Below are 66,647 nucleotides of genomic sequence, written 5' to 3'. Positions count from 1 at the left end.
GAAATTAAAGGCTGACATTGTGTTTTTACAAGAAACACATCTTACAGCCAGTGAACGAACACAAGAAATTGAAGAGGGAATGGTGAGGACAAGGTTTTGCGTCCTCTTTTAACTCTAAAGCAAGAGGAACTGCAATTTTGATAAGTAGACACATCCCCTTATGCGTCAACAACACCATCTCTGATCCCTCTGGCAGGTTTGTTTTGGTGCAGGGGCATATGTTTTCAGAGTCTTGGACCCTATTAAATATTTATGCTCCTAACTTCGATGACCATATGTTTATTCCGAATGTCTTCCTTCAGGTCGCTCAAGCACCACCAGAATGGCTACTTATTGGAGGAGATTTTAATTTTTGTTTAGATACAGTTCTTGATAGGTCCTCTGATCAACCCTCACTTCTTACCAAAGCCGGCAAGCTCACCATGTCATTCATGAAAGATCTCAAGCTCTTACTAGACATCTGGAGACAGTTGCACCCAATGGTGTCTCATTGTGCAACCCAAACATTTCATTTGGGCAAAACTGGTTGCAGTGACATTAGGCCGGGTTTCAAACTCAGGTGGTCTGTGCAACTCAATACCACATTAACTCACTGACACAGTGCAAATGAATGACTTAAAAATCATACAATGTGATTTTCTGGATTTTTGTTTTAGATTCCGTCTCTCGCAGTTGAAGTGTACCTATGATAAAAAATTACAGACCTCTACATACTTTGTAAGTAGGTAAAACCTGCTAAATCTCCCCACTGTATATATAGTTGAAGTCGGAAGTTTACATACACCTTAGGGGAATACATTTAAACTCAGTTTTTCACAATTCCTGACATTTCAGCCTCAGTGGGTAAGAGGTTTACATACACTCAATTACTATTTGGTAGCATTGCCTTTAAAAATTGTTTAACTTGGGTCAAACATTTCGGGTAGCCTTCCACAAGCTTCCCACAATACGTTTTTTTAAATTTTGGCCTATTCTTCCTGACAGAGCTGGTCAGGTTTGTAGGCATCCTTGCTCGCACACGCTTTTTCAGCTCTGCCCACAACTTTTCTATAGGGTTGAGGTCGGGGCTTTGTGATACCTTGACTTTGTTGTCCTTAAGCCATTTTGCCACAACTTTGGAAGTATGCTTAGGGTCATTGTCCATTTGGAAGACCCATTTGCGACCAAGCTTTAACTATCATTGCGTTTACTTGATGCCTACCTACACAAATAGCTAGCTAGAACAAAGTGTTAATAAGATAAATTCATTAAAAATATTAAAAGCAATACAAATAAGTTCTCCAGTAGGCATCTACTGAGGGAGCTAAGAGCTGTGTTGTACTGATGTCTTGAGATGTTGCTTCAATATGTCCACATAATTTTCCTGCCCATCTATTTTGTGTGCCAGTCCCTCCTGCAGCAAAGCACCCCCACAACATGATGCTGCCAACCCCGTGCTTCACGGTTGGGATGGTATTCTTCGGCTTGCAAGCCTTTCCCTTTTTCCTCCAAACATAACAATGGTCATTATGGCGAACAGTTCTATTTTTGTTTCATCAGACCAGAGGACATTTCTCCAAAAGGTACGATCTTGGTCCCCATGTGCAGTTGCCAACCGTAGTCTGGCTTTTTTTATAGCGGTTTTGGAGCAGTAGCTTCTTCCTTGCTAAGCGGCCTTTCAGGTTATGTCGATATAGGACTCGTTTTGCTGTGGATATAGATACTTTTGTACCTGTTTCCTCCAGCATCTTCACAAGGTCATTTGCTGTTGTTCTGGGATTGATTTGCACTTTCTGCACCAAAGTACATTAATCTCTAGGAGACGGAACACGTTTGTTTGTTTGTTTGTACAGATGAACATGGTACCTTCAGGTGTTTGGAAATTACTCCCAAGGATGAACCAGACTTGTGGAGGTCTACAATTTTTTTCTGAGGTCTTGATTGATTTATTTTGATTTTCCCATGATGTCAAGCAAGAGTTTGAAGGTAGGCCTTGAAATACATCCACAGGTACACCTCCAATTGACTCGAATGATGTCAATTAGCCTATCAGAAACTTCTAAAGCCATGACATCATTTTATGGAATTTGCCAAGCAGTTTCAAGGCACAGTCAACTTGGTGTATGTAAACTTCTGACCCACTGGAATTTTGATACAGTGAATAAAAAGTGAAATAATCTGTCTGTAAACAATTGTTGGAAAAATGTAGTGTCATGCACATAGTAGATTTGCCAAAACTATAGTTTGTTAACAAGACATTTGTGGAGTGGTTTAAAAACAAGTTTTAATGACTCCAACCTAAGTGTATGTAAACTTCCGACTTGAACTGTATATAGAAGCAACACTCACCATTGACAGTGTGATTGCATTTCTGAAATGTTTTGTCCCTCCGCATTCACAGCTCCCGAAAATAATCTTTGTTCAGTAGCAAAGACAAATGGCACAAATCATACTGCGTGTTTAGTTTTTTTAATATTAGATTTTTATTTGATATTCAGTTTAGTTTCAGTTAGTTTTCAGATCCACTTGACTAGTTTTTATTTAGTTTAAGTGTTATAGGAACACTTCTTCGATTGTATATTATTTAGTTTCAGTTTTAGTGTTAGGGACAGAAAGACGTGCATTTATGTGTTGTATAGTTTTTGGGGATGTCACTTCTTGCCTTTCTGAAGCCGTATTGCATAAGTTGATGGGTCAGGTCATAGGTTAGGTTAAGTTTAAAGGTAGACTCAGCGAGATGAAGTACACGCACAAAGTAAACTGTAGTAGTGGGTCAATTTCCACAGCAGCCAGGGCCCGGATTCCCAAAGGCATCTTAAGTTCTTTGTTCAAACCTTAGTAGGAGTATCGTCAAACATGGTGCGCCTCGCTACACCTCGGTCTCAGGGGAGAACTGCAAGCCCGCTGGAGCGAAACATACAGTCAGTCTCCTGATCTTGCGGTGTAGGCACGGTCTCCGAACCCCAAAGGAAGTCACAAGGACAACAAATCCTCAGCACCGCAATACTGGCAGCACACAGGTTGGTACACTGTCACAAGTAATAAAAACAAGGACACAACCCAAACGATGGCACAAGCGACACCGAGTGGGGGGACAGCAGAGCACCCTGATGGAGGCTAGCTTGCTTGCTGCTCCAAGCTATTGAGTAGATGCCGGTATCCTATACTTCTGCGCTTATACACTCTAACATTGAGCTCTTACCAAGCGAGCCCTTCCTGGAACACGCCGAGAGAAGGAAGTGGAAGTAGTGCAGCGGCTGCTATTTAAACGGGTTATCCGCAGCACAACAGTACATAACTCAGCCCGCATAAAATATTATTGGAAATACAGCGGCTGTGAAGAGACCTATGAAGTCCCAGCAATAGAGAACTAGAAAATGACAACGCTTCAATATTTGGGAATATCAGTACGTTTCATCATCGGTAAGTAGGCTATTCCTGTAGAAGTTGCACTTTGTTGGTTACTGTTGTAATATACAGGCATGTCTTCTCATAATGTATAGGCTAGCCTATTAGACCTACTGTTATTAATTTAATTCGTTGTCAATCTATTGTTTAGCCTATAGTCCTTGTCCTTTTTGAACACCATTCCCCACGAATAAACTCGCACAAAAAGTATACAGCTCTGGTATCAAAACCTGCCATTTCCCCGGAAAGAGGTTGTGAGTGAGAACAGTGCTGTTAGTCTGGTTCAGTCTCTCATCTCTACCGTACCACGACAGAGTCACATCTCTCCCGCTGTCCACAGAACACACCACTGAACAGCTCTCACTGCCAGGGGGAAATCGGCAGTTATGATACCAGATGACACGGAGTACAAGGAGTGGAATGTCATACCTGAACTTGCTAACCAAACATGGGCTATCAGCAAATTGTAAAAAGCATTCCAAAAATAATTGGTGTCAAATTTGAATGTAGACTAGATTATTCATATAGCCTATGCCTATGATTTATCATCGGATAAGATCAAAATGTGTATATTTGTATTATGCCTTATGGACTTAAAAAAAAAAATAGAAGCAACCCCGACACATGGAGATGGACATGTAAACTATATTGTGCTGACTGACTACCTCAAATTATAATAATTTAACAGAGAGCGCTTTTGCGCCATGTACTCTATAGCCATCTGTTTTCTTTAGTTTTGTGTGCACTATTTAGCCTACTAATTTAGGATCAACGTAAAAACAGTTTCAGTTTTGATATTCACCAGATATTCGGGCTTTCAAACCTCAATAGCTTTAAACCACTTAGGCCACAGACTCCAAATAAGTGTCATGATGTTAGAAAAATTGTGCACAACATTGCACAGGTCTTATTTTTCACGATTTTGACATTAATTCCCTTTCCAAAGCTAATAAACATGTGGAAATATGAGCAGCATTATGTGTTCGGAGTTGAATTAGTTAGGGAGCGCAAACAAAGTACAAACTTTTGACATTCTAATTTCAATAGCTCCTTGATCATGTGACCTACTGACCTCAAACACAGTTCAGAATGTACATTCAGTGCTCCTATGTAGCTGATGTGAAATGGCTAGCTAGTTAGCGGTGGTGTGCGCTAGTGGTGTTTCAATCGGTGACGTCACTTGCTCTGAGACCTTGAAGTAGTGGTTCCCCTTGCTCTGCAAGAGCCATGGCTTTTGGGGAGCGATGGGTAACGATCCTTCGAGGGTGACTGTTGATGTGTGCAGAGCGTCCCTGGTTCGCGCCCAGGTCGGGGTGAGGGGACGGACGTAAAGTCTATACTGTTACACATTGCACACCCTTTAGTTTGTCCATTTTCATCTCACACTTTGTTACATGAATTTTGTACATTTTCTAATTTCAATACCTCCTTGGTCTTGTGACCTACTGGACTCAACCAAGGTTCGGAATGTCCACAGACTATCCTATATTGCACGCCTTTTGCACACAATTTTACATTAATTTGCCTGCTATGCCCCGCTGAAAGACAGTGTCTCACACACACACCTAGTCACTTGGGCCTTCTCCCTGGAGCCTTCCTGACCTCCAGGCAGGCCCCCATTGACCTGGTGACCTCTGACTCCAGGCCTCTAAGCCTACACTCCATGCCCGCCTGCCTGCCCTCTCCCTGGGCCTAAGAGTGTAAGCTTACTCCCTGGAACTACAGACCTCTAGGCCTCCACCCTTATTCTCCCTACCCGGTCAACACCCCTCTCACTGGACATCATCTATCACCGTGTCCCGGCCGGGGCTCAGCCAGCTCCATAACTTTGCCAACCAGGTGAACCAGGGCACCCACACTTAAGCACCCCTCCACAGACACTAAGATGTCTATATTCCCACTGTCAGGAACCACGTGCACCTGGAAAATCTAAACAGGACATGTGCACCTGGTGACCCGCCCACTTTTTTTGTGTCCCCACTCCAACCTCCATGGCCTGAGTGCTGCCCATAGCCCCCGAGTCCGGCTGCCAGTGCTCGGACTCTGAGTGCACCCTCCTTGTATGGAGGCCTACTCGTGCACCTGATGACCCTTTGACTTTGACAGTGAGTCCCAACCTGACTCACAGTCACACTAGAGGATGGGCCTGGTTGGATGGGCGACCATCACCTAGCCCCCTACCTATCCATAGCCCCATGTCAATATGTTATGCCTTCTACCCGCCTGCCTGGTTTCTTTGACACTCTGTGTCTGGCCCCTGGCCCTTCTGTGTGCACCTGGTAACCCCTAAGTAAAAAATGATGATGGTGGAGAAAGACACCTTCCGTCCCTGACAAAAGCTTGGATCGAGGGCTGACTTTCAATAGATCGCAGCGAATGAGTTGCTCTGCTACGTATGAAACCCTGACCCAGAATCAGGTCGTCTACAAGTGGTTTAGCACCAGAATCTCCACAAACATGCTGTGCGCATCAGGAGAGGGGCGGCAACTCATCCGGCCGCACCCCAACCCCATCACGAATGGCTCTACTCACCTGCCAAAAGAGGCAGGCTATCCCGGGCCAACCAAAGGTCCGTGGCGCTACGGTATCATTGCATTTAGGTGGGATTCTGACTTAGAGGAGTTCAGTCATAGTTCCACAGATGGTAGCTTCGCACCATTGGCTCCTCAGCCAAGCACATATGTACTTGGGTGATTTGAGTGTGAACGCAACAGGTGGATATGCTCCTTTGAATTTGATCAAAGTTGACATTCAGTGATCCGTGCATGGTGTGAACCTAGGCTTCTTTCGTCTGTTTTATGGGTCCACAGCAAATCAATTGGCATGGATGGTACTACCCACATCAGATGTAGGCCTCCCTCCCCAGACAAGCTGTAGCTTCCTCTCCCCACTTCATAGGGCATGAGCCAGATCCATGCAATGCCCTATCACTGCGGGGCCAATGGGTTTAGTCTCCGCCTCGAGTCTTGTGAGCGTAGAGGAGACCTCGCCACCTACAATGTGTGGTGTCCCACACTCAGGTAAGCCTAAGGCCTGGTAGTGTCAGCAAATGTTAAGGCACATGCCATCTCCACTACATGCTCCAAGGAGCGCAGAGGAGAGCTCCCACATAGAATGTATAGAGTCCCGCACCCAGGCGGACCTGAGACCTGGCAGTGTCTATAACTGCTGAGCACATTCCATCTCCATTTAGTGCTCCACTGTTAACGGGTCCAGCCGAAGCCAGCGTTCGTTTCAAACTTTCGAAGTTTAGAGTTAGCTAAGTGTACAGGGGACGCGTCTTTAAACGTTTCACCACATCCGCTCTGTGATCAGACTGATGCCAGTAGTACACTTTCATCAGCATCTCCCAGGTCTTAACCAAAGTACATTAATCTCTAGGAGACGGAACACGTTTGTTTGTTTGTTTGTACAGATGAACATGGTACCTTCAGGTGTTTGGAAATTACTCCCAAGGATGAACCAGACTTGTGGAGGTCTACAATTTTTTTCTGAGGTCTTGATTGATTTATTTTGATTTTCCCATGATGTCAAGCAAGAGTTTGAAGGTAGGCCTTGAAATACATCCACAGGTACACCTCCAATTGACTCGAATGATGTCAATTAGCCTATCAGAAACTTCTAAAGCCATGACATCATTTTATGGAATTTGCCAAGCAGTTTCAAGGCACAGTCAACTTGGTGTATGTAAACTTCTGACCCACTGGAATTTTGATACAGTGAATAAAAAGTGAAATAATCTGTCTGTAAACAATTGTTGGAAAAATGTAGTGTCATGCACATAGTAGATTTGCCAAAACTATAGTTTGTTAACAAGACATTTGTGGAGTGGTTTAAAAACAAGTTTTAATGACTCCAACCTAAGTGTATGTAAACTTCCGACTTGAACTGTATATAGAAGCAACACTCACCATTGACAGTGTGATTGCATTTCTGAAATGTTTTGTCCCTCCGCATTCACAGCTCCCGAAAATAATCTTTGTTCAGTAGCAAAGACAAATGGCACAAATCATACTGCGTGTTTAGTTTTTTTAATATTAGATTTTTATTTGATATTCAGTTTAGTTTCAGTTAGTTTTCAGATCCACTTGACTAGTTTTTATTTAGTTTAAGTGTTATAGGAACACTTCTTCGATTGTATATTATTTAGTTTCAGTTTTAGTGTTAGGGACAGAAAGACGTGCATTTATGTGTTGTATAGTTTTTGGGGATGTCACTTCTTGCCTTTCTGAAGCCGTATTGCATAAGTTGATGGGTCAGGTCATAGGTTAGGTTAAGTTTAAAGGTAGACTCAGCGAGATGAAGTACACGCACAAAGTAAACTGTAGTAGTGGGTCAATTTCCACAGCAGCCAGGGCCCGGATTCCCAAAGGCATCTTAAGTTCTTTGTTCAAACCTTAGTAGGAGTATCGTCAAACATGGTGCGCCTCGCTACACCTCGGTCTCAGGGGAGAACTGCAAGCCCGCTGGAGCGAAACATACAGTCAGTCTCCTGATCTTGCGGTGTAGGCACGGTCTCCGAACCCCAAAGGAAGTCACAAGGACAACAAATCCTCAGCACCGCAATACTGGCAGCACACAGGTTGGTACACTGTCACAAGTAATAAAAACAAGGACACAACCCAAACGATGGCACAAGCGACACCGAGTGGGGGGACAGCAGAGCACCCTGATGGAGGCTAGCTTGCTTGCTGCTCCAAGCTATTGAGTAGATGCCGGTATCCTATACTTCTGCGCTTATACACTCTAACATTGAGCTCTTACCAAGCGAGCCCTTCCTGGAACACGCCGAGAGAAGGAAGTGGAAGTAGTGCAGCGGCTGCTATTTAAACGGGTTATCCGCAGCACAACAGTACATAACTCAGCCCGCATAAAATATTATTGGAAATACAGCGGCTGTGAAGAGACCTATGAAGTCCCAGCAATAGAGAACTAGAAAATGACAACGCTTCAATATTTGGGAATATCAGTACGTTTCATCATCGGTAAGTAGGCTATTCCTGTAGAAGTTGCACTTTGTTGGTTACTGTTGTAATATACAGGCATGTCTTCTCATAATGTATAGGCTAGCCTATTAGACCTACTGTTATTAATTTAATTCGTTGTCAATCTATTGTTTAGCCTATAGTCCTTGTCCTTTTTGAACACCATTCCCCACGAATAAACTCGCACAAAAAGTATACAGCTCTGGTATCAAAACCTGCCATTTCCCCGGAAAGAGGTTGTGAGTGAGAACAGTGCTGTTAGTCTGGTTCAGTCTCTCATCTCTACCGTACCACGACAGAGTCACATCTCTCCCGCTGTCCACAGAACACACCACTGAACAGCTCTCACTGCCAGGGGGAAATCGCCAGTTATGATACCAGATGACACGGAGTACAAGGAGTGGAATGTCATACCTGAACTTGCTAACCAAACATGGGCTATCAGCAAATTGTAAAAAGCATTCCAAAAATAATTGGTGTCAAATTTGAATGTAGACTAGATTATTCATATAGCCTATGCCTATGATTTATCATCGGATAAGATCAAAATGTGTATATTTGTATTATGCCTTATGGACTTAAAAAAAAAAATAGAAGCAACCCCGACACATGGAGATGGACATGTAAACTATATTGTGCTGACTGACTACCTCAAATTATAATAATTTAACAGAGAGCGCTTTTGCGCCATGTACTCTATAGCCATCTGTTTTCTTTAGTTTTGTGTGCACTATTTAGCCTACTAATTTAGGATCAACGTAAAAACAGTTTCAGTTTTGATATTCACCAGATATTCGGGCTTTCAAACCTCAATAGCTTTAAACCACTTAGGCCACAGACTCCAAATAAGTGTCATGATGTTAGAAAAATTGTGCACAACATTGCACAGGTCTTATTTTTCACGATTTTGACATTAATTCCCTTTCCAAAGCTAATAAACATGTGGAAATATGAGCAGCATTATGTGTTCGGAGTTGAATTAGTTAGGGAGCGCAAACAAAGTACAAACTTTTGACATTCTAATTTCAATAGCTCCTTGATCATGTGACCTACTGACCTCAAACACAGTTCAGAATGTACATTCAGTGCTCCTATGTAGCTGATGTGAAATGGCTAGCTAGTTAGCGGTGGTGTGCGCTAGTGGTGTTTCAATCGGTGACGTCACTTGCTCTGAGACCTTGAAGTAGTGGTTCCCCTTGCTCTGCAAGAGCCATGGCTTTTGGGGAGCGATGGGTAACGATCCTTCGAGGGTGACTGTTGATGTGTGCAGAGCGTCCCTGGTTCGCGCCCAGGTCGGGGTGAGGGGACGGACGTAAAGTCTATACTGTTACACATTGCACACCCTTTAGTTTGTCCATTTTCATCTCACACTTTGTTACATGAATTTTGTACATTTTCTAATTTCAATACCTCCTTGGTCTTGTGACCTACTGGACTCAACCAAGGTTCGGAATGTCCACAGACTATCCTATATTGCACGCCTTTTGCACACAATTTTACATTAATTTGCCTGCTATGCCCCGCTGAAAGACAGTGTCTCACACACACACCTAGTCACTTGGGCCTTCTCCCTGGAGCCTTCCTGACCTCCAGGCAGGCCCCCATTGACCTGGTGACCTCTGACTCCAGGCCTCTAAGCCTACACTCCATGCCCGCCTGCCTGCCCTCTCCCTGGGCCTAAGAGTGTAAGCTTACTCCCTGGAACTACAGACCTCTAGGCCTCCACCCTTATTCTCCCTACCCGGTCAACACCCCTCTCACTGGACATCATCTATCACCGTGTCCCGGCCGGGGCTCAGCCAGCTCCATAACTTTGCCAACCAGGTGAACCAGGGCACCCACACTTAAGCACCCCTCCACAGACACTAAGATGTCTATATTCCCACTGTCAGGAACCACGTGCACCTGGAAAATCTAAACAGGACATGTGCACCTGGTGACCCGCCCACTTTTTTTGTGTCCCCACTCCAACCTCCATGGCCTGAGTGCTGCCCATAGCCCCCGAGTCCGGCTGCCAGTGCTCGGACTCTGAGTGCACCCTCCTTGTATGGAGGCCTACTCGTGCACCTGATGACCCTTTGACTTTGACAGTGAGTCCCAACCTGACTCACAGTCACACTAGAGGATGGGCCTGGTTGGATGGGCGACCATCACCTAGCCCCCTACCTATCCATAGCCCCATGTCAATATGTTATGCCTTCTACCCGCCTGCCTGGTTTCTTTGACACTCTGTGTCTGGCCCCTGGCCCTTCTGTGTGCACCTGGTAACCCCTAAGTAAAAAATGATGATGGTGGAGAAAGACACCTTCCGTCCCTGACAAAAGCTTGGATCGAGGGCTGACTTTCAATAGATCGCAGCGAATGAGTTGCTCTGCTACGTATGAAACCCTGACCCAGAATCAGGTCGTCTACAAGTGGTTTAGCACCAGAATCTCCACAAACATGCTGTGCGCATCAGGAGAGGGGCGGCAACTCATCCGGCCGCACCCCAACCCCATCACGAATGGCTCTACTCACCTGCCAAAAGAGGCAGGCTATCCCGGGCCAACCAAAGGTCCGTGGCGCTACGGTATCATTGCATTTAGGTGGGATTCTGACTTAGAGGAGTTCAGTCATAGTTCCACAGATGGTAGCTTCGCACCATTGGCTCCTCAGCCAAGCACATATGTACTTGGGTGATTTGAGTGTGAACGCAACAGGTGGATATGCTCCTTTGAATTTGATCAAAGTTGACATTCAGTGATCCGTGCATGGTGTGAACCTAGGCTTCTTTCGTCTGTTTTATGGGTCCACAGCAAATCAATTGGCATGGATGGTACTACCCACATCAGATGTAGGCCTCCCTCCCCAGACAAGCTGTAGCTTCCTCTCCCCACTTCATAGGGCATGAGCCAGATCCATGCAATGCCCTATCACTGCGGGGCCAATGGGTTTAGTCTCCGCCTCGAGTCTTGTGAGCGTAGAGGAGACCTCGCCACCTACAATGTGTGGTGTCCCACACTCAGGTAAGCCTAAGGCCTGGTAGTGTCAGCAAATGTTAAGGCACATGCCATCTCCACTACATGCTCCAAGGAGCGCAGAGGAGAGCTCCCACATAGAATGTATAGAGTCCCGCACCCAGGCGGACCTGAGACCTGGCAGTGTCTATAACTGCTGAGCACATTCCATCTCCATTTAGTGCTCCACTGTTAACGGGTCCAGCCGAAGCCAGCGTTCGTTTCAAACTTTCGAAGTTTAGAGTTAGCTAAGTGTACAGGGGACGCGTCTTTAAACGTTTCACCACATCCGCTCTGTGATCAGACTGATGCCAGTAGTACACTTTCATCAGCATCTCCCAGGTCTTAACTCCCCCTCCTAGCTAAAGCCAGGGATGTGCTAAAGCCATCATTCTCTGATTGGCTTCCTGTCAAGGTCAGGATTCACATACAAGAGCACCACAGCAAATCATTGAGTCTTGTGGAACCGCCCTCACATTTTCATGCTTGACCGAAAGTCCCATATTCCAGGACCGACTGCTGCCTTCCGTTAACGATCAACAGCCGTCACCATCTGCAGGAATCTCTTTGCGCACGGACTAGTACCGAGGTAACTCCCGTTTGGTTTACATCATTAGTGACACCTGAAAGCAGGTGACATACAGGGAGGGATTGGAAGAGCCCTGCTAGAAGGTTACCTCGTTATCTCCCTTCCCCCCCCCCCCCCCCCCCCCCCCCCTGTACTAACATGCTAGAGACAGTTTGTCTCCTAGCCGTTGGCTAGTATAAACAAATGTGTATCATTTATTATTCAAGACAAAATTCACATTCTACAGCACACCGGCAAAGTCATCAAAGACTCAATAAACCATGATTTCTGGGAATGCTATAAAATCCAAAAGTTATGGGCGGAGATAGAACTTTGGCTGTCAGAAGTAGCCTATTACAATGTAAACATACTTTTAATCCGTCTGTCTACCTATTTCAAGACCTGGCATATGGAGGTGTAGTAAGATACCCGATGGGATGGACAATTCTCTTATCACTCATCTTGAAAAAAGTATACTAACAACGTGGAAATCAAACAATCCGCCATCATTAACACAATGGGCGACTAATAATTTTGTTTTGTACAATTTAAGGCCATGTGGCAAACAATTATGCAGGCACTAGGAGGCATGCGGGTCTGGGCAGATTTGTGTGTGTCTGTCTGTACGTTGTTTTTTGTATGTGTAAGTTTGTATCTGGTGTGGGAAAAAAAAAACGAAATAGATATAATAATAGAAAAAAATAAAGTAGGGAAGGTGCATCTGCGACAGCCGAAAGTCAGAAACGAATATCGTTTTCCAACAGCAAGACTCGGATCAACATGGCAGTGTAAGGCATTGTTTATAAAAAGGTTCTTTAAAATGTCAAAATAAACATGCGTCTAAACCCCCACATCACACACTCACAAACTAAAATCATAATGTAATATAGATGAGTGTAGGCTACATTTTAAATATTTTTTTATTTAACTAGGCGAGTCAGTTAAGAACATTCTTATTTACAATGACGGCCTAGGATCAGTGAGTTAACTGCCTTGTCCAGGGGCAAGAACAACAGATTTGTATCTTGTCAGCTCGGGATCCGTTCTACCAGCCTTTCGGTTACTGGCCCAAAGCCCTAACCACTAGGCTACCTGCCACCCCATTACAATCACTTAGTGAGGGAGACTCAATTCGCATTTATTTGGATATATCCACTGTACACATACATTGCAGAAAATTGGTTCCCGTTTCAGTCGTGTCTTTGGTCACGTTCGCATGTGTCAAATAAAAACACCCTAATGATTGGTTGACAATTGGAGCCTCCCAAAATGTGATGGCTGCAGGAGTTTGTAAAGAGCAACTGCAGAAACTTGCGGTCGACTGCAGTCAAAATTTAATGACATTAATTCACATGATTTTTGTAAAGTTAATGCAGTTGACATGTAGACAGACGCAAGTTGGAAAATGTTTATCCCCAGAATGCAACACACTTGTTGCTGGAACAAGCACATTGAGGTGAGCACAATGCAACGGTTTTCGCACACTGAGCATCTGCAAGGGTGTGCTTCATGTCGCTAAAAAGTGGTAGCTACGGAACCAAAACAGCAGAAAAGTTTAGCCTTGTTCAACGCTCCAGGGCCCGGTTTCCCGATTGTGGTGGATTTTAGGCTTAAGAGTGTTTTTAATAATGCTCCTAGAAATATATTATCACTTATGGCTGCAAATATTGAGGCGGCTTATTCTAATGCACATCATGTAATATATTGAGACAAATTACAGACAACCTACAAGTATCAAAATATAACTCAATTGATTGAACATGAAATACATTTGAATATTATTCTCCCACTGTATTTATATTTAAATGCAGTCATCTCGGTTTTAATTTGAAGCATCTTTTTATACATCGCTGGTTTGCAAAGACAGTGGTAACTTTATTTGTAGTCCACTTTGAAGTAAGTTATCAGCGTTAGATTACGAGCGTGTTCAAGTGCAATATTAATAAAGATTGCTTTGGGAAACAGCTCGGAGATTTTAAAGATGTTCTTATGAAGGTTCTATAAATGAAATGTTTTGGGACACCGGGACCAGGTTGTGGCAATTGACCCACTACTACAGTTTACTTTGTGCATCTACGTCATCTACCATTTAAACCTAACCATCACCTTATGCATTATGCCGATGTCAAAACTACTGGGAACTCGGAACCAAGTGCGTTTAACACAACTAGGAACTTAGAAGAAAACAAGCTCCTACAGGGAAAAATCGTTTTGATTTGTTCCAACTCGGAATTCCAACTCGGGCCTCTTTCTAGACCTCCCACTTTCCTACCCGAAGTTCATTATTTTTTTCATTAATATTTAAAAGAAACAATATACTTGCAGTGAAGCCGCTGAACAAATACATCACATGTCATGATTATCCCAGTTGTCTTGAACGCACCATTACTGCCCCACAGCTGCATGACGTGACGTTCCCCAAAACATAAATGGCTCCTAGCCTCCCACACAGAGGCAACTTTCTGTCCCTAACACTGAAAAAAATAATACAAATGAAAAATACATGTTTTTATAAAACTTAAACTAAAACAAATAAAGTGGTTTTGTGCCCTTTCTCTTTGCTACTGAACAACTCATATTCATTGTTCCAGATCTGTTGGGAGCTGTGAATGCTGAAGTGATTACATTGACACGGAGAGAGAGGCAGTCTGTCACTCTACACACGGGACTAACTTGACTACAGGCTGATAAGATATTTTTTTGTTCTTTGGTCCAGTCATTCCAAACACCTCAATAGTTGAGAGTCAGGTCATCAGAGGAGAGAACTTCACAGAATTCAAAGGAAGATTCCCAGACAGACTGCAGCTGGACAGATAAACAGATTCTCTCACCATCAGAGATCTCATCCTCAACAACCTGGAGTTTATCAGCTAGACATTTTCAATACACACAAAACATCTCAAAAATTCTATCTATGTTGAGTGTTAGTTTTATATATAAGTGTTTCAAGTGGGTCCCAATGCCCAAGAGTATTGTGGCATGTATTGTAAAACAGAAGCCTACAGTAAAAGGTATTGACGTAGTATACTGAATACCATTTCTGCCACAAGCAACATTACACAATATCAACTTTTCTATGTGACTTGTTACTGTAACTGCTACAGTATCATCAGCTTACAGTGTATCAATTATGATATTTACAACCCAATTGTAGCGATTGTTATGAATAGGCCTAACCAGACATTGAGAATTGAAACCGTTTATGATAATCACATGTATGTTCTTGTAATAATGTGGGGTTAGTCATGTTATCCGATGTCTTGTTTTTTGATCACCTGTCAGATAAAAATAACCATGTTTAGAGTTTGTGGTCGAACGCAGACAATTGGTTTGTGCGCGCAAAACCTCTTGTGCGTTGCTCGGGTTGCCTAAAATGCTCTGTCTAATCATATATTTAGCCTAGGTCAACTTATCGAAACTTACAACCACAATGTGATCATATAAACAATTAAAACGTGAAGGTATATCAAAACGAATATTTAACGATTACCTTGTTTGTTTATTGGTACGAGTTTTCACTGTCAAACAGTGGGTGCGTTCAAGGTCATAGTTTATTCAGTGTAGCCTATGGGTATAAAGGAAATAGCTTATCCCAGAGGAGGCAGGAGCTCTATGATAATTTTTTGGGTATTATCCTGTTTGTTATTTTTGTTTGTATGTAGTGTTCAGTCACCGGCATAATTCTTCACTTTCTAAATTAAACGTTTCACTCTGGCAAGAAAAAACAGATCTGCATTGTTGCCTCCTCACTGTAAAATCCTACCACTGTGTCAACGTCACACCAAGTATTGCATTGTGACGAGCAAATACTTTGAATATGAATGCAAATTGAATGGGTGATTTGGTGCAGTGAATAAGAGTGACTGTTTGTTGCACTCAGTCAATTGAGAATGTGCTTAGTTTTGAATTGAGCAGTTTTGAGTTTTGTGAAAATTGCACCAAAGTGATCAATAAAAAACTGAATGTGCTCACCACAATTTTGTTACTAGTGAGAGTTGTCCTCCTACCCAGAGGACCAATATTAATGACATGAATCTGTGTTGAATCATTGTTTTAATTTTAAAAATCCCAGCTCCAGTACCACTTCCTCAAGTCAGAAAAATCCCTCAAGGTGATTTTCTGGACAGTTCATCAGGCAAGGGGAGCTGTTCAGTGGTGTGTTCTGTGGAGAACCAGATAGAGAGGATCCTGTCCTGGTACAGAGGATAGGAGAGACTCAACCAGACTAGCAGTCCTGACCTCTCCACCAACCTGTCTCTCCCTCTGGAGATAAAGCTACAGGACAACAATATCTACAGCTGTGTGCCTGCCAACCCAGTCAGCAACCAGACAACCAAACTCAACATTGAAACACTCTGCCTTCAGTTTGTAGGTATGTCATTAATGGTAATGTGCAACATTTACTTTGTTATTGGACTGGTTAATTAGTTTATTTGGATCCCATGTCACTCCTATTCTTCCAGCACTGGGGGTTAGACACCATATAAAACAATAATATTATACTAATACCGTAATAAATATTAGTATTTACTACGGTATTAGAAGCCTCCAACTGGACTCACCACATAATTTCAATGTGGAAATTTGGGTAATATTTGGTTGAGACGTTGTTCATTGAGATTTCCACCTTTATTCACCCACCCAAAAAGACCAGTTGGATGAATTCCGAATATGTTCTATGCTTTCAATTATCTAAAAGCACAACCAAATTCCAATGGAAAAACAATGTCAGATTTTTGGTTAAGTTGTCATCTAAATGTGTTCTCATCGCGCTTTCAACCATAAAACTGCAACAAAGTTCAAATCGGAATACAATGTCAGATATTTTATATTTATACAACAACTAAATGTATTATCACGGTGCTTCATCTAATAGCACAACCATTTGACCTAGAATGCAATTTAGATTACATTAAAAGTACATAGTGCAATTGTGAAGATTTCCACAGACCTGCCACCTTTCCATGCTACAGTACAGTGAACATGCACACTTGAAATGTATAGTTACAGTAACCTCAATGTGACCATGTATGTGTTACTCATTTTAAGGTTGAATAAATGTTGTTGCATTAGTTTGTAAAAATAGCCTTGACGGGCAATTCCGCCACTTTTTAACCTCATATTCATTATTTCCAGTACCAAACCAGTGTCTACAGCGCGTTTCTATGATCTGTGACAACACCGTGCTCCTCACTTCACTGCGATTCCAACACAATTTCCTGTTGCGAGATTGTGTTGCAAAATGCAACACAATCTCACATTCAATGCGTGCATATATGTATATAACGCATTTCAGCAAATTTCGTGCGTTTTTGTGTGGCTTAATTCATAAAAAAAGACACGAATTTATGTGATACTTAATTCGTGCGAAAAGACACATTTAACCAGTAGGCTACACACAAGCCTTTGCAACAACCATAGATGCGATAGACTATTGTTCTTCTGTATGCCTAATTCAACGTTATAAATATACATAAACGGTGTCTTTGTTTAACCCTGTTTTAAAATGTGTCGTTGAATGCTTTTATGTAGTGTTTGCTGAACCGAATGTGAGAAAAGACACATTTACGTGCGAATTAATTCGTGGGAACAATTGCTTAATTAATGCCAATGCTGTTTTCTATGCATGACTTCGCTTAATACTTTGGGAAACTGGTGCACTTGTAACCAGAATGGCTTTTTTTCGTGTAGGCAACAAACAGTACACGATTTTCTTAAACACATTTCATATTTTGTGGAGCCTTAATTACACAATTTTCTTCATAATGCATGTATTACATGTTAAACAGGTTCATGTAAAATGAATTATGGCACTTCCAAGGCCTTTCCATGATGATTATTACGGACATGGCAATCATGTTATATACTTAGGCAGCTGTAACGCGTTCAATCAGTTAGCAAGTCAGAAATATCAGTTTCCAAGTACCGACTAGCACGTGAATGCTGTATTATGCTGGCTTCACATTTTCATGGGAAAATGGGAATGTGTAACTCCAACATGATTGTGTTCAAGTGCTTTTGAAGTCGGAATAATTCATAAACCAATAAGATTGAAAACATAATTTTTCTCATTTCCCACTTGTAATTCCTATTTGGAGGTTCATTCAAGTGAAACTTCCCAGTCGAAACCAGGAATTTCCGAGAACTCCGATGGCACCTGAACGAGGCATTGGTATGTGTAAAAGACAATAGTAGGGTCTGGGTCGCGGCGTGTCCACCCCTCATACCCATTCACGACCACCACTCCAAATCGTATGCGAAAATAACGGAAAACTGACCCAAGATCAGTCCTGTACAGGCAACTTCAACACAATGAAATGCGGAGCGCGTTCCTGCTCGTCAACACAATCGGCTGCAGGGGAGGTTACTTTCTGCGTTGTTCGGTTTATTTATGAATATAAAATTAAATGAATCTAAGTAACGTATATTCTTATTCTGTGCAGAATGTGTATTTTGACTTACAACACAAATGCGCATCATGACTTCAACAAAGAAGGCAACTTGGAATGTACCGGATTCCAAGTTCCTATGCGATCATCCTCTTTCCCGGTGAGTGAAGTATGCAATAAAACAATGTGGTTGTAATCGCTAGTATGCAATGCTATGGAGATTTATTTATAGCTTTTTAGACACTTCTCAAACCAGTATGCATTTTCACTGATCTGTCAAGGTTTTCAATTAAAATCTTAGCATACTCAACAGTTTCAGCTAGCTAGAGCTAGGCTAAAGTCTATGGAGTTTCATGGTGGGCGCAGGATTTTGTTCTGGGCAACATCTACAGATTTTTGCTCCACCCTTGATTGGTAAATGAAGGTCACAAATTACTAAGGAACTCCCCTCACCTGGTTAGGTTGTCTTGGTGTTAATTGAAATGAAAAACCAAAAACCTGCAGACACTCGGCCCTCTGTGGAACGAGTTGGACACCCCTGCCCAATAGAGCTAGTTCAGCTTGTCTCTGCAAAGCCTTTCTAAAGACAGTTTTTAGATCTTGTGGAGCAAACAATGGGTGAATTGGGACAACAAGACAACGATCCTCCCATCCACAGTGAATTATGTTTCTATTTAATGGTCATCTTATTATCCATCATTCACATTATTTACATTTTTTACACCACCTGTAGTTTTTGTGATGTAACCCACTTACAAATTAAGTACATTTTAATGCCCAGTTAAACATGTTTATTAAAATAAGTATCCTACATATACAGCGGTGAAATACAATTCAAAACTTGTTTTGTTCTGTTTTCTTTGCATCTCCAAATGAAGACCCTTTACACCTTCACCACCCTTCTCTTCAGACCTATGGCTGACACCTTTAGTCTCTCTCTCTCTTTCCATCCCCTCGATACAGATCTCTTGATCCACCCTCTGGCTGCATTTTAAGTAAGTGGAGACTTTCTCATTTGTGTTTTCAAAAACTAAACCAGGTTGTAGTTTAAACATGCAAACCAACTGGAGGAGATTATTTCAAATGTTTAGCTTCAAATAAGTAACCAAAACCCACTGGCCCAGGTACTGTTTCATCTGTCAACTAACACTCATTGCACTATGCACCTGAGGCTATGGCAGGTAGCCTATATCTAGGTTACAATAGTAGTCAGTTAGTATGTCAGTTAGTACACATTATGCTAAAGTGTAGCGTGTTTGGTAATGTTAAAGCCTCGGGCTTAGTTTTAGTACCAGGTGAGGTCCATTATCAGATTTGACTCATGATTGAGTCATTGAAACCCATGTCACCTTCAAACACACACATAGCACTTTAATTAGTTTGAGAAAGGTCAGGGCTTGACGTTTATTGTGAACTCAACGTCGCGGCCTTAGTTGGCCAAACTCTCTTTATTAATGGCTGTTAGTATGGTTTTTATCCCTAGTTCTCCTTGTCAAGCCCCATGCCAGAGTGGACCTCCCTGGTGCATTCCATCAGTCAAAGTTATGTGTATAGGGCTATTTTTTGTGACACTTTCGTATCCACCTTTCATGCAGAATGGCTCCTGTCTGAGTTGTAACACAGTAGCATCAAAGAAGTGCAAGTTCTGTGGTGCAATAACCCAGCTAAAGGATACAGGCAACAGATGAATCGGCAAATAAGAACTTGAAACATGGAAGATATGCAACCTTGGTTAATGCAACAAACAAGCTGGTGAGCTTTATTATGTTTTCCTCTAAAAAGATTTCTGCAATTATTGCTTAGTGAAATGATAGGCCCTATTTACTTATTTGTTGTTGTCTCATTGTGTCATTTAAGACTACATCTAAATGTCATTATTTGTTGTGTTTCTGGAAGTTATTTTGTCATTAATGATTCTAGGTACATAGGTTCCACAAGTTATGAGTGTACCCCCTGCTACTCTTCAGCAAGAGGAAGAATGATAACATTTTGTTGTCAACTGCAGTGTCCTCACAGTTGTATGATGAATCGGACCTCAATGGCAGCAATCCAAAGGTTGTATGAGGCAATTATGAAAGGTATTTGGACAGAAATATGTATGTTTGTCTACCTTAAGACCCTATCCCTCAACCACTACATCCGCCAGACTGTAAACAAAACAAATTATTTCACTTACGCAAATTAGCCATAGCCAGCCCCTCCCTCTACTGTCCTGCTGGTCAAAACTCTCATCCATGCTTTCATCTTCTCCCGAATAGACTATTGCAACTCACTACTCCCCGGCACTAACACAAACTCCCTCGATAAGCTCCAAAGGGTTCAGAACTCAGCAGCCCATCTTCTAACCCACACTAAATCATCCTGGCAGCATATCCTCTGAACTTCACTGGCTCCATGTCTCCCACCGCATTAATTACAAGATCCTCCTGACCTAAAAAGCTCTCCCTTACCTTGCTACCCCTTACCTCTCTGACCTTCTTCTCTCGTACTAGCCCTCATGCTCTCTCCCCTCAACCACAGTTGACCACCTTGTCATCCCCAGGTCCAAGCTCCAGAGTTTCAGTGACAGGGCCTTCTCCAGGGTTGCTCCTAGGCTCTTGAACTCCCTCCCTCCAGCCATCCATGACTGAGTCCATCTTTCAGTCCCGCAAGCAACATTTCAACACATTCTTTTCACATATCCTGTGTAGAAGTTTATTTATAAACTGGGTGGTTCCATCCCTGAATGCTGTTTGTCTGAAAGCCTTGGTATATCAGACCGTATACCATGGGTATGACAAAACATGTATTTTTACTGCTCTAATTACGTTGGTAACCTGTTTATAATAGCAATAAGGCACCTCTGGGGCTTGTGATATATTACCAATATACCTCGGCCTAGGGGCTGTGTCCAGGCACTCTGCATTGCGTCATGCGTAAGAACAACCCTTAGCCGTGGTCTATTGGCCATATTCCACACCTCCTTGGGCCTTATGGCTTAAATATACATGCTCACCTCTGCCAATTGGAAACTGTTGTCCACTTGTCTCTTCCATTTCCTTAATATGTTCTATTTCGCAGTGGCAATCAACACCCATGCCCCCACACTTCAACCCTCCTCCTGTTGCTGCCCAAGAACTGTCTGATACAATTGCCCCCCAGGAGACCAGCTACACCCTCACCCAGGTTGAACCCCCAATAATCCCCACCACCCAGGAGACCAGCTACACCCAAACCGAACCAAAGAAGACGGGGAGAAAGATGAAAGTCCTGTTCTGTCACCCTCAAAAAACCTTCCAACCCATTGAGCATGACAGTCAACCCCCTGCCTAGAAGTCCAGCATTCCAGATTCGCCTCTTCACTGTTGACGTTGAGACTGGTGTTTTGCAGGTACTATTTAATGAAGCTGCCAGTTGAGGACCTGTGAGGCGTCTGTTTCTCAAACTAGACACTCTAATGTACTTGTCCTCAGTTGTGCACTGGGGCCTCCCACTCCTCTTTCTATTCTGGTTAGAGCCAGTTTGTGCTGTTCTGTGAAGGGAGTAGGACACAGCATTGCACTAGATCTTCAGTCACTTGGCAATTTCTCGCATGGAATAGCCTTCATTTCTCAGAACCAGAATAGACTGACAAGTTTCAGAAGAAAGTTATTTGTTTCTGGCCATTTTGAGCCTGTAATCGAACCCACAAATGCTGATGCTCCAGATACTGGTCTAAAGAAGGCCAGTTTTATTGCTTCTTTATTTAGCTTAACAGTTTTCAGCTGTGCTAACATAATTGCATTAACAATGTCTACACTGTATTTCTGATCAATTTGATGTTATTTTAATGGACCAAAAATGAGCTTTTCTTTCAAAAACAAGGACATTTCTAAAAGTGACCCTAAACTTTTGAACTGTAGTGTATAGACACACAAAAAACATTAAGCAGGACATTCTTACCAACATTAAAATCCTATTATAATCCAAAAGTAGTGTGAAATGCACTCATAAGCAACATGTAAATAAAGGCTGTTCTTGCTGGCTTTCTATAAGAACTCCCCTTTGTTCTGCCACCAACTTGTGTGTGCTTTGCCCTCATGAGTAAGCAATGTTTTCAAACACAAGCGGTGAAAATACTTGAAATCCTTGTAAGTGAACAGCTAAAATAGTAAATAAACTAACTCTATTTTATCAATGTACCAATCGGGCTTCAGAAAGAAGCATAGCACAATTACAGCAGCCATGAAGGTTTTAAATGATATCACTGAAGCCCTTGACAAAACAGCACTGTGTCTCACTTTTTATTGATCTCTCGAAGGCTTTTGATACAGTTGATCATGCTATACTATGGCAGAGATTGTCGAGTGTAGGTCTTTCGGAGCATGCAGTTGCATGGTTTGCTAACTATCTGTCTGATAGAACTCAGTGCACTCAATTTGATGGGCTTATGTCTGTTAAATTGTCTTAAATGGTGTGCCCCAAGGCTCCGTACTTGGTCCTCTCTTATTCACTATTTATATAAATGATTTAGACAAAAGTCAAATGCACAACTTCATTTTTATGCTGATGATACTGTTATTTACTGTTGTGCCTCGTCTCTTACAAAAGCTTGCAAACTGCCTTTATACTGTTCAACATACCTGTGTCAATACTGACAAAACTAAACTAATGGTGTTTTCTAATGCAAGAAATAGACCTCTGAACCTTTCACCTATTACTACCTGTCAGGGCAAGGAGATTGAGGTTGTAACCTCATATAAAGATCTTGGAATTTTAATTCATGACTGCCTCTCTTTTAAATTGCATATTCAACAACTTACAAAAAAATTGAAGCTGAAATTGGGATTTTATTTTAGGAATAATGCCTGTTTTCTTTTGAAGCCAGAAGGAGGCTAGTATCAGCTACATTTATGCCTTTACTAGACTATGGGGATATTTTATATATGAATACTTCCGCTCAGTGTTTGAGATCAATTGACACTCTTTACCATGGCACTTTGAGATTTATTTTAAACTGCAAAACCCTTACGCACCACTGCACTTTGTATACCAGAGTTGGCTGGCCTTCTCTAGTCACTCGTAGGCTCAGTCACTGGTAAACTTTTATTTACAAAGCCATTTTTGGGTTTACTACCCTTTTTAATTTGGGCATTTTTATTGTTCAGAAATGTGGTGGGTACTCTCTTCGTTCACTGGACTTTATCCTGCTAACTGTTCCAAATGTCCGAACTGAATTTGGTAAAAGGGCTTTTATGTACTCTGCGCCATCGTCTTGGAACGCCTTACAAAATACTTTTAAACTGGAAGAACTTGTCCCGATTGGTGTTTTTAAATCACTGATGAAGGATTTTGAGGCTGATTCCCTGTCCTGTCAATGTTTATTTGCTTTTTTAAATTTTGTTATACTCTTGTGAATTCAATGTTTTTTACTAGATGACTTGTAGTTTGTTGTCTGTCTGTAATTTTTGTAATGACTTGGTGCTGCCTATCTTGGCCAGGACGCTCTTGAAAATGAGATTTTAAATCTCAATGAGCCCTTCCTGGTTAAATAAATAAAATAGCCAATTATATTTCCACCAATATTGTTTGTCTTTTTGAAGGCCATTCATTTTAAGAGTTTGTCCTGAAAATCTAGTTAACAATATTTTATATGCATATACAGTAACGACATGGTTGATGTTTTATGTACAAGTATATTTGTATAGACTACTACACCTAATATAGAACAGGCATTTCACTGAATTCAAATATTTCCTTTTAATTACATTCTGTTTCCTTTTTGCTACAGTACTTTGAATTTAATTCAAATTTAAGAATTGAATTGCAATTTGAGGCATTCTCAATTAAATTCTGAACCCTGTTTCCTATGAAAGATTGACAGTATAATTTAAAACAGAGGTCTCCAACCTTTTCTAAAAATGAGAGCTAATTTTAACGAAACATGTTGTGAGCTACACTTTTTTTCTAGCTTTCAAATAGTCACATTCATCTCTTCATGTCCATGCTTAAATCACATTAGAATAAAAAAATGGTCTTGAAGAATGTTTTGTGTAATTCCCCTATGATTGCGAATCTGGCCCTTTAATTGTACATCTTGTCTAGCCAGTGAGGAATGTGTGTGTAATGTGCCAGTCTAGTGATGGTTCTGTACTGCTGCTGCTCATTTCATGGCAAAGTTTGCCATAAACAAATAATAGATACAAATACATGTACTCATGATATACTGTACTTCTGCCAGGTAAGCCTACTTTGCACTTAAAGTTGCAATATGTAACTTTTTGGGCGACCACCAAATTCACGTTATATATCTGTCATTCTCATTGAAAGAAAGTCTAAGAAGCAGTATCTGTTCTATGTGCACTATTTCTATGCTTCTCGTGTTTAAGTTTCAAGTTTTACTTTCGGTTTTGTACACCAGCTGAAAATACAATACTTTTGGTTATGGAAAAGATATTCCACAGTGGTTTAGATGGTACAATGATTCTCTACATTATACTTGCTTGTTTTTGTCACAAACTAAAATTAGAATGTAAGTAACCAGGAAATGGAGAGAGTGATTTCTGCATAGAGCGAAGAAAGGGTTCTGTCAACCCAAACGAAGGTTATCACATCAACTGGCTACACACCGAGTGAAAGACAAAGGCGGGCATCACACAGACAGACAGGCGCAATATTGCTGGAAATGAATTGGCAGATAGTGTTGAGTTATTCTAACAATTAATCTAATAGCAAAACTTGTAAGAAATATTTCAAAAATTGCCCTTTGAATGTTGTGTAAATTCCAGCACATTACTGTTTTCACATTAGGCAATAGACTTGCACTACCCATTTAAAATGTACTGAGCATCCAATTTCCATAATTTCTATTCCATGTGTGAGCAAAGGTGTGATCATTGTGATCATTTGACAACGTAATCAAATGAAAGAAACATACTGTTTAGCAGGCACCTAGTATGCATCAAGCCTGTCTTGAGCATTTGGCCATAGGTTCTCATCGAAATCGCTGTAAATATGCTCATTGCTCATGCACCTGGCGAAAAACCTTTTCTGCATGGCGAATCCAAGCCTGACATACAGGTACGTCTTGATTGAAATCTTTGATTACCTCATCCATGGCTTGAAGGAGGGTTTTAAGCTCATGTGCATGGCAGTCATACACCTTCCACCTGTATTGTACTGTAGTGGTCCTTTACATGGCTCAGTTTATGAGAGTTGTGGGTTCGATTCCCATTAGGGTCACATACCAAAATGTGTGAACTGTTGTCACTTAGGATAAAAGTGTCCGCTACGTAAACGGCTGTATTGGCCAATGCAATCTTTGCAAAGTAAACCTTCAATTTGCGGGAGTATTGAAACACATCATCCTGAAATGTTTTGAAACGTTACAGGGTGTATTGTAACACCACTAAATCAAGTGTTGTGCAACACCTTGCCTGAAACTCGGCGGGAAAAACAGACAAGATTGATAACACAATTTGTGTTTTGAGGCCTGTTTCGAGCAGCATTAGATGCCTTCTTCTGTTTTGGTGTTTCCCCCTCTCTTAAGCTTCTAAACACAATTGATTTTTTAAAAACCTGTATAGTGCAGAATTAGATCCCTTTTTCTGAAGTGTCTCGATGTTTAACATCGTCTATGTATTTAATCCTTTGCCATTTTATACCGTTTTATTAGGCATTGTCAAGCACAGTGTTCAGTGGCGGTCGGTGCTGTTTAAGATTTTTTAAATGTTTTTATGAGCATGGCCTTCTTTCTACTACAGCATATTAGATGACTATCATTCATATTCAAACGTAAGTGCAAAGGTCGAGAGATGGGAGTAATCGACGTGACAGACATTGACACAATGAATACTCTCTTGCACAATCTTGCCTGCATCTAGCTAATCTAGTATAGTCATTAGTCCAACAGTGGCAAACTAGAGTTTCCATTGGACAAATCCGGGTATTTTTTATCTCAGTTTCGTTCCGTTCCGCTTGCTTCCATTTAAGAAACATTTTAACTGAATCGGAGGAATGAATACACCTCATCACACGCAAACCCAGTACACTTTCATAACAACCATATACAGTGGGGATAACAAGTATTTGATACACTGCTGATTTTGCAGGTTTTCCTACTTAAAGTATGTAGAGGTCTGTAATTTTTATCATAGGTACCCTTCAACTGTGAGAGACAGAATCTAAAACGAAAATCACATTGTATGATTAAGTAATTAATTTGCATTTTATTGCATGACATAAGTATTTGATACATCAGAAAAGCAGAACTCAATATTTGGTACAGAAACCTGTTTGCAATTACAGAGATCATACGTTTCCTGTAGTTCTTGACCAGGTTTGCACACACTGCAGCAGGGATTTTGGCCCACTCCTCCATACAGACCTTCTCCAGATCCTTCAGGTTTCGGGGCTGTCGCTGGGCAATACGGACTTTCAGCTCCCTCCCAAAATGTTCTATTGGGTTCAGGTCTGGAGACTGGCTAGACCACTCCAGGACCTTGAGATGGTTCTTACAGAGCCACTCCTTAATTGCCCTGGCTGTGTGTTTCGGGTCGTTGTCATGCTGGAAGACCCAGCCACGACCCATCTTCAATGCTCTTACTGAGGGAAGGAGGTTGTTGGCCAAGATCTCGCGATACATGGCCCCATCCATCCTCCCCTCAATACGGTGCAGTCGACCTGTCCCCTTTGCAGAAAAGCATCCCCAAAGAATGATGTTTCCACCTACATGCTTCACGGTTGGGATGGTGTTCTTGGGGTTGTACTCATCCTTCTTCTTCCTCCAAACACGGCGAGTGGAGTTTAGACCAAAAAGCTCTATTTTTGTCTCATCAGACCACATGACCTCCTCCCATTCCTCCTCTGGATCATCCAGATGGTCATTGGCAAACTTCAGACGGGCCTGGACATGCGCTGGCTTGAGCAGGGGCACCTTGCGTGCGCTGCAGGATTTTAATCCATGACGGTATAGTGTGTTACTAATGGTTTTCTTTGAGACTGTGGTCCCAGCTCTCTTCAGGTCATTGACCAGGTCCTACCGTGTAGTTCTGGGCTGATCCTTCACCTTCCTCATGATCATTGATGCTCCACAAGGTGAGATCTTGCATGGAGCCCCAGACCGAGGGTGATTGACCGTCATCTTGAACTTCTTCCATTTTCTAATAATTGCGCCAACAGTTGTTGCCTTCTCACCAAGCTGTTTGCCTATTGTCCTGTAGCCCATCCCAGCCTTGTGCAGGTCTACAATTTTATCCCTGATGTCCTTACACCCTCTCTGGCCTTGGCCATTGTGGAGAGGTTGGAGTCTGTTTGATTGAGTGTGTGGACAGGTAAACAGGTATACAGGTAACGAGTTCAAACAGGTGCAGTTAATACAGGTAATGAGTGGAGAACAGGAGGGCTTCTTAAAGAAAAACTAACAGGTCTGTGAGAGCCGGAATTCTTACTGGTTGGTGGTGATCAAATACTTATGTCATGCAATAAAATGCTAATTAATTACTTAAAAATCATACAATGTGATTTTCTGGATGTTTGTTTTAGATTCCGTCTCTCACAGTTGAAGTGTACCTATGATATAAAATTACAGACCTCTACATGCTTTGTAAGTAGGAAAACCTAAAAATCGGCAGTGCATCAAATACTTGTTCTCCTCACTGTATAAACAGCATGATCTCTTCATTTTGATCGTTGGATAGTTCCTTTTCTCTTGGCTTTTGAACTTGAGTGCACAAAAAAAATCAGCTGTCTGTGACCAGGCAAACAAACCTTTCCAAGCCAAACCTTCATATCATAACCGCTACACACAGACTACATTGTTGTCACCATATTAGCTAGCTTCAAGTCAACATAGCGTTAGTAAACCCGTTACAATCTTAGTTAGAAAGCAATTTAGCAGTTGCTAATGGCAATACATTTATAAAACCAAAAGCTTACCTTGACTTGGTAGAGTTTCAATGTTGGATAGCCATAGCCAGTTAGGTAACATAGCTTCACTCTCTAATTGAGCTGGGTGATTGAATAGGCTGACTTAGCTAGCTGCATTTGCTAGCTGTGAAAGTAAAGAAAAAAGAAAAAACAGTTTTCGCTCTCTCTTGCTTCTCCTTCCTTTCTGAATAAATGAATTTGTTCAAAACGGTTCAATTATTGTCTTTCTCTCTTGTTGAGTCAACTACTCAGCACATTTTATGCAATGCTGTGATGGCTAGCTGTATCTCATGCTTTCAGTACTAGATTAATTCTTTGATTCTTTGATTGGATGAACAACATGTCAGTTCATGCTGCAAGAGCTCTGATAGGTTGTACGAAGTCGTCCGGAAGTTGTCATAGTTACTGTGTAAGTCTATGGAGTGGGGGGGGGGGGGGGAGAACCACAAGCCTCCTAGGTTTTGTATTGAAGTCAAAGGAGGACAGAAACTAGCTGTCCGGCTACACCATGGTGCTACCCTACAGAGTTCTGTTGAGGCTACTGTAGACCTTCATTGCAAAAGTGTTTTTTCATTAATTATTTGGTGACGTGAATATATTTAGTATAGTTTATTTAAAAATGATTACTTTAATGTTTCACTTTTTAATTTGATGAAATTCACTGAGGACGGTTCTCCCCTTCCTCCTCTAAGGAGCCTCCGCTGGGAGGTTGACCTGAAAGAATTTAGGATTTTTCACTTGCCTCTCATTGAATCCTACTTCTTCCGTATTTGGTTGGTGGATCGCATCCAACTTTTAGTTGCATACAGTGCCACCGTATGAGGCCATCCACCACCTATCTACATTACATTCTTGATACTGTTATTTGATACGATAATACAACATTTGGAAAAAGGTAAAGGAAAATTGCCCGGCCAACTATTAGCCCTCTCTAACAAAAATTTAACCCTCTCGTGCTACTCCAGACCAATAGTCTGAGAGGATATAACACTACCACTCAACACCACCTGCAGTAAATCCTCCCAATCCCAAGTACTTCTCTGCTGCTGCCACCACAACCTCTTTTCTGTGACTTTCATTGCATTTCTGTAGTATAATTGACAACCATGGCTATAAATGCTAAAAAGCCCACCTTACTGAAGCACATATTCTTCCCATCACTGTCTCTTGGTCTCTGCCTACTCACAGGAATCCTTTCAGGATCCCTCACCCTGTACATATCTTCCTCTACCACTGTCTTCACTGCAATATGTTTTCTGTACTACTCCAACCCTGGCAAACTCAGTCTGCCTTTCTCTCACTGGACACCGCCGATCTCCAGCCCCCACAACTAACACATACAACTTTATCCACCGATACCACACATTCCTTCACATTGACAATCCTGGATGTGGGAATGGGTGCTGTCCTCATTGAACATTAATTTGCCTGATGGTTTTTGATGTCCGTTCATCATGAACCATTACAAGTCACTCTTTATATAATTTATTAAAATGCCTTTATTTGTATGGCATCTTCAATGGACACGAAGATTACAAAATCTGACGCATCAGAGAGAGAGTACAAAGATACAATAATACAATGTCCTCTTTTGAACAGCATTTTCCAATCAACCCTGATTTGAAGAGGAAGTGGTTACAGAATTCATTGGACAACACCTAGCAAACAAAATATATCCAAGATGGCGTAGCAGTCAGACGTCGTTGTCCTGTCGTGTCCCTTGTATATATATATTTTTTTCTATATTTTTCTTCGCATATCTTTAAATTATTTTCCTAAACCTCAACTTCTAAATACTCTCCTGCAACCCGCCTCACCTGTAACTACAGAGTTCCTCTTCTTCATCTGAAGAGGTGTAGCAAGGATCGGACCAAAACACAGCAGGGTAAGTGTCCATGTTTTAATAGTATAAAACGAACATGACACAATACAAAACAACAAAGTGAATATAAACGAAACAGTCCCGTGTGGCACAAACACTGACACAGGAAACAAACACCCACAAACCAACAGTGAAACCCAGGCTACCTAAATGTGGTTCTCAATCAGGGACAACGATAAACAGCTGCCTCTGATTGAGAACCATATCAGGCCAAACACAGAAATAGAAAAAATATAGAAACACAAACATAGACTGCCCACCCCAACTCACGCCCTGACCATACTAAATAAAGACTAAACAAAGGAAATAAAGGTCAGAACGTGACATCACCCAATGTGGCGAGGAACTGTTTTTTTCCCAAAGTATTTCTATTTACTTCGGATCTGGAATCCCTCAACTGAATCTAGCCAGCTAACTACCTGCCAGCTATCAATCAGCAAACCACTGCCAGCAGTCATCAGCTAGCCTTTAGCTTGGAAAGCTCTCGCCAGTTCGTACAACGTGACTCAAAGAGCATAACGGACCTATTCTTTTCTCTCTCCAAATCCCCGGATTCCTACCGCAAACTCTGAACATCTTCATCTGGATCTTCGCAACTAGCTAGCCGCAATCCCGGGTGACTACTCCTGGCAAGCGTTTCCATCCCGTAGCAAGCACCAATTAGCCTGAAGCTATCCCGGCTAGGACTCCTGGGCTACCACCAAAGCCCACTCCTGGGCTACAGCATCCGGACCCCTTCTACTGCCGGTACGGAGCACAGAACACCGCCGATCCTCTACGACTGGAATACCGACATGATCTGCCCGAGGATTCCAACAGGCCCCTTAGGCGCAACGTCCGGTGAAGGCTCATTCTGTTAACCGCGGCCTGCAAGCTACCACGAGCTACTTGGAACCCTACTAATCCACGACTGGTCTGTCGACATCACCACACAAAGAGGCAAAAACAGACTTACCTCCATCGCGACATCCCTTCTGCTAACTTGCTAGCCCCGGTCTACTAACTGCTAGCTTGCTAGCCCCGGTTTGCTAACTGCTAGCTTGTTAGCACCGGTCTGCTAACTGTCTGAATCGCCGTGTCCCCAGCCAGCCCAACCACTCACTGGACCCATATGTTCACTTGGCTATGCATGCCACTCTCTAATATCAATATGCCTCATCCATTACTGTCCTCATTAGTGATTACTGTCTTATTTCACTGTAGAGCCTCTAGCCCTGCTCAATATGCCTTAACCAACTATGTTGTTCCACCTACTACATATACGACGACATCACCTGGTTTAAACGTCTCTAGAGACCATATCTCTCTCAACATTACTCAATGCCTAGGTTTACCTCCAATGTATTCACATCCTACCTTACCTTTATCTGTACACTATGCCTTGAATCTATGCTATCGGTTCCCAGAAACCTGCTCTTTTTACTCTGTTCCGAACATACTAGAAGGCCAGTTCGTATAGCCTTTAGCCGTACCCTTATCCTACTTCTCCTCTGTTCCTCTGGTGATGTAGAGGTTAATCCAGGCCATGCAGTGCCTAGCTCCACTCCCACTCCCCACGTGCTCTTATTTGTTGACTTCTGTAACCGTAAAAGCCTTGTTTTCATGCATGTTAACATTAGAAGCCTACTCCCTAAGATGGTTTTACTCAGTGCTTTAGCACACTCTGCAAACCTGGATGCTTTTGCCATGTCTGAATCCTGGCTTAGGAAAACCACCAAAAAACCTTGAAATTTCCATACCTAACAATAACATTTTCCGCCAAGATAGAACTGCCAAAGGGGGCAGTGTTGCAATCTACTGCAAAGATAGCCTGCAGAGTTCTGTCTTACTATCCAGATCTGTACCCAAACAATTCGAGCTTCTACTTCTAAAAATTCAACTTTCCAGATACAAGTCTCTCACTATTGCCGCTTGCTATAGACCACCCTCTGCCCCCAGCTGTGTCCTCGACACCATATGTGAATTGATTGCCCCCCATCTATCTTCTGAGCTCGTGCTACTAGGTGACCTAAACTGGAACATGCTTAACACCCCGGCCATCCTACAATCTAAGCTTGATGCCCTCAATATCATACAAATTATCAATGAACCTACCAGGTACAAACCCAAATCCGTAAACACAGGCACCCTCATAGATATCATCCTAAATAACTCACCCTCCAAATACACCTCTGCTGTTTTCAATCAAGATCTCAGCGATCACTGCCTCATTGCCTGCATCCGTAATGGGTCTGGGACCAAACGACCACCCCTCATCACTGTCAAACGCTGCCTAAAACACTTCTGAGAGCAGGCCTTTCTAATCGACCTGGCCGGGGTATCCTGGAATGACATTGACCTCATCCCGTCAGTAGAGGATGCCGGGTTATTCTTTAAAAGTGCCTTCCTCACCATCTTAAATAAGCATGTCCCATTTAAAAAAAAAATGAACTAGGAATAGATATAGTCCTTGGTTCACTCCAGACCTGTCTGCCCTTGACCAGCACAAAAACATCCTGTGGCGTTCTGCATTAGCATCGAATAGCCCCCGTGATATGCAACTTTTCAGACAAGTTAGGAACAAATATTCACAGGCAGTTAGGAAAGCTAAGGCTAGATTTTTCAAAAAGAAATTTGCATCCTGTAGTACAAACTCAAAAATGTTCTGGGACACTGTAAAGTCCATGGTGAATAAGAGGACCTCCTCCCAGCTGGCCACTGCACTGAGGCTAGGAAAAACTGTTCATACCGATAAATCCACTATAATTGAGAATTTCAATAAGCATTTCTCTACGGCTGGCCATGCTTTCCACCTGGCTACCCCTACCCCGGTCAACTGCCCAGCACCCTCCACAGCAACCCGCCAAAGCCCCCACCATTTCTCCTTCACCCAAATCTAGATAGCGGATGTTCTGAAAGAGCTGCAAAATCTGGACACCTACAAATCAGCCGGACTAGACAATCTGGATCCTCTCTTTCTAAAATGAACTGCCAAAATTGTTGCAACCCCTATTACTAGCCTGTTCAACCTCTCTTTTGTATCGTCTGAGATTCCCAAAGATTTGAAAGCTGCCGCGGTCATACCCCTCTTCAAAGGGGGTGACACTCTAGACCCAAACTGCTACAGACCTATATCTATCCTACCCTGTCTTTCTAAGGTCTTCGAAAGCCAAGTTAACAAACAGATTACCAACCATTTCGAATCCCACCATACCTTCTCCTCTATGCAATCTGGTTTCAGAGCTGGTCATGGGTGCACCTCAGCCACGCCCAAGGTCCTAAACGACATCATAACCGCCATTGATAAGCAACATTACTGTGCAATGATGTCACTCTGATGTCGCTCTTCTATACAGATGACACCATTCTGTATACTTCTGGCCCCTCTTTGGACACTGTGTTAACTAACCTCCAGACGAGCTTCAATGCCATACAACTCTCCTTCCATGGCCTCCAACTGCTCTTAAATGCATGTAAAACTAAATGCATGCTATTCAATCGATCACTGCCCGCACCTGCCCGCCCGTCCAGCATCACTAATCTGGGCGGCTCTGACTTAGAATACGTGGACAACTACAAATACCTAGGTGTCTTGTTAGACTGTAAACTCTCCTTCCAGACTCACATTAAGCATCTCCAATCCAAAATTACATCTAGAAATGGCTTCCTATATCGCAACAAAGCATCATTCACTCATGCTGCCAAACATACCCTCGTAAAACTGACCATCCTATCGATCCTGGACTTCGGCGATCGGTCATCGGTCATCTATAAAATAGCCTCTAACACTCTACTCAACAAATTGGATGCAGTCTATCACAGTGCCATCCATTTTGTCACCAATGACCCCTACACTACCCACCACTGCAACCTGTATCCTCTAGTTGGTTGGCCCTCGCTTCATACTCGTCGCCAAACCCACTGGCTACAGGCTATCTACACGTCTCTGCTAGAGCCTGTTGTAACTACCCATCCCGGGTCCTGGAGCGTTGTCATCATCTGACACTAATTAGCATAACGCAACGGACATAAATATTACTAGAAAATATTCCTATTCATGAAATCACAAGTGAAATATATTGAAACACAGCTTAGCCTTTTGTTAATCACCCTGTCATCTCAGATTTTGAAAATATGCTTTACAGCCAAAGCAAGACAAGCATTTGTGTAAATTTATCGATAGCCTAGCATAGCATTATGCCTAGCTAGCAGCATGCAACCTGGTCACCTTGGGGAATACGTAGAAAAAGGAATCTGGTTGATAGCCCATGCACTGCTCAATAGGGACGCATCGGAACGCAGAGCTTTCAAAACATGAGTCACTTCCGGATTGGATTTTTCTCAGGCTTTCGCCTGCAATATCAGGTCCGATATACTCACAGACAATATTTTTACAGTTTTGGAAACTTTAGAGTGTTTTTTATCCTAAAATGTCAATTATATGCATATTCTAGCATCTTGTCCTGACAAAATAGCCCGTTTACTTTGGAAACGTTATTTTCTCCAAAAATGAAAATACTGCCCCCTAGTTACAAGAAGCTAGGTAAAGTCCCGCCTTATCTCAGCTCACTGGTCACCATAGCAGCACCCACTCGTAGCACTCGCTCCAGCAGGTATATTTCACTGGTCACCCCCAAAAACAATTCTTCCTTTGGTTGCCTTTCTGCAAAAATCACTTAAGCTGGAGACTCATATATCCCTCACTAGCTTTAAGCACCAGCTGTCAGAGCAGCTTACAAATCACTGCACCTGTACATAGCCCATCTGTAAACAGCCCATCTATCTACCTCCTCCCCATACTGTATTTATTTATCTTGCTCCTTTGCACCCAGTATCTCTACTTGCACATTCATCTTCTGCACATCTACCATTCCAGTGTTTAATATCTATATTGTAATTACTTCACCACCATGGCCTATTTATTGCCTTAACTCCCTTATCTTACCTCATTTGCACTCACTGTATGTAGACTTTTTGTCTTTCTATTTTTCTACTGTATTATTGACTGGTTTGTTTATTCCATGTGTAACTCTGTGTTGTTGTATGTGTTGAATTGCTATGCTTTATCTTGGCCAGGTCACAGTTGGAAATGAGAACTTGTTCTCAACTAGTTTACCTGGTTAAATAAAGGTGAAAATACTATAAACATTAAAAGTTGAAATACTGTAGACATGTTATCAAAATGCAAATCAAGGTTAGAAGCATCAAAACCCCCCCAATAAATAAAAGTTCTCACCTTGAATATGACTGGGCAAAGTGGTGAGTATAGGAGATACATCTATTTTATAGTACATACACTAGATCACAGCTGACAAGGACCACAGCAACATAGCTGAGGGCAATAAAGCATTATGTCCACTAGATGTAGGCAAAGAGACCTCTCACAACTCTACAGGAATGGTGAGAAATTCATATCTTCATTTAAACCAGGATACTTAACTTAGTGGCCCGTAGTACGTAAATCCCCAAACTTTCACTTCGGTTTAGCTGTTTAACCTCTACAGGATCGGTGGGTCCTCCGGACGGTTGAGCTAACGTAGGCTAATGTGATTAGCATGAGGTTGTCATTAACAAGAACATTCCCAGGACATAGACATATCTGATGTGGGATAAAAACTTAAATTCTTGTTAATCTAAAAACACTGTCCAAATTACAGTAGCTATTACAGTGAAATAATACCATGCTATTGTTTGTTTCAAGTTATGAACTTAGGCACATTTGGGCAGTCTTGAAACAACATTTTGAATAGAAATGCAATGGTTCATTGGATCAGTCAAAAACTTTGTACATACACTGCTGCCGTCTAGTGGCCAAAATGTAAATTGAGCCCTTGGCTGGAATAATACATTATGGCCTTTCCCTTGCATTTTAAAGATGATGGTACAGTCCCCTTTTCTAATTGAGGCTGGAACATGATCAATACGTATAGCTTGTAAGTCTGGGTTGCAGTGGTGTAAGGATATGTAGTGCCTTGCCATGGGGTAGTCTTCGTTGCCTACCCATATGGTGTACTTGTGTTCCGTTAAGCGGTCTTGAAGGCATCTCTATGTCCATGTGAAATACCTTGCACTATGGACATTCCAATCTGTAGATAAGTGATTTTACAGTTAATCACATGCTTATCTTGATACTCCGTTTTATGTCAACAAAATACTTCTTCTGTGCAATATTTCTTAATTGGTTGCATTTAAAAGAGCCCCTGGGTTTGTGGTCTAGCCAAGTCTTTTTAGAGTCACCAATAAGGTAGCTGTGGACTAATATGTAATTTAGGGTAGGACATCTCTTAAAGCGTATGACTGGTGGCTCTGGGAAGACTTTGCATAGTAGCGTATCACTTTGGATGATGCATACATTGTGTGAAAGAATCATAAAGTCAGTATTTTTTGTATTGCCCACAATCCCCTAAAACAAGATAAGAAATGCAAGGTGATTAAAACCAAATACTTATAATGAGTTCAATAATTACATTTTCTCTCTCTTTGGTTATCTTCATGAAATAGTCTTACATCTTGAGCAAAACATTAAGTTGGATTTATTCTTACATTATTTTGGTAAAATTAAATGAACAATTGATTTAAATGACTTGCCTACATTTTCTATATATGTATACATATATTTTTTTACACATTATTTAGACAGTTACAGACAGGTGGGAGATACAGATTGAAGGGCCGGTGCAGCGATTTTAACCCCGGTCTTCAGTGGAGACAGGGTGAAGGGTCTATGCTGGATGCGTTGCCGCTGTTCGCTAGACCAAAGGCTCTGCATGACTTGCCCACATTTTTATTAAGTAAATGTTTTTTTGTTTTTTTGTAAATTTCAGTTCACGCCAGAACTATCTTACACGGAACACAATCCAGCTGCGCGTGTGCGCCATCGTGCACACATTTATTTTGTCCACTACACCAAACACGATCACAACATGCAGGTTAAAATATAAAAACAAACTCTGAACCATTTACATGAATTTGGGGACAGGTCGAAAAGCATTAAACATGTATGGCAATTTAGCTAGTTAGCTTGCACTTGCTAGCTAATTTGTCCTGTTTAGCTAGCTTGCTGTTGCTAGCTGATTTGTTCTGGGATATAAACATTGAGTTGTTATTTTACCTGAAATGCACAAGGTCCTCCGACAATTCATCCACACGTAAAATGGTCAACCGAATTGTTTCTAGTCATCTCTCCTCCTTCCAGGCTTTTTCATCTTTGAACTTATTGGCATATAAACTTTCATAGTATTACTACACCGACCGGCAACACAGTTCGTCTTTCAGTCACCCACGTGGGTATAACCAATGAGGAGATGGGAGAGTCAGGACTTGCAGCGCGATCTGCTTCAGAAATAGAAAGGAGTTCTATTTTAGCCCTTGGCAACGCAGACGCTCGTTGACGCACGAGCAGTTTGGGTGCAATAATTGAATAACATGGATTTCTAAATTTATTTTGCAACGCAACGCGAGCAGTGTGGTCAGCCTATTGCAGTGTGGCTATGTGGTTGGTTCCAATGAAATGTACCATCTTACTGCACCTCCTGTTTTCAATATGTCTAAATAAAGCATTGAAAAACTAAAGGTGGAATTCCACAAAGAATATTCTCAATAGGCCCTTATTATCAATACATTTTAGGCTATAAACCATTTGCATGTCTAAACCATTGATTGTATGAAAAATATTTTTTGTGTTTTGATGCTGCCTTTTACATACAGTATACTGAAACCCCCCAAAAGTTTCAGTATAAAAACACACATATTTAGGTTGAATGTTTCAGGGCACTTAATTTCTATGTATTAAAACACTTTAAAGCACTTACAATCAAACATTCAAACACCAGATCTCAGTTTACTGCCGGCCTTCAAGGATATCTACAGCATCTGGTATCACAGGAATGCCAAGAAGATTATGAAGGATCTCCTCCCCCTGAGACACCCTCATCGAGTAGGGTTACAGCCAGGGTTCAGTCAATATTGACGGTGACTCTGGCCCAATTAGGGTTAATTGCCTTGCTATATTTTTACTTTTCGCTTACTGGCCCAATGCTCCAAACCACCGGCCTCTGACGCCCCAATATTACAGTATAGCTCTGTTGGATCTAGAAACAAGCATTTCGCTGCATCTGCGATAACATCTGCAAAATATGTGTATCCAACCAATAATATTTGATTAGATTCGATTTTTGATGAGGTGCACTACTTTCTATGGTTTCAGTACACAACCATGCTGTTTTCAGACTTTCTCCTTTTACAGTTTCGTACAGCAGCAATTCCTAATCTCTGCTAAGACTCCACCATGGTAAAGAGACAATAAAGCACTTACTATATTCTCAAAAGGTCAGATTCTATACAATTAACACTACTTTATTTGGCATTAGCCCTACTCTGAATCCCACATTTTGAACATTTTCAATTCATCTAGTTAATCTAGTAACAGGTTTTTGGTACTTGTCAAATTAAAGGAGAGCTGCACACTCTAGGACCTCAGATGCAATCATTTAATAACCTAATAGCCAACGTTTCGACAGACAAGCTGTCTTCATCAGGTTTTTGGTGCTTGTCACCTTGGCCGTGTGGTTGATGATATCAGTCAGAGATGGTGTACTTCTCCCTTCCCCCGTTTTCTATCATCTGTGTTTCTCTGCAGCCCCACCACATCCTGTCTAGCTAAGAGACAGAGACCTTAACTACACGTCTCCATAAAGAGAAATAAATATCATTGATCATACCCCTTGTACCTTAAAATGATCTTATGAGCATTTAATCCAATTAAGATGCTATTGATGAGCTTGTGGTGGTGTACTTAATGAACACATCTTAAACACTAAGACCCCATCTCTCTTACCCTCCTGTCTATGCATGGCAACCACACATTCAAGCTCTGTCTAATCCTGGCAAATCATAATTACCACACCATAATACATTATCTTATATCTGACTCTCTTTCTCTCTAGTGTCTCTCTCCATCACTCTCATTGTGTCTGTCTTTCTTTCCTCTCTTTCTCTATCTCTATCCTGTGAAAGTGAGAGGCCATTTAATGTTAAAATGTCAGCATGCAGCTAGAAAGTCTATTCAGTATACATTGTAGAATCGTTATGTAATTTAGCAGACACTTTCATCCAAAGTGACTTACAGTCATGTGTGCATACATTTTACTAACGGGTGGTCTCGGGAATCAAACCCAGTATCCTGATGTTGCAAGGGCTACGCTCTACAAATGAGCTATGGAAGACTATGCTCTCCTGAGAACTAACAGAGGGGCATTTTGATAACAGGTCACAGTTGGAAGCCGTCCTACTGCCTCTGACCACAGAACAACATGTGTCATTATCTGTTCTGTTCATTTCCCCTTCTGTTCAGTTAAAACTAAGTTGAGGTTAAAGGTTAGGCACAGGAGTGCTTCATTTGACTAGCTACCTAGCACAGATCTGACTTGCACAGAATTATTGGCCGATATAAGTTTTGGGGAATTATTGTGAAACTGTATGTGGTTATCTTACCTATTTTAGTTGAATACACTTATTGTAAGTCACTTTATAAAAGTGTCTGCTAAATGTGGGTGCAGGGGACTGAGAGCATGGTTTGTGGTGACAGCTTTCTTGCTTGAGAAAAGCTGTGCAGAGATAGAGGAAGGTACCACATCTCCCCTATAATGAGAATGACAGCGACTGACCCATATAGGCTATTGACAACAGAGAGAACAAATAAGCGATAACCACACCTTGACATAGATGGCAATAGAGAAGCGTCCATGCACACACACGCACACTACCACACGTACACAGACAATGTGGGGGTGTTGTGGGGTTTGATGGAATCCATGTATGTTGACACGTTCATTTTGATACATGTATTTGTGTAGATTTACTTGAGTAAAAGCAACCACAAGGCTCCCACTCTCTATCCGTTTGTGGGTGTTGTTTTGAGACTAACATCAGGGCCTTCTTCAAAGATTCTTGCAGAGTGATGTTCAGAAGAGGTGGCTTTATAGTTCTATACAGCACATTTCTATCAGGACCACACCATGCTCACAGAAAGAGACATGCTATTCTGATCTGATAGAGGCAACATGTGTAATAACTTTCAAATACATTATTGAAAAGATGTAGCAGCTGCACTTTTTATAGCAGTTTTACTTTCTATCTAATGCATCGTATTTCATAGGCTGATTGAAAATATGATGCAATAGATAAGGAGCAGGTGATGGCTTTATCAATCTGTCATCTAGAGCAGGGTTTACCTACCTTGGGTGCACGTTTAGTGTTTTCCCCCCTAGCACTACACAGCTTATTCAAGTCACCATCTCATCATCAAGCTCTGTTGAAGTTATCCTGGGGGGCCCCAGGAGCGAGCCTGGGAAACCCTGATCTAGAGATACACCAGAAAATCCTGTTCAAGTGTCAAAACACCTTGATACTCTATTCAATGTAAACACATGAGATCAACTAACAATCAACAACAACACGTATGACAATTGGGTACTTTTTCCCTCACTGCTTTATGAAAGCAAAAAATCTTTAAATTTTATTACACATTCTGGGATTTACTTTTCTTTACATCAGTTAATCCTACTGTAATGCAGGTCATGCTACAATGCTACTTTTACTGTACTGCAACACACACCAGGTTAACTTATGAAGGGAATGAGAGAGTCAGAGACCGGTACAGTTATATGCAAATATGATGTTGATGATACTTTCAGCACTGTATGTCTGATTGTGCCAGAGTAAATTATTAATTTAAATGTTAAAGCTGTAAATCTGTAAGGTCCCTCAGTCGAGCAGTGAATTTTAAACACAGATTCAAACACAAAGACCAGGGAGGTTTTACAATGCCTCACAAAGAAGACCACCTATTGGTAGATGGGTAAAAATATAAAAGAAAACCATTTAATATATAATTTTGAGCATGGTGAAGTTATTAAATACTCTTTGGATGGGGTATCAATACACCCAGTCACTACAATGATACAGACGCCCTTCCTAACTCAGCTACTGGAGAGGAAGGAAACTGTTCAGGGTTTTCACCATGAGACCAATGGTGACTTTAAAACAGTTACAGAGTTTAATGGCTGTGATAGGAGGAAACGGAGGATGGATCAACAACATTGTAGTTGTCCACAATACTAACCTAAATGACAGAGTGAAAATAATTAAGCCAGTACAGAATTACAAATATTTCAAAACATGAATCCTGTTTGCAATAAGACACTAAAGTAAATCTGCAAAAATGGTGGCAAAGAAATTAACTTTATTTCCTGAATACAAAGCATTATGTGCAAATCAATCACAACACATCACTGTGTGCCACTATTGATATTTTCAAGCATGTTTGTGGCTACATTGGCAAGGCTCTGGGAGTTTATTAGGATACAAATAAACGGAATACAGTTAAGCACAGGCAAAATCCTGGAGGAAAACCTGGTTCAGCCTGATTTCCAACACACTGGGAGACAAATTCACCCTTCATCAAGACAATAACCTAAAACATAAGGCCTAATTTACACTGGTGTTGCTTACCAAGAAAACATTGAATGTTCCTGAGTAGCTGAGTATGAATGTTCCTGAGTAGCTACAATTTGGACTTAAAATCCATTGAAAGACTTGAAAAAGTCTGTCTAGCAATGATCAACAACTAACTTCACAAAGCTTGAAGAATAAGAATGTGTAAATATTGTACAATCCAGGTGTGCAAAGCTCTTAGAGACTTACCAAGAAAGACACAGCTATAATGACTGCAAAAGATGCTTCTACAAAGTATTGACTCGGGGTATGAATACCTGTGTAAATGAGATATTTCTGTGTTTATATTTCAATAAATGTGCAAACATTTCTAAAAACATCTCCACTTCGTCATTATGGGGTGTTGTGTGTAGATAGGTGAGGAAAAAACATCTATTTAATCCATTTTGAATTTAGTCTGTAACACAACAAAATGTGAAATAAGTAAATTGTTCTGAATACTTTACTGAAGGCACTAAGTGTACAAAATATTAGGAACATCTTCCTAATATTAATTGCACCCACTTTTGCCCTCAGAACAGCCTCAATTTGCCTTTGCATGGACTCTACAAGTTGTCAAAAATTTTCCACAAGGATGCTGGCCCATGTTGACTCCAATGCTTCCCACAGTTGTGTCAAGTTGGCTGGATGTCTTTTTGGTGGCAGACCATTCTGGATACACACCCTGAAACTGTTGAGCGTGAAAAACCTACACCTTGACAGACTCAAACCGGTGCATCTGGCATCTACTGCTATACACTGTTCAAGGGACACTTAAAAATGTTGTCATATCTATTCAGCCTTTGAATGGATACACAAATCCATGACTCAATTGTCTCAAGGCTTAAAAAACTTTCTTTAACCTGTCTCCTCCCCTTCATCTACACTGATTGAAGTGAATTTAACAGGTGGCCAAGACATCAATAAGGGATTGTAGCTTTCAACTGGATTCACCTGGTCAGTCTATGACATGGAAAGAGCAGGTTTTCCTAATGTTTTGTACACTCAGTGTATATACCTCACATAATAGAACATAGAAGGCAAACATACAAGATAATGAAAACGGCAAACCATTCACAGTGAAATTCTCAATTTTCTCCAGTAGAAGGTGCTCTTTAATCTACAAGAATGTGCTCTACTACACTGGCTTCGATGCTTGTTGGATGTAGCAGGGCTTACAAACTATTACGGACTACAAAGGCCTACCAGATGAGCTAAATTACTTCTACACGCGCTTCAAGGGAAGAAACACTGAATCCTCCATGAGAGCACCAGCTGTTCCGGACGACTGTGTGATCACACTTGCCATAACCGATGTGAGCCAGACCTTTAAACAGGTCAACATTCACAAAGCCGCAGGGCCAGATGGATTACCAGGAAGTGTACTGCCAGCATGCACTGATCAACTGGCAAATGTCTTCACTGACATTTTCAACCTGTCCTTGGCCAAGTCTGTAATACCTACATGTTTCTAGCAGACCACCATCATCCCTGTGCCGAAGAAAACTAAGGTAAACTGCCTAAATGACCAACCCATAGCACTCACGTCTGTAGCCATGAAGTGCTTTAAAACGTTGGTCATGGCTCACATCTACACCATCATCACAGAAACCCTAGACCCACTTCAATTTGCATACAAATTGCACTCAACACTGCCCTTTCCTACCTGGACAAAAGGAACCCCTATGTGAGAATGCTGTTCATTGACTACAACTCAGCATTCAACACCGTAGTGCCCTGAAAGCTCATCACTAAGCTAAGGACCCTGGGACTAAACACCTCCCTTTGCAACTGGATCCTGGACTTCCTGATGGGCCACCCCCAGGTGGTAAGGGTAGGCAACAACATCTGCCACACTGATCCTCAACACGGGGGCTCCTCAGGGGTGCATGCTTAGTCCCCTCCTGTACTCCCTGTTCACCCACGACTGTGTGGCCAAGCACCACTCCAAAACCATCATTACGTTTGCCAACGACACAACAGTGGTAGGCCTGATCACCGACAACGATGAGACAGCCTATAGGGAGGAGGTCAGAGACCTGTAAGTGTGGTGCCAGGTCAACAACCTCTCCCTCAACATGATCAAGACAAAGGACATGATCGTGGACTACAGGAAAAGGAGGGCCTGATCACGCCTCCATTCTCATTGACGGGGCTGTAGTGGAGCAGGTTGAGACCTTCAAGGTCCTTGGTGTCCACATCACTAAGAAACTATCATGGTCCAAACACACCAAGAGAGTCGTGACAACACCTTTTCACCCTCAGGAGACTGAAAAGTTTTGGCATTGGACCTCAGATCCTCAAAATGTACTACAGCTGCACCGTCGAGAGAATAATGACTGGTTGCATCATCGCCTGGAATGGCAACTGCTCGGCCTACAGAGGGTAGTGCGTACGGCCCAGTATATCAATGGGGCCAAGCTTCCTGCCATCCAAGACCTCTAAACCAGGCGGTGTCAGGGGAAGGCCCTAAAAATTGCCAAAAACCCTAGTCATAGACTGTTATCTCTGCTACTGTAACAGTACAAATTTAGACCGTCCCCTCGCCGGGCGCGAACTAGGGACCTTCTGCACACATCAACAGTCACCCTCGAAACATCGTTACCCATCGCTCCACAAAAGCCACGGCCCTTGCAGAGCAAGGGGAACTACTACTTCAAGGTCTCAGAGCAAGTGACGTCACTGATTGAAACGCTATTTAGCGCCCACACTAACTAAGCTAGCCGTTTCACATCCGTTACACTCACCCCCCTTTTGACCTTCCTCCTTTTTCCGCAGCAACCAGTAATCCGAGTCAACAGCATCAATGTAACAGTACAAGTTTAGACCGTCCCCTCGCCCATACCCGGGCGCGAACTAGGGACCTTCTGCACACATCAACAGTCACCCTCGAAGCATCGTTACCCATCGCTCCACAAAAGCCGCGGCCCTTGCAGAGCAAGGGGAACTACTACTTCAAGGTCTCAGAGCAAGTGACGTCACTGATTGAAACGCTATTTAGCGCCCACGCTAACTAAGCTAGCCGTTTCACATCCGTTACACTACCACACGGCAAGCACCAATTCTAGGTCCAAAAGGCTTCTTAATAATTTCTACTTCCAAGCCATAAGACTGCTGAACATGCTCAATTACCTCGACTAACCTGTACCACTGCACATATACCGGTACCCCCTGTATATAGCCTCGTTATTGTTATATATCTTTTACTTTTTACTTTAGTTGATTTGGTAAATATTTTTCTTAACTCTTATTTTTCTTATAACCTGCATTGTTGATAAGGTGTCAAATAAAAATCTATTTGATTTAACAACCTACACCCTGGTTCATCACTACACAAGTCTATTAACTGTTCTATAGTGTAATGAGCTCAGAGATGATGGCCTCCATCTCCTCAGTGATGTTTATGGTGAAGTGTAATTACCAACAGTGTTTGCAACTACACCACTGTAGATGGGAGAGACAGGCTGGTGATGAGATCAGGGGTGTAATCATTAGTCCAAACAGTTGCAACTAAATCAACAGGTTCTATTGGACAAATTCAGGTACGTCCTTCCCTGTTCTTTTTTTTACTTCCGTTTAAGAAAGGTTTTACAACAGAATTGGTGTAATGAATACACACCAGAGGGCTGCTGATCTGGTTGAGTCTATTCTCTTCTCTGTACCAAGACAAGGTCACATCTTTCTGGTTCTTTACAGATCACACCACTGAACAACTCGAGCTTTAGAGAAATGAACCATTTGTTCAGAAGGAGAAGGCTTGCCAGACTGACATTCATTCTGCTATATTTTGCCATTGATGGTATGTTTATTTTATTCTTACTGATTTGCTGCACTAACTAACAGTGTCTGTGGGAGATGATAGATAAGTAGCCTAATTATTGTTAGATTTGAAATGTACAATGTTTTAATTAATAGCTTTGGAAATGTAAAACACATTTAGGTCTATTTTTGTACGATTGTTGACTTTCCTGACAAGGAAGCCTAGACTAGTGCTTAGAGCACAGACCGAATGTGAATTCCGCTAATTGCATTCCGAACTTAAGCAACCATTATAGGTTCATGGGCCTCTTCTAATCCGATCCACAGCACAGCACGTTTTTTTACGTTGTCTATTGTTTTGATAAATGTTTATTCATTTCATGTAAAAAAAAAAAAATGTTTCCTTAAAACTTAAAGGACAACTCCACCACTTTCCAAACTCATTTTCTTAATCTCCAGCACAATACAAGTGTCAACATATGTGAAAACGGCACATTCCTATGTTTTGTCAACAACAACAAAAAATAAGTATTTGCGGTGATGTGGGGAGCAAAAAAAATACCCTCCCTTGGCCTAGAAACTTGTTGCAGGTTTTGAAAATCACTGTTTATAATCTTTAATCCTACCCTGTGATGAAACTTTCTTCTTATCTTCATAACCACAGAAATACGATGTTTTCATATATGTAGACACTGGTTTGGTGCTGAAGATGATGAATATGATGTTGAAAAGTGGCGGAATTGCCCTTTAAATAGATTCCACCCAATATGACTTTCATGAATACAACCACTGTCACTGGGCAACTGTTATTGGTTCAGGGACCTCACCTCTAGCCTGAGTACCAGTCTCTTAGCTAACATTCCACTCGTTACCACTCCTTGTCATTGCCAAAAGGACTTGCCTTTTGGCAATCTTCAAATATGAACATTCTTTCAATAATGAGCTCAAGGAAATCTGAGGATTTGATCCTGATTGTATTACCCTCACAGCTGTCCTCCGATCACAATGTTTATGCAAAAAAGTTCATTCATAGGCTGGGCTATTAAGCCACCATTAGTATTGGAGCCTATATTAGGCCTAGCCTACTACAGTGAATGCAGGCGACCACCACCTGTGCTATGCAAGCCAGAGAGCCAGGTCTGACGCACGCTGTGGGACAATGAATTTAAGTTGAACTTGAACATCACCAAATGCGTCATGTTTATTTAAATATGTAATAAAAAAAAATATGGTGCCTTGGCCGATTTAATGAAACCCTTGCTGTTGAGGTAGACAACAGATCATAAAACAGCGAATCTCCGACTCCCCACCGAGCTCCTTTTTGGAAATGGCAAGTTCACTTTCTCATTCATAAAAGCATATCAATTTCAAGTGTGCTATCCTGCAGCTTACATCAGCAGGATCGCGACCTTTTCATTTGGAGGGACGTCTAACATGGATCACTAAAATAATGATTATGATCACATTTCCTCAATTTAAATATTAGGCATATGGGGACACCTACACATTTTTCAGCCTGGCACGTGTGATCAGTGTAGCCTTGTATGGTCTAGACTTTTAGCGTGTGTGTGTGTGCGTTTGCTAATTCTCTCTATGTCCATTCGGGATGTTTCCTAAAGTAGCCTGTCTAGACAGATAATATAACTAATGACCATACAAGCATTAAAAAAAATGTAAGAAAGTCATGATTAGCAGCAGGTAGTCCCAGTCGGTGTGAACGTTGCGACCCTGCCCGCCTGTGGGGAAAACAAAGGCAATTTTCTTGTTGTCTGCTTGTTTTAGTCAATTACAAAACTACATTTAACAAAAGTACAACATATCTTAAGATTCCTTTTCAACATTGCCTGCTCCCGAGCTTTCTCACAACTTAGAAAAGTGTTACATTGCAGGGCTTCCCTCATGCCCTTTTTCATGACGTGCTAGCAGTGCTTGCTGCTGACCAGAACGTTAAGCCAGCCAAGAACAACACAAACGGACTATACAGATACAAGTAGTGAGTGGAGTTACAAACGGACTATATACTACACAAGTTAAATGTCTTACTTGAGATTAAATGTTTTCCACACACAAAGCTACGTGTAAATACTTGGACAACGGGGCCCCACATTTCCCGCTCTCCTACGCCGAATAGCCTGAAGCCGCAGGGATTTTCTCGCAAGCTTTATTTCCCTACATGGGAGCACTGCGAACCATTGGTCAGGATTTTTTACCTGGTTAAATGTACATTGAACAACCCAGCAGTCTTTCGGCATGTTTTGTTATTTCTATATAAGTAAAAATCTCCTTTGAAGTTGGCTCTTTTACAATGGGGGTCGATGGGAAAGAATGTTTGTTATTCCCAATTTGTGGGCGTGGTCAAGGGGAATTCCTTCTTACGACGTGAATATCAACTCAGAGTATGAGTGAGGAATGATGACAGTTGATTTTCTCTCATTAGCATTAATGGGATGCAACTGAAGCAAACAGTTCGATGGAATATATAGGTAAATATTTTCAGTATCATTATCTTTCTATCATTAAGAAGCCCTCTCGAGCCACTTTGAACAACATGAACTTGCATTGACACGGCCATCTCACAATGAAATGACCGCAGCAGGTAGTAACGGTATATAAGCAATAATACTTGAGAGGACGTGTTATTATGACATTTTTATCATGGCTGTGATGTGGTCAGAGTCACGAAGCAAAGCCGAGTGGTGTAGACCTGTCACGGTTTTCCACCTCTTCATCTGAATCTCAACATGAACACAACTACAAAACAAGAAACGTGAAAACCCGAAACAGTCCTGTGTGGCACAAACACTGACACAGGAAACAATCACCCACAAAATACCCAAAGAATATGGCTGCCTAAAGATGGTTCCCAATCAGAGACAACGATAAACACCTGCCTCTGATTGAGAACCACTCTAGGCAACCATAGACTTACCTAGACAACTGAACTGAACACAACCCCATTAATCTAATAAAACCCCTAGACAAGACAAAACACAATAAATCACCCATATCACACCCTGGCCTAACAAAAATAATAAAGAAAACAAAGATAACTAAGGCCAGGGCGTGACAGTACCCCCCCCCCCCCCCCCAAAGGTGCGGACTCCCGGCCGCACACCTAAACCCATAGTGGAGGGTCTGGGTGGGTGTCTGTCGCGGGACGTGGACCCCACTCCACCATCGTCTTAGTCCGTTTTTGTAGCATCCTAGGAACGGCGACCCTACTAAATGGCCCCACCGGACTGAGGTAGCTCAGGCCTGGTTCACGGCTCTGGCAGCTTCTGGCTGAATGGCGGCTTTGGCAGATCCTGGCTGAATGGCAGCTCTGGCAGATCCTGGCTGAATGGCAGCTCTTGGCTGAATGGCGGCTCTGGCGGATCCTGGCTGAATGGCGGTTCTGGCGGATCCTGGCTGAATGGCGGCTCTGGCGGATCCTGGCTGAATGGCGGCTCTGGCGGATCCTGGCTGAATGGCGGCTCTGGCGGAGCCTGGCTGAATGGCGGCTCTGGCGGATCCTGGCTGACTGGCGGCTCTGGAAGCTCCTGGCTGACTGGTGGCTCTGGCGGATCCTGGCTGAATGGCGGCTCTGGCGGATCCTGGCTGAATGGCGGCTCTGGCGGATCCTGGCTGACTGGTGGCTCTGGAGGATCCTGGCTGACTGGCAGCTCTGGAAGATCCTGGCTGACTGGCGGCTCTGGAAGATCCTGGCTGACTGGCGGCTCTGGAAGATCCTGGCTGACTGGCGGCTCTGGAGGATCCTGGCTGACTGGCGGATCTGGAGGATCCTGGCTGACTGGCGGCTCTGGAGGATCCTGGCTGACTGGCGGCTCGGATCCTGACTGGCGGCTCTGGAAGATCCTGGCTGACTGGCGGCTCTGGAGGATCCTGGCTGACTGGCGGATCTGGAGGATCCTGGCTGACTGGCGGCTCTGGAGGATCCTGGCTGACTGGCGGCTCTGGAGGATCCTGGCTGACTGGCGGCTCTGGAGGATCCTGGCTGACTGGCGGCTCTGGAGGATCCTGGCTGACTGGCGGCTCTGGACAGATGGGAGACTCTAGCAGCTCTGGACAGACGGGAGACTCTAGCAGCTCTGGACAGACGGGAGACTCTAGCAGCTCTGGACAGACGGGAGACTCTAGCAGCTCTGGACAGACGGGCAGCTCAGGCAACGCTGGAGAGAAGGAAGGCTCTGGCAGCTCTGGACAGAGGAGCTCTGGCGCCTCTGGACTGAGGGGCTCTGGCACCTCTGGACTGAGGGGCGGAAGCTCTGGCAGCGCCGAACAGGCGGGAGGCTCCGGCTGCGCTGGAGAGGCGAGGTGCACTGTAGGCCTGGTGCGTGGTGCCGGCACTGGTGGTACTGGACCGAGGACATGCACCTCAGGGCGAGTGCGGGGAGGAGAAACAGGGAGTACTGGGCTCTGGACACGCATAGGAAGCCTGGTGCGGGGGCTGCCACCGGAGGGCTGGTGCGTGTAGGTGGCACTGGATAGCCCGGACCGTGCAGGCGCACTGGAGCTCTTGAGCACCGAGCCTGTCCAATCTTACCTGGCTCGATGCCCACTCTAGCACGGCCGATCCGAGGAGCTGGAATGTACCACACCGGGCTATGCACCTGCACTGGAGACACTGTGCGCTCCATAGCATAACACGGTGCCTGCCCGGTCTCTCTCGCTCTCCGGTAAGCACAGGAAGTTGGCGCAGGTCTCCTACCTGGCTTCGCCATACTTCCTGTGTGCCTCCTCCCCAGGACATTTTAGGGGCTGACTCTCGGGCTTCCTACCGCGCCGCCGTGCTCGTTTCTCCAACTCCATTCTCCTGTAACCTTCCTCGCACTGCTCCATCAAATCCCAGGCGGGCTCCGGCACTCTCCCTGGGTCGACCACCCACCTGTCTATCTCTTCCCAAGTTGTATAGTCCAGATTCTGCTCCCATGTCCTGAAATCCTGACATCGCTGCTCCTGCTGGCGGTGCCCGTCACCACACCGCTTGGTCCTGTTGTGGTGGGTGATTCTGTCACGGTTTTCCTCCTCTTCATCTGAAGAGGAGAGGCGAGAAGGATCGGAGGACCAATATGCGGCGTGGTAAGTGTCCATGGTTCTTTTAATAAGAAAATCTCAAAATGAACACAACTACAAAACAAGAAACTTGAAAACCTGAAACAGTCCTGTGTGGCACAAACACTGACACAGGAAACAATCACCCACAAAATACCCAAAGAATATGGCTGCCTAAAGATGGTTCCCAATCAGAGACAACGATAAACACCTGCCTCTGATTGAGAACCACTCTAGGCAACCATAGACTTACCTAGACAACTAAACTGAACACAACCCCATTAATCTAATAAAACCCCTAGACAAGACGAAACACAATAAATCACCCATATCACACCCTGGCCTAACCAAAATAATAAAGAAAACAAAGATAACTAAGGCCAGGGCGTGACAAGACCATCACAGCAATGATAAAAATGTCATAACACATGGACTAAATTTTTCAACAAAACGTGATGCTACAGAGAAATACGAGAAATTCTCGTTAGTTCTATTCGTATTGACTGCCAGGTAAAGCAAACTACTCAAGCGCTGGTTGATAGTTCCAGAACCTTGTTTTCTATGGACTCTGTCCATGGTTCTGAAAACAGTGCACGTCTGGTCTATGCATAGTAAAATTAAATGCCAGATCGAAACAGTGTACAGGGGCGCTGTCCATTGATCTGAAAACAGCGCTAAAACATTGTAGCAAAAACCTTGATACAGCAGATCATAATAGAAACCACAGGGACATTGTTTGTTTTTTTTTGGGGGGGGGGGGTGGTCATTCACAGCATCGACAGCAATTTATTTATGATTCACATTGAATTGCACATTTCCACCGGCAGAGCTCATTCCCTAGTTTCTCATACATGCAGCTGCGACGATTCTCTCTTTCTCTGAGCCATTTTTTGTCTACATCCATAACAATGAGCTAATGAGGCGTGATTTTGTCTGGCATAGGAAATATGCTCACTCGCACGGTTGGTTAGGTTAGGTTACTTTCTAAATGTAATACGTTACAGTTACTAGTTACCTGTCCAACTTGTAATCGGTAATGTAACTTTTGGATTACCCAAACTCAGTAACCTAAACTGATTGAATTTAAAAAAAAAGGGACTTGGGAAAATTGCAGTTGGCTCAAACAGGGCAGCACGGCTGGCCCTTAAAAATACACTGAAAGCTAACATTAATGACATGCATGCCGTCTCTCATGGCTTCCTCATTACTTGCTTTTGTAAGAGGTGTTGACAAGCTGAATTACCGCGCTGTCTGTTTAAAATACTCGGACACCCATGCATACCCCACAAGACATGCCACCAGAGATCTCTTCAGAGTATTACATAAAGCCATGACTACATGGAACTCTATTCCACATCAGGTAGCTGATTCAAGCAGTAGAATCAGATTTAAAAAACAGGTAAAAATACACCTTATGGAACAGCAGGGACTGTGAGGCAACACAAAAATAGGCACAGACACATGCATACACACACATGATAACATGCGCACTATACACCCATGTTCACATGGATTTTGCGTTGTAGATATGTGGTAGTGGAGTATGGGCCTGAGGGCACACACTTAGTGTGTTGTGAATTCTGTAATGAATGAGTGTATTGTAACGTTTTAAAAATGGTATAACTGCCTTAATTCTGCCGCACCCCAATGGGGATCCATAATAAAAACAAATACAAATGCAGTGACGAGTGCTAAAACGGTTGCCCCGTAATAAAACACAGTGGGCTATGATAAACTACATCTAACGGCTTTAATGAGGTAGCAGCTGCATTTCGCCACACGCGCAATAACATCTGCTGATCACGTGTATGTGACCAATACGATTTGATTTGATATGACGTCGCCATAGTCTAGGACCGATGGGAACGTGGACTGAATAATCTACTTTCTCCTATTTATCGAGAGGCAGGACATATTTCCATACAAGAAGCCCATTTTTTTTATTGTAGTCTTAACGAACTCGTCGAGATGCTTTTTAAAAGGTTTTTCCATCTATCCAAATGCCCAGATACTTGAAAACAGGGACACACTCAATATGGAAACCATCCAAAGTACATATGCTTAAATCGTCAGAGTTATTTTTATGCGCTCTAGAGAACAACGTACTTTTTTTTACCTGGATTCAATACGAATTTCAGGTCAAAGATAGAGCCTTGTCAACCATGGGGGCAATGACATATACAACAGTATCATCGGCATACAAGTGCAGTCAATTTTGTTAATGTAAACAGTAAAAAGTATAGAACCCAAAATCGACCCCATGCGAGACACCTTTGGTAATATCCAGGAAACCTGATTTAACACCATCAGTAGATACACATTGAGTTCTATCTGTCAAGTCATTTTTTTAATAGTCACAGTTACTGGTCTAGGCCAATTGAGGAAAGCCTATAAATTAGCAGTGAGTGATCAACAGTATCAAAAGCCTTTGACAGGTCATTGAAGACGGCATCTCAATGTTGCCTTTTATCCACACAATTAACCACATCATTTATAAATAGGGATGCAGCAGATACGCTCTGAGCAACTCCCTAGCAAAGTGTGAAAAACAGTTAGCTTGTTAGCTATCCAGCTGAGTCTTCTGATGTTGTATTCTTAGTCCGTCTTCCTTTATCTTTTAATTTTCCATTGACCAACATGATTTCCCCCCAAAAAATCATTGCAGTTGTGCAGTTGCACATGCAGTTTTTTTATATGGCTACTGCAATACCTGTGTCCAAAATAACACAGTTACAGTCACGTTTGTTCCTGCAAGTGAATGTTAGATTATACTGCACAATTCAGTAATTGTGTAGTACAGGGGTAGGCAATCCTCTTCCTGGAGGGCCGCAGGTACTACAGGATTTTGTTCCAACTAGGCACCACACCTGACCAACTGAGCTAATTGATCAGTTCAGTTATTGCCTAAATTCAACACACCTGTCCTTCCAGGTCGGTTAAATGAAAAACATCAATCACCTGCGTCACTCCAGGATCATGGTTGCCTAACCCCTGGTGTAGTGGTTATGTCCTAACTGGTTATTTTGCAGTTCTATTGCAATTGCTGCATTCAAAATAACCATTATACTGTGAATACTGTAACTGCAGTTTCACAATTGCAATTAGTTACAAGTTGATGGCACAGCCAACACCTGTTATGGCTGCGATCCCCATACAGGGATCAACATCAGGGGAAATTTCAGAGTGACAACTAACAATACAACTTCGTAACATTAAACATTCTTGAAAATGCAAGTGTCTTACACCCTTCAAAATATTAGAATCTTGGTACAAAACCGTTTGTGCCGTGAATTCCATCTCTATCAATTTTTTACGGAGCATTCGACGTGATTACCGCCGTAAACAATCGTTTATCTAGTCATGGTTGGTTTCAGTGCATTCCTCTGGATGTTTGCAACACAGCCAAACGTCATTGGTTTTTTTGCTGGGAGTATTGACCGAAGTGAACTGATTTGAAGACAACGAGCAATGACTACCTTACGCACCAATAATTTTAGCGAAGCTTCATTGATTGACTATATTTCTGCCCAATGACCACTGATCTTCTTGAAATCTAGCTGGGTACATAGCCAATGAGCTGAGGTAATCGCCAGTATGTAATGGTTTTGGGTTGGACCACAATTCCTTGTTTGTAATCGCACGTGCAGGGAACTCCATTCTCACCTTGATGATCAGAGGAGTTGCTGTAAGGCTTTTTACGCGCAGCTGTATTTCGGAAAGTTGTAGTTTCAACGATTTCATTGAAGATATCATGGCGAATAAATCAGGTACAGCGAAGTCAAAGTCTAAAGTTTTTTGTTTGAGGAATCTTGGAGTGTTATGATTCAAACGAACTGAGGAGCTGTTTCTGCAAGGACAGGACGTACTTCTGGACGGGTAAGTGCTAATGCTGTTTTATGAAATATATTAATAAAATATAAAATGTTATATACAGTGCCTTGCGAAAGTATTCGGCCCCCTTGAACTTTGCGACCTTTTGCCACATTTCAGGCTTCAAACATAAAGATATAAAACTGTATTTTTTTGTGAAGAATCAACAACAAGTGGGACACAATCATGAAGTGGAACGACATTTATTGGATATTTCAAACTTTTTTAACAAATCAAAAACTGAATAATTGGGCGTGCAAAATTATTCAGCCCCTTTACTTTCAGTGCAGCAAACTCTCTCCAGAAGTTCATTGAGGATCTCTGAATGATCCAATGTTGACCTAAATGACTAATGATGATAAATACAATCCACCTGTGTGTAATCAAGTCTCCGTATAAATGCACCTGCACTGTGATAGTCTCAGAGGTCCGATAAAAGCGCAGAGAGCATCATGAAGAACAAGGAACACACCAGGCAGGTCCGAGATACTGTTGTGAAGAAGTTTAAAGCCGGATTTGGATACAAAAATATTTCCCAAGCTTTAAACATCCCAAGGAGCACTGTGCAAGCGATAATATTGAAATGGAAGGAGTATCAGACCACTGCAAATCTACCAAGACCTGGCCGTCCCTCTAAACTTTCAGCTCATACAAGGAGAAGACTGATCAGAGATGCAGCCAAGAGGCCCATGATCACTCTGGATGAACTGCAGAGATCTACAGCTGAGGTGGGAGACTCTGTCCTTAGGACAACAATCAGTCGTATATTGCACAAATCTGGCCTTTATGGAAGAGTGGCAAGAAGAAAGCCATTTCTTAAAGATATCCATAAAAAGTGTCGTTTAAAGTTTGCCACAAGCCACCTGGGAGACACACCAAACATGTGGAAGAAGGTGCTCTGGTCAGATGAAACCAAAATTGAACTTTTTGGCAACAATGCAAAACTTTATGTTTGGCGTAAAAGCAACACAGCTCATCACCATGAACACACCATCCCCACTGTCAAACATGGTGGTGGCAGCATCATGGTTTGGGCCTGCTTTTCTTCAGCAGGGACAGGGAAGATGGTTAAAATTGATGGGAAGATGGATGGAGCCAAATACAGGATCATTCTGGAAGAAAACCTGATGGAGTCTGCAAAAGACCTGAGACTGGGACGGAGATTTGTCTTCCAACAGGACAATGATCCAAAACATAAAGCAAAATCTACAATGGAATGGTTCAAAAATAAACATATCCAGGTGTTAGAATGGCCAAGTCAAAGTCCAGACCTGAATCCAATCGAGAATCTGTGGAAAGAACTGAAAACTGCTGTTCGCAAATGCTCTCCATCCAACCTCACTGAGCTCGAGCAGTTTTGCAAGGAGGAATGGGGAAACATTTCAGTCTCTCGATGTGCAAAACTGATAGAGACATACCCCAAGCGACTTACAGCTGTAATCGCAGCAAAAGGTGGCGCTACAAAGTATTAACTTAAGGGGGCTGAATAATTTTGCACGCCCAATTTTTCAGTTTTTTGATTTGTTAAAAAAGTTTGAAATATCCAATAAATGTCGTTCCACTTCATGATTGTGTCCCACTTGTTGTTGATTCTTCACAAAAAAATACAGTTTATATCTTTATGTTTGAAGCCTGAAATGTGGCAAAAGGTCGTAAAGTTCAAGGGGGCCGAATACTTTCGCAAGGCACTGTATATAAAAGAAAATATATAAAAATGTTTTTGCAATGAAATGTGTGGTTTGTTTGTTTGTGTGTGTGTGTGTGTGTGTGTGTGTGTTGGTTTGTTTGGGTGTGTGTGTGTGTCTGTGTGTGTGTGTATATATATATATATAACAATGGCCGAAGTTGAATGGAACAGCACTTCACCTTAGTGACTGTTCCCTCTTCTCTATACAATACATATCTGTTTATTTTATGTGATGATAACAGGCTCAATACAAATATTTTTTAAATGTTTTCTTTCACAGTGATAGCGACTCCGACTGGGAGCCCCCGGTGCCAAGCTGCCCGCTCTACCTGTGCCCCCAGTGGTGTTCATATGCCACAGTTCATTACTGCAGGCATGACTGTGCCTCAGGGCCAAAAGGGCACAGCATGGAGGCGTCATTGTGTTCTGTGTCGCATGAAATGCACCACTTGTTCAGTTTGCCTCTGCTTTACATCAGAGAGAGACTGCTATGGGACATGGCACAGGCAGCAAAATGTTGTGATGAGGACTTCCAAGGGGTGTACTGTTTTTTATATATATTTATTTTCTAATATTTAAAAAAAAAAATTTGTGTGTGTGTGTGTTAGAATTGCTTTATGATATGTTGTTTATAGTTATTTGCACTGCTGTATATAGTTATAGGTCATTTCACCAATTCGGCCACTTGGGTACATTTGGGCAACTTGTGTGGGACACCTGGGTGACTTCATGCTAAATGTAGTGTAGCTCACCCATTCCTGTAGTTATCAGTCTGAAACTTGGCACACCTACAGTTGCCCTCTTGTGTTATCCATCAAAATTATCTCCAGCATCCTATCTGACTGTGTGGCTATTCTAGTACATGTGAAAGATGATACTACAAGAATAAAAAACAGAAAACGTATGCTCTTTCTTTCTCTTTTCTTCCACCAGATCTACTGTGTTATATTCTCCTACATTCAATTAACATTTCCACAAACGTCAGAATGCTTCCATTCAAATGATACCAAGAATATGCATATCCTTGCCTCTGGGACTGAGCTACAGGCAGTTAGATTTGGGTATGTCTTCTGCCTCTGGGGCTGAGCTACAGGCAGTTAGATTTGGGTATGTCTTCTGCCTCTGGGGCTGAGCTACAGGCAGTTAGATTTGGGTATGTCTTCTGCCTCTGGGGCTGAGCTACAGGCAGTTAGATTTGGGTATGTCTTCAGGCGGAAATTGAGAACAAAGGGATGCAGCCATAACAGGTTTTAAGTAGATTTAAAATCAAATACTTTTAGACTATTACTCAAGTAGTATTTTACAGGGTGATTCACTTTTACTTGAGCCATTTTTATTTAAGGTATCTTTACTTTTACTCAAGTATAACAATTAGGTGCTTTTTCCACACGTATTATTGATATACATTACTTCAGTCTAGATAATTACATTTGAGTAATTTAGCAGACACTTTTCTACAGGCTACAGATGCTTCCAATCATAATATGTCTGCAGTGTCCATATGTACAGAATTCCTGCCTCTTTCCTACTGCTGGTAGGACAACCATGCCCCTGATCTCTGTATCTGTGTTCTCAACAAATATCACATTTTCTAACGCCTACATTAGTCATCTATCATGCTGCAATGTTCCTCTGACCCTGAAAATCAAAGGACACAATCTAGGCTGTTTAAAAGGCTGCACTGGAAAATCTTAATTTCATTTCTTAATTTCGGACAAAATATTCAACTACTAGTCCAAACAATTATTTCCTGTCCCCAACCATCACATTAGACCTGTACATATCTAAGAAGGACTGTGATACTCAAGTCAGTAGTGTCATTCCAGACGACTACATTGCAGACGTGCAGAAAACATGAACTAATGGTTGAATTTCAATGTCATCTTCAGTGCAGTCTGACATCAGATCACAATATCATATGGATGCGGTTACTGACATATTAAACACTTATCCAGGTATTATGAGATTTAGTGTGCGACTGCAGTCATTGTGTTGATATTGAGTCTCTCTCTTTCCCCAGTACTCTGTGCTTCCCAGCAAACAGTCCAGTCTGAGACTCAGCAGGTGAAAGGCATCGTGGGACAGTCTTTCTCTTTTCAAGAGAGGGTGATCAAGATTGCCAATTTACATTATGGAGACCTTGATAGTATTGCAAATGTGTACCCTGGTAAAGAAGGCAACATCGCCCTTGAGAAGAGATTTGAAAACCGCCTCCGCTTGAACAATGTTACAAGATACTTCACTCTGTCAGACCTTCAGATAGACGATGCTGGGGTTTATACTGTTGAGAATACAGACGAAGAGAAAAAAACAACAAAATTTGAGCTCACTGTATACAGTAGGTGTCTGTGTGTGTGCTGTGTATTACAGAAACATTTAATATAGTTTCCAATTCCAATTTATTCATATTTTTTCTTCCAGATGTTGTTTCCAAACCTCCGGTGACAGAGTGTGACAGCAGCTCCTGTAGTGTGGTGTGTTCTGTGCACAATGAAAAAGAAGTGACCTTGACCTTGTACAGGGGAGAGGAAATACTAAACCAGACCAGCAGTCCTGACCTCACCTCTGATCCATCTCTCCACTTGGAGGTAGAGGGAAAGAACTACAACTCCACCTACAGCTGTGTGGCTTCCAACCCTGTCAGCAATGAGACAGTTCTTGTCCCAAAATGTTGCAGTGAACATGGTCATCCTGATGATGCAGGTAAGAGACATTTTGAATGGAAACCATCCAGAAAATAGCAATTACCAAGTCAAACTGAAGTGTAGTTGAGCTCATTCAAAACATATTTTACAAAAATAATTTCCTTGTGTTTTATTTCAGACAGTGGCGAGATGACTCTGGGTATGGTTATTATTGCTGTATTCTGCGTTCTGGTTGCCTCTGGGCTGGTTGGACTTGCAATCTATCTAAGGAAGAGTAGAAATGAACACTCACAAGGCAGGTATTTATCTTTTACAGGTGTGAGCTCACTCCCCAAAGTCAAAACATCTTTAGCCTTGTTTTTTTTGTGTGTGTTTTTTTACAATCAATGGTAGTATTTTGGAAAAGGTAGGAAATGTTTGCTTGAACCCAGGATGCAGGTAAAATATATACTACACTTCCTCTGCTTGGTCAGACAGTGTCATTATCCCAGACGACTTCTAAATGTTGAAAAAGCAGAAGGCACACACACTCTTGACAATGATTACTTGAAAAGCTCATCTCATCTGACACTGTTTTAAAGACTGCAAGCACAGACACTGATTTACATAGTAACACATGAGTCCTGAGTGTTTACAGAACCTGTCCAGGGAGGTGAGCATCTGTATGTCTCGTTCAGTTAGTCGCACCTCACCTTAGGCCCATATTTACTTTCCTTTATGTGTCTTCATAGATTCATCTGAAAGAGTGCAAGTTGACATTGAGTATACAGAGATAACTCCTAAAAAACGAACAGATAACCAGGTTAGTAAAAATGTTACAGGCTCATGTCTACAAGTCTACAAGTTTCCCGTTTCCTTCCTCTGGCACAAAGTTTTATTATAAAGAGGCCTAACATCTTTTTTTTTTTACATTTGTTGGTTTCCTACCCCTTTTATCTCCCCTCTCAATTCAATTAATTTCAATTCAAGGGCTTTATTGGCATGGGAAACACATGTTAACTTTGCCAAATCAAGTGAAGTAGATAATAAACAATCAAATGAACAGTAAGCATTACACTCACAGAAGTTCCAAAAGAATAAAGACGTTTCAAACGTCATAATATGTATATAAACAGTGTTGTAACGATGTCCCTGTCACTCTCCATCCCTCCCTCCCCTCCCCTCCCTCCCACACCTTGCCTAGGAGGAGCGAACAGGTACACAAGAACTGAAATGGCTTAGAGACAACCCTAAACTGACATCGGTTTACTATACACTCCAGTTACATCGCAGCGTTGCCAGCGGGGATGTTGACACAGCGACTTTCCATTTTGCTCCGTCATGCTGAGAGGCCAACATGATAACTCATATCCTGGAGAGGACGGTATATCATAAGGAGGACGTTGAAACAAAATGAAAGTAAAAAAATATTCACCCAGAAAACCTTTTAGAGGCACAGTTGTTATGGGAGAACATTCCCCTGGAACTTTTGCACTGATGTTATAATTTCAGGCTTTCTTTGCAGGTCTTTCTGTCAAATAGGGGGCTCGATGACATCCACTGATAAGGACCAATTCAATAGCTATGCATTGAGTAATTAGCAGGATCAGGATAATCTCTCTTTTCAAGTGCCTTTTATCCCATATCCCAATGTACAGTTTAGGTTAAAACAAATGGAACCTCTTTTAATACAATTCACTAGTGTGTTTGCTATGCTGTAGCTGGGTCAAAGCTTATTTTTCAGTTCTGTCTGTTCTGTTGTTTAAATGTAGGTTCTTCCCCTGTATCTTTTTTATAGCTGGTCATTGTTTAGCTTGCCAGTGGATAGCAGCTGTGTACATCATATAAAAAGAGCAGGCGTTTGAGATAAAACCACCTACTCCTTAGAAGCTAAGGCTGTTATGTCATGTACTGTCATGTTGTGTCTTGTCTCTGTCCTTTCCCTTCACCCTGTCTCCCTCTGCTGGTCGTTGTTAGGTTACCTTTCCACCCCCTCTTTCCCCCAGCTGTGCCTTGTCTCCTCCTAACCACCTCGTCACCCCTTTTCCCACCTGTTCCCTTTTTCCCTCTGATTAGTCCCCTATATCTCTCTCTGTTTTTGTTCCCGTCCTTGTCGGATTCTTGTTTGTTGTGTTTCATGCCTGAACCAGACTGTCGTCATGTTTGCTGTAACCTTGTCTTGTCCTGTCGGAATCTGCCGGTCCGTCTGAGCCTACCTATGTTTGGTAATTAAAGAAGCTCTGTTTAAGTTAATTCGCTTTTGGGTCCTCATTCACGTTCCGTAACAGAAGAATCCGACCAAGAATGGACCCAGCGACTTCGGATCCTCTCCACTCAGCCGTCGGGATCCAGGGAGCGATGCTAGGCAGACACGAGCAGGAAGTGTCTGCTGCTCGACATGCCGTTGAGACCCTGGCCACCCAAGTCTCCAACCTCACAGAACAGGTTCACCATCTCCGCCTCGATCCACCGGCCACTTCCAGGGCTTTCGAATCTCCGGAGCCCAGAATCAATAACCCGCCGTGTTACTCTGGGGAGCCCACTGAATGCCGCTCGTTCCTCACCCAGTGTGATATTGTGTTTTCTCTCCAGCCCAACACTTACTCCAGGAGCACTGCTCGTGTCGCCTACGTCATATCTCTCCTTATTGGACGGGCTCGTGAGTGGGGCACGGCAATCTGGGAGGCAAGGGCTGAGTGTACTAACCAGTATCAGGACTTTAAGGAGGAGATGATACGGGTTTTTGATCGATCTGTTTTTGGGGAGGAGGCTTCCAGGGCCCTGTCTTCCCTATGTCAAGGCAATCGATCCATAACAGACTACTCTATTGAGTTTCGCACTCTTGCTGTCTCCAGTGGCTGGAACGAGCCGGCCTTGCTCGCTCGTCTTCTGGAGGGTCTCCGCGCAGAGGTAAAGGATGAGATTCTCTCCCGGGAGGTTCCTTCCAGCGTGGATTCCTTGATTGAACTCGCTATTCGCATTGAGCGACGGGTTGATCTTCGTCACCGAGCTCGTGGAAAGGAGCTCGCGCTCTCCGTCGCCCCCCTCTCCGCATCACTACCATCTTCCTCTGCCGGCTCGGGTGCTGAGCCCATGCAGCTGGGAGGTATCCGCATCTCGACTAAGGAGAGGGAACGGAGAATCACCAACCGCCTCTGTCTCTATTGCGGTTCCGCTGGTCATTTTGTCACTTCATGTCCAGTAAAAGGCCAGAGCTCGTCAGTAAGCGGAGGGCTACTGGTGAGCGCTACTACTCCTGTCTCTCCTTCAAGATCCTGCACTACCTTGTCGGTCCATCTACGCTGGACCGGTTCGTCAGCTTCCTGCAGTGCCTTAATAGACTCTGGGGCGGAAGGCTGTTTTATGGACGAGACCTGGGCTCGGGAACATGACATTCCTCTCAGACAGTTAAAGGAGCCCACGGCCTTGTTCGCCCTGGATGGTAGTCCTCTCCCCAGGATTCAGCGTGAGACGCTACCTTTAACCCTCACTGTTTCTGGTAATCATAGTGAAACCATTTCTTTTTTAATTTTTCGTTCACCTTTTACACCTGTTGTTTTGGGCCATCCCTGGCTAGTTTGTCATAATCCTTCCATTAATTGGTCTAGTAATTCTATCCTCTCCTGGAACGTCTCTTGTCATGTGAAATGTTTAATGTCTGCTATCCCTCCTGTTTCCTCTGTCTCTTCTTCACAGGAGGAGCCTGGTGATTTGACAGGGGTGCCGGAGGAATATCACGATCTGCGCACGGTGTTCAGTCGGTCCAGGGCCACCTCTCTTCCTCCACACCGGTCGTATGATTGTAGTATTGATCTCCTTCCGGGAACCACCCCCCCCCCCCCCGGGGTAGACTATACTCTCTGTCGGCTCCCGAACGTAAGGCTCTCAAAGATTATTTGTCTGTAGCTCTTGACGCCGGTACCATAGTCCCCTCCTCCTCTCCCGCCGGAGCGGGGTTTTTTTTTGTCAAGAAGAAGGACGGGTCTCTGCGCCCCTGCATAGATTATCGAGGGCTGAATGACATAACAGTGAAGAATCGTTATCCGCTTCCTCTTATGTCTTCAGCCTTCGAGATCCTGCAGGGAGCCAGGTTTTTCACTAAGTTGGACCTTCGTAACGCTTACCATCTCGTGCGCATCAGGGAGGGGAACGAGTGGAAGACGGCGTTTAACACTCCGTTAGGGCACTTTGAATACCGGGTTCTTCCTTTCGGCCTCGCTAACGCTCCAGCTGTCTTTCAGGCATTAGTCAATGATGTCCTGAGAGACATGCTGAACATCTTTGTTTTCGTTTACCTTGACGATATCCTGATTTTTTCACCGTCACTCCAGATTCATGTTCAGCACGTTCGACGTGTCCTCCAGCGCCTTTTAGAGAATTGTCTTTTTGTGAAGGCTGAGAAGTGCACTTTTCATGCCTCCTCCGTCACATTTCTCGGTTCTGTTATTTCCGCTGAAGGCATTAAGATGGATCCCGCTAAGGTCCAAGCTGTCATTGATTGGCCCGTCCCTAAGTCACGCGTCGAGCTGCAGCGCTTTCTCGGCTTCGCGAACTTCTATCGTCGTTTCATCCGTAATTTCGGTCAGGTGGCAGCTCCTCTCACAGCCCTTACTTCTGTCAAGACGTGCTTTAAGTGGTCCGTTTCCGCCCAGGGAGCTTTTGATCTCCTCAAGAATCGTTTTAAATCCGCTCCTATCCTTGTTACACCTGACGTCTCTAGACAGTTCGTTGTCGAGGTTGACGCGTCAGAGGTGGGCGTGGGAGCCATTCTTTCTCAGCGCTCCCTCTCTGACGACAAGGTCCACCCATGCGCGTATTTTTCTCATCGCCTGTCGCCGTCGGAACGTAACTATGATGTGGGTAACCGCGAACTGCTCGCCATCCGGTTAGCCCTAGGCGAATGGCGACAGTGGTTGGAGGGGGCGACCGTTCCTTTTGTCGTTTGGACTGACCATAGGAACCTTGAGTACATCCGTTCTGCCAAACGACTTAATGCGCGTCAGGCGCGTTGGGCGCTGTTTTTCGCTCGTTTCGAGTTCGTGATTTCTTATCGTCCGGGCTCTAAGAACACCAAGCCTGATGCTTTGTCTCGTCTCTTCAGTTCTTCAGTAGCCTCCACTGACCCCGAGGGGATTCTCCCTGAGGGGCGTGTTGTCGGGTTGACTGTCTGGGGAATTGAGAGGCAGGTAAAACAAGCGCTCACTCACACTCCGTCGCCGCGCGCTTGTCCTAGGAACCTTCTTTTCGTTCCCGTTCCTACTCGTCTGGCCGTTCTTCAGTGGGCTCACTCTGCCAAGTTAGCCGGCCACCCTGGCGTTCGGGGTACGCTTGCTTCCATTCGCCAGCGCTTTTGGTGGCCCACCCGGGAGCATGACACGCGTCGTTTCGTGGCTGCTTGTTCGGTCTGCGCGCAGACTAAGTCCGGTAACTCTCCTCCTGCCGGCCGTCTCAGGCCGCTTCCTATTCCTTCTCGACCGTGGTCTCACATCGCCTTAGATTTTGTCACCGGACTGCCTTCGTCAGCGGGGAAGACTGTTATTCTTACGGTTGTCGATAGGTTCTCTAAGGCGGCTCATTTCATTCCCCTTGCTAAGCTTCCTTCTGCTAAAGAGACGGCACAAATCATCATCGAGAATGTTTTCAGAATTCATGGCCTTCCGTCAGACGTCGTTTCGGACAGAGGTCCGCAATTCACGTCTCAATTTTGGAGGGAGTTTTGCCGTTTGATTGGGGCTTCCGTCAGTCTCTCTTCCGGCTTTCACCCCCAGTCTAACGGTCAAGCAGAACGGGCCAATCAGACTATTGGTCGCATCTTACGCAGTCTTTCTTTTCGTAACCCTGCGTCTTGGTCAGAACAGCTCCCCTGGGCAGAATACGCCCACAACTCGCTTCCTTCGTCTGCGACCGGGCTATCTCCTTTTCAGAGTAGCCTCGGGTACCAGCCTCCGCTGTTCTCATCTCAGTTCGCCGAGTCCAGCGTCCCCTCCGCTCAGGCTTTTGTCCAACGTTGCGAGCGCACCTGGAAGAGGGTCAGGTCTGCACTTTGCCGTTATAGGACGCAGACTGTGAGGGCTGCTAATAAGCGTAGAACTAAGAGTCCTAGATATTGTCGCGGTCAGAGAGTTTGGCTCTCCACTCAGAACCTTCCCCTTAAGACGGCTTCTCGCAAGTTGACCCCGCGGTTCATTGGTCCGTTCCGTATTTCTCGGGTCATTAATCCTGTCGCAGTTCGACTTCTTCTTCCGCGATACCTTCGTCGCGTCCACCCGGTCTTCCATGTCTCCTGCATCAAGCCCGTCCTTCGCGCCCCCGCTCGTCTTCCCCCCCCCCCCCCCCCCCCCCCATCCTTGTCGAGGGCGCACCCATCTACAGGGTCCGTAGAATTTTGGACATGCGTCCTCGGGGCCGTGGTCACCAGTACCTCGTAGATTGGGAGGGGTACGGTCCTGAGGAGAGGAGTTGGGTTCCCTCTCGGGACGTGCTGGACCGTGCGCTGATCGAGGATTTCCTCCGTTGCCGCCAGGTTTCCTCCTCGAGCGCGCCAGGAGGCGCTCGGTGAGTGGGGGGGTACTGTCATGTTGTGTCTTGTCTCTGTCCTTTCCCTTCACCCTGTCTCCCTCTGCTGGTCGTTGTTAGGTTACCTTTCCACCCCCTCTTTCCCCCAGCTGTGCCTTGTCTCCTCCTAACCACCTCGTCACCCCTTTTCCCACCTGTTCCCTTTTTCCCTCTGATTAGTCCCCTATATCTCTCTCTGTTTTTGTTCCCGTCCTTGTCGGATTCTTGTTTGTTGTGTTTCATGCCTGAACCAGACTGTCGTCATGTTTGCTGTAACCTTGTCTTGTCCTGTCGGAATCTGCCGGTCCGTCTGAGCCTACCTATGTTTGGTAATTAAAGAAGCTCTGTTTAAGTTAATTCGCTTTTGGGTCCTCATTCACGTTCCGTAACATGTTAGGCTTCTTTAGAAACAAAAGGTCCAAAGATGTGTTTTCCTTTCACCGTGTATGTTGTATTGAAACATTTCTGAGAGGAAGATCTTCCGTTTTTCTGTTTGATCTTGAGTGACATTTTATCGCTTTTCGCAGAATTTAGGGCTGGGATAAATTGTAGCTTTTAATTTAGCTCATTTCCTTTATGATGGACCATTTATTGATTGCCCCAATCTATGTAGCACATCAACCCTTAATTAGATATTTGATGGTGTAGCTACTTTATTTATGGCCTGTATGTGTCCCATATATGCAGTTGAAGTCAGAAGTTTACATACACTTAGGTTGGAGTCATTAAAACTTTTTCAACCACTCCACAAATTTCTTGTTAACAAACTATAGTTTTGGCTAGTCGGTTAGGACATCTACTTTGTGCATGACACAAGTCATTTTTCATCGACAATTGTTTACAGACAGATTATTTCACTTATAACTCACTGTATCACTTATAACTTATAACTCATTGAAATTCCAGAAAATTCCAGAAAAAGCTTCTGATAGGCTAATTGACATCATTTGAGACAATTGGAGGTGTACTTGTGGATGTATTTCAAGGCCTACCTTCAAACTCAGTGCCTCTATGCTTGACATCATGGGAAACATTTTTAAAATCAGCCAAGACCTCTGGTTCATCCTTGGGAGCAATTTCCAAACGCCTGAAGGTACCATGTTTATCTGTACAAACAATAATACGCAAGTATAAACACCATGGGACCACGCAGCCGTCATACCGCTCAGGAATGAGACATGTTCTGTCTCCTAGAGATGAATGTGCTTTGGTGCAAAAAGTTCAAATCAATCCCAGAACAACAGCAAAGGACCTTGTGAAGATGCTGGAGGAAACAGGTACAAAAGCTTCTATATCCACAGTAAAACGAGTCCTACACCGACATAACCTGAAAGGCCGCTCAGCAAGGATGAAGCCACTGCTCCAAAACCGCTATAAACTGCACATGGGGACAAAGATCGTACTTTTTGGAGAAATGTCCTCTGATCTGATGAAACAAAAATATAACTGTTTGGCCATGATGACCATCGTTATGTTTCGAGGAAAAAGGGGGAGGCTTGCAAGCCGAAAAACACCATCCCAACCGTGAATCACGCG

At 43.0% G+C, this 66,647-nt stretch overlaps 1 long non-coding RNA gene across 3 annotated transcripts; it reads left to right on the top strand.

Annotated features, from left to right (window-relative positions):
• Positions 1–7,646: 7,646 nt before the first annotated feature.
• LOC118936714 lies at positions 7,647–22,004 on the top strand. 3 transcript variants are annotated; one of them, XR_005034185.1, is made up of 7 exons: positions 7,647–8,372; positions 16,009–16,308; positions 18,380–18,485; positions 19,204–19,320; positions 19,921–20,077; positions 20,246–20,403; positions 20,868–22,004. It is a non-coding gene; the product is annotated as an uncharacterized LOC118936714 (long non-coding RNA). The 3 variants fall into 3 exon arrangements; XR_005034186.1 differs by having other exon boundaries at positions 7,648–8,372; positions 19,289–19,320; positions 21,386–22,004; XR_005034184.1 differs by having other exon boundaries at positions 7,649–8,372; positions 21,386–22,004.
• The last annotated feature ends 44,643 nt before the right edge of the window (positions 22,005–66,647 follow it).

The sequence above is a fragment of the Oncorhynchus mykiss genome, chromosome 10, assembly GCF_013265735.2.
Source record: "Oncorhynchus mykiss isolate Arlee chromosome 10, USDA_OmykA_1.1, whole genome shotgun sequence".
Classification (NCBI taxonomy): domain Eukaryota; kingdom Metazoa; phylum Chordata; class Actinopteri; order Salmoniformes; family Salmonidae; genus Oncorhynchus; species Oncorhynchus mykiss.
The sequence above is the reverse complement of the archived record's forward strand: the minus strand, read 5'-3'. Positions and strand labels throughout refer to the sequence as shown.